Source organism: Abramis brama (assembly GCF_963993115.1).
Source record: "Abramis brama genome assembly, chromosome: 11".
Classification (NCBI taxonomy): Eukaryota; Metazoa; Chordata; class Actinopteri; order Cypriniformes; family Leuciscidae; genus Abramis; species Abramis brama.
In genome coordinates this window covers 2422697-2494785 of record NC_139973.1, presented here as the reverse complement: position 1 = coordinate 2494785, position 72089 = coordinate 2422697, and the positions used below count along the sequence as shown (strand labels likewise).

General features: G+C 37.8%; 3 protein-coding genes across 3 annotated transcripts; all 3 read right to left on the bottom strand.

Annotated features, from left to right (window-relative positions):
- Positions 1 to 18757: 18757 nt before the first annotated feature.
- Positions 18758 to 38450, bottom strand: znfx1 (zinc finger, NFX1-type containing 1). The gene is made up of 15 exons (XM_084128527.1): positions 38235 to 38450; positions 35966 to 36048; positions 33714 to 35149; positions 33046 to 33332; positions 31479 to 31717; positions 31192 to 31314; positions 30771 to 30919; positions 29637 to 29780; positions 28550 to 28661; positions 27324 to 27577; positions 26310 to 26449; positions 23957 to 24257; positions 23040 to 23150; positions 22825 to 22920; positions 18758 to 22699 (listed from the first exon to the last, which is right to left on the bottom strand). Exons 2-15 carry the CDS (start codon positions 36027 to 36029, stop codon positions 20240 to 20242), a joined length of 5916 nt encoding a protein of 1971 aa, XP_083984653.1. The 5' UTR covers positions 36030 to 36048; positions 38235 to 38450; the 3' UTR covers positions 18758 to 20239.
- A 2716-nt stretch (positions 38451 to 41166) lies between these two features.
- On the bottom strand, positions 41167 to 58095 carry ddx27 (DEAD (Asp-Glu-Ala-Asp) box polypeptide 27). Its single transcript, XM_084129126.1, has 21 exons — positions 57778 to 58095; positions 55933 to 56079; positions 55794 to 55853; positions 55112 to 55334; positions 54983 to 55023; positions 54812 to 54895; positions 52896 to 53001; positions 49827 to 50000; positions 48450 to 48600; positions 47417 to 47516; positions 46288 to 46429; positions 45411 to 45564; positions 45246 to 45327; positions 44994 to 45171; positions 43934 to 44040; positions 43754 to 43850; positions 43029 to 43120; positions 42527 to 42647; positions 42347 to 42437; positions 42193 to 42264; positions 41167 to 41284 (listed from the first exon to the last, which is right to left on the bottom strand). The coding sequence occupies exons 1-21, from the start codon at positions 57862 to 57864 to the stop codon at positions 41269 to 41271; spliced, it is 2325 nt and encodes a 774-aa protein (XP_083985252.1). The 5' UTR covers positions 57865 to 58095; the 3' UTR covers positions 41167 to 41268.
- Positions 58096 to 59030: 935 nt separating this feature from the next.
- Positions 59031 to 64915, bottom strand: snrpb (small nuclear ribonucleoprotein polypeptides B and B1). The gene is made up of 7 exons (XM_084128679.1): positions 64773 to 64915; positions 63674 to 63825; positions 63030 to 63141; positions 62014 to 62166; positions 61024 to 61156; positions 60692 to 60817; positions 59031 to 59216 (listed from the first exon to the last, which is right to left on the bottom strand). The coding sequence occupies exons 1-7, from the start codon at positions 64773 to 64775 to the stop codon at positions 59179 to 59181; spliced, it is 717 nt and encodes a 238-aa protein (XP_083984805.1). The 5' UTR covers positions 64776 to 64915; the 3' UTR covers positions 59031 to 59178.
- Positions 64916 to 72089: the final 7174 nt, after the last annotated feature.

The following is a 72089-nucleotide window of genomic DNA, read 5'->3' as shown; positions in this document are numbered from 1 at the left end:
GAGACAAATGACTGAAACAAACTTAATTGAGATTTGAGTGTTTGTTGTGCCGCTGGCTGTGTGTTGTTGATGGAAGCGTGATGTATGTCCATTTCACTGGTTCAGGTTATATTTTTTACTCTTGAATCAACATGACATACTGCTTCATATGGAAGCTTGTTTTCGCCACAGAATAAAACATTTTAAAAGATAATTGCGACTTTTTATCTCACAATTGCGAGTTTACATCTCGCAATTCTGACTTTATTTCTCAGAATTGCAAGATATAAAGTCATAATTGCGTGAAATAAAGTCGCAATTGCGTCTGACTTTTTTTCTTGCAATTTCAAGAATTTATATCACGCAATTCTGACTTTATAACACATAATTGCGAGTTTATATCATGCAATTCTGACTTTATAACACATAATTGCGAGTTTATATCATGCAATTCTGACTTTATAACACATAATTGCGAGTTTATATCTCGCAATTCTGACAAATTTTCTCACAATTGTGAGATATAAAGTCCAATTCTAAGGGGAAAAAAAGACTTTTTTTTTTTACCTCAGAATAGTTTATATCTCACAATTCTGACTTTATAACACGCAATTGCAACTTTATATCATGCAATTCTGACTTTATATCTCCCAATTGCGACTTTATTTCTCAGAATTGTGACTTTATATCTCGCAATTGCGACTTTATTTCTCAGAATTGCGACTTTATTTCTCACAATTCTGACTTGATATATCGCAATTGTGAGAAAAAAAGTCAGAATTGTGAGATAAAGTCACAATTATTATTATTTATTTATTATTCAGTGGCGGAAACAAGCTTCCATAGCTTCATGCTAATATTTGAGAACTAATACTTTATCAAAACAAGAAAATATTATTTTTGATAGTGTTTAAAAGTACTGTGTAAAAATAATTATGGCAACAGTGCCCTTCCACTTTTTCAGCGGCATTGTATATTCCCATTCATTTTTTTCCCATACAAGGATTTTTAAAAGTCTTCGTTAAAGAGTTTTAAGCCTGAACTAAACCAACCAAGTGAATCACATTTGCAGCAAAAACAAGCATTTGAAAATCTGACAAAAAGTCAAAGGCTCAAGATTGTGTTTAACAGCCTTAAAGAGGGACAGGACTACAAGCCCATGACTATTTTGCAAAAAAAATTATTTTCAACCTAATCAGGTTGTCTAATAAACCTGGCATTGTATATTACAAATATTTTTGGCTCTTTGACACAATGCTTTTGCTCCTCTTTTGTAAGTCACTTTGGATAAAAGCATCTGTAAATGAATATGCCAAATATGCATATGATGCATAGAAATATTTAAGTATTTTGAGAGCGTATAGACTCGATTACGTCATTCGCAGGGAGTGGGCAAGTGCTAAAGAGTTATGGTGCGTCCAAGTCATGTCAGAAAGATTGTATTTACGAGTTGAACGGCACCACAAAGTCGTAAATACCAGTGGGAAGCTCAGGCCGGGTTTACGAGTCAGTGAGAAACATGGTGGAATACAAGCATTTCGCAGTGACACTCCGGCTTTTTTATTTACAACAAAACAAGCTAATTGTTCGGATTTAAATAGGCAAACGCTTAAGAGTCAATGATTGGATCATTATTGCAGAGATTATTATGTTTCTAGCATGTTATATGTTTGGCAACAGTTCTTCTAACCCTAATTGATGGAGTGTGTAGCTTTTCATTTCTTAAACAAACATGTAGGAAGACACATCATGACCATATTCCAGGATGATAATGTCAAGATTCATCAGGCTCAGGTTGTGAAAGAATGGTTGGGAGGAGCATGAAGAATCATTTTCACACATGAATGAGTCCAGACCTTAAATTCATTGAAAGTGTTTGGGATGTGCTGGAGGAGACTTTACAGAGTGCTGGACTCTTGCATTGACGATTCAAGATCTTGACCAAAAATGTATGCACCTCTTGATGGAAATAACATCACAACATTTGTTTCCATCAAAAGGTGCATACAATTTTAGTCAAGATCTTGTATTGACAATGCAAATTTGTTTTAAGAAATGAAAAGCTACTCCATCAATTAGGGTTAGAAGAACTGTTGCCAAACATAACATGCTAGAAACAAAATAATCACTGCAATAATGATCCAATAATAGACTCTTAAGCATTTGCCTGTGTAAATCCAGTGATAGCATTGTAATATACCTATAAAATGCAACAATAAAGTTTACAGTGGCTTCATAAATGAATTAAAAACATAAAAAAGCAAAACACATGCACATTCTTTGTTCTTCATGTATAGAGTTTAAAACCTTGCTGTTTTTTGTGTGTTGTTAATAAGAGAAGTTACACCACCATCTTGCTCCGACGAAAGTGAGTTGAAATCACCCGACGTCGTAAATACGACTTCCCAACTCGTGAATACGAACTTCCAAGGAGAACTTGAACGCGCCATTATGTTTGGTGCAATTTGCTTGTTTCAGTTCTCTGATTGGTGAATATTTCTTTGCAGAATCATGGATAATGTATTTTTTCACTAGGAATTCTGCTGTTAAACATGATTATTTAAAAAAATAAGATGAAATAGAGTGGGCTGATGATGATGACTGTCAGGCACAAACCATCGATTAACAACCTCATAGCTCACAGTAGGTCTGTTTATAACAGCCTAGAATTTATAGTTCGTCTAAAATCAATTCGTCTATAGAGAAAATGAATGGGACTTTCACTTCCAGATCACCTGATCAGTCACATGACCTTTACAGCTCAGGTAATTGGCGTAAATAATTACAGTTACATTTATGCTTTCAGATATGTTATACATAAATACTGTGTTATAGGAGCCCAAATTTCTCCCAATTTGTAAAAAAAAAGTCCAAAATCATCCAAAAAGATACAGTAGATCCCACACTTTCCCTTTTCAAGTAGTTTAGAGCTTTACTTACATCTGCCTAAGGTTTTACCAAGATGCTCGCCACGTCGGCTGAAGAACATCAGAGCATTATTACATTTTGATGAAAGAGATTAATGTGAACAGATGAATAATGCGAAAACCAGGAGCTTGTATTAAGAAAGTAAATATCACGGCAGATGTCACGTTGACTAACTTCAGCATATGAGAAACTTCACTATTTTCTGTATTTTAGTAGGAATCTGTGTCTTTAACTCGGCTCTCTGCCAAAGCGTTTCCTCTCGCGATGGCAGAATGAACAGGTGTCGCTTGACGAAACGTCCCGGCGTCTGGCTAATTGTGTGCAGATTGTTAGCAGATGTTGTTGAGGTGATGCCACAGCAGGATGACAGGGCTTTGACAGGTCTCAGGTCAGCAACGAGAGACTCTTCTTCCCCGTGTTCCTCCTCCCTCTCTTTGGCCCCAGTGCTGTCATGACACAATGTGACTATCTGAGGCCGTGCAGCTGTCGAAACTCATTCAGACACCCGCGGGCGCAGGACACCTCGCTCCGCTGATCTCAGGGAGAGGAACACTCTCCTGTACAGCAAGGCATATGCAACGTGCCATGACAAATCCAGAGGTCTGCGTGTGCCGGCCTTTTGTTTCATGCTGTGAGATTCCCTTCTGAGGATTGAGGAGCTTCGTAATTTGCTCAGCTTTGTAACGCATTGAGACTCAAAGGATTATTTGAAGAAACGAGAAACTCGATGCATTGGAAAATGCATTATTTTTTAAAGCTTAACATATTATATTGACAGGATGTCGTTCACACAGATCTCATATATGCCTTTCACTGTGTTGCTTTTCCATTGTTTTTTCTAAACGTGTGCTAGACGGATGTGTTTGACCATTGTATCAGCGTCTCATGTCTTTTGTCTCATGCATGGAAACATATCTCTCACATATTTACATTTAAGGAAGGACCTGATCATATCTAGAGACCAGAATATCACAGACAGTGGATCTTTTCACTTGAACTTGTAAGAAACCAACCAGAACAAATCAAGTTATTAAAGTTATTAACATTCATGCAATTATTCCTTGTAAGATTGTTACAGTTTGTCATTGCAAAAAAAAAAAAAAAAAAAAATATATATATATATATATATAAAACATATGTTAATATATGTGTGTATATATATATATATATATATATATATATATATATATATATATATATATATCTGTATATGCCTATTTAATTATATTTTCTATGATCTAATCATTCTTTCCAAGCAAAAAACACAGTCATATCTTAGACTTGCTGACAGACGTATGTTCTGCGTCGAGTTGAACTTTAAACTTACAGCAAACGTTGAGCTCAAACAGATAAGAAAGGCTTTTCAATTCCCATCTGAGATCTGCCACCTGGATCCTGATGGAGTTGGATCTAACAGAAATTGCAAGGCTTCTCTTCCAACTTTTCCCGCCAGCTGATCCCGAACGACTGAAATTATCCCACTTACAATCAGCAGGGAACAACTAAGCAAATAATAAAAAGCAACTAACCATATAATCATGATTATGGTAAAATAAGTAGATATTTAAAGGCGAGGAGAAACACTTTGCATACTATTTACTCAATAGTTACTCAACTCAAAAACCACAAATAAAACTATACGAGGTAAAAGAAAACCCATAGATTAAGTATGTGTTTAACCTGCAATGCAATAAGGATTAATTAAACATGGATTGCACTGAACAATATTGCAGTTTGTGAGGTGAACTATTGCCTGCCAAAAGCATGAAACCATTGAACAGACATATATATATACATATACACACATAGTTCAGTCAGTTTCCCAAAATTCAAGGAAGTTCTCAAGGTGCCAGGTGAGGCAAAACATTATTTTTAACAATAATCTTTCAGTTTCATCCTTTCTTATTCTTTTGCTTCTGCCAGCCCAAGATGAAATAATCACATAATGACATCCTGTCAGGTCGGCATCACATTAATCCTGACATAAACAGTGCTATCGACAGAGCCATTTCTAATGAAAGGCAGGCAAAAAGGGAGGCAAGGCGATAGTAATTGTTCTAATTTGGAGTGGATCGATGGTTTTGGCAGAGGACAAATCACGCAGCTACGCAGGCATATAAAAGCAGCCTGTCAGACACCCCCCCCAAACCCCCACCGCTCCTGCCAAACATCCATTCAGCACACTTGGCACGTTGCAACGTCGGCAAAGGTGGCATGCCAAGATTTTCGGTTCCCTTTTCAAACAGAATGGCTTTCCTAGTGTTATATAGTGCATGGATGTCTTTTAACACACAAGTTAAATGGCGGCATGTTAAATTAAGGAGACGCTGCTTCTGTATCAAACCTAGGACGACAATAATATCCAGTACAAAGACAAGCAGAAGCATTTCTATTGCTCAATTAGGGGATGATACCTCTATATGATTCCTCAAATCATGCAGCTTGTTGAAGAGAGCTGTGGTGCTACTACTTATAAACCATCAAAACAAATGAAAAAATCCCTTAGATTTGCATTGAGGGATGAATCTTCATACCCAAATACTTCATTATTATAATAAAATAATGAATTATTACAATTACAAGTTGCATGCTCGTTATGTAGCTATGACAGCTACGCTGTCTGAAATTGTAAGTGAGATAATTGGTTCTCATTAGCTCCAGTTTCTTGGCTATGTTTCATTAAATGTGAAGTACACACACATAATTGCCAATTTCAAAAAAGCACATATGGTGTCATATTGAAAATGCTGAATTGAATCCAGAATTATGAAGCATTTCTCAGCCCAGCGCGGCAAAACGACTTAATGTCACTCACTAACTCAACGGCAGGTGCTCGTATAGCGAGCAGCCATTAGGTGGAATTGAGTTTCATACGTTTATTCAAATCAGTTTAGAATCACACCTGAGAAAATATGCTTACCTGGGCAAAAAGGTGCAAGATTTTATTCACATGTCAAGAGAGAGGCATGCATCACATGATGAACTAAAAGATTAACTCCAAGCTATAGTGACTGAAAAAGGCACCAAAACAGTTATAATGTCCATAATTATTATGTGAAAAGAATCATGTGTAAGTCTCAGTTCAAGATTATTATGTGTAATTCACAATTATTTCACATACCTGGGGTTTTACATACATGTTGTGAATGAAGCTCAACTGGTCATGTCAAAGCTGTCAGGCTTCTATAGAAAGAGAGTTTTTATGGTTAAAGAAAATTAAAGTAATGCATAATGCAGAGCAATCGTTAAATTAATGCTGAACAGAGAACATGGATGTCCACTGGGGAGCCTGTGCATTTGCTAAGTCAAGCATCAGTATTATTATTTAAAGTCAATGGACTAATGATAAATAAATAAAAATCCCAAAGACACACATTGAAGGAGGGACCCGAGCCTCGCCAAGGGCGATAACGATAAACGATAAAGATATAGTTCTAAATATAAAAGAATAGCAAAGTCCACACCACAACTATAACGATAACGACACAGAGAAACGATTTCGTTGGAATCACTATTTTTCCAGCTGATGAATGATTAAAACATCTGCAGCCAATCAGAATCCATACTGCGTTTGAGCATTTAAAGCAGCAGACGATTAAACTGCAGCCCGTCATTATAATGAACAGAACAATATTGTCTGCTGATGGAGTGGACGCCATAGTTATCGTTCTTGGTGTGAATGGGCCTTTATTAGCCTGGAAATCCAGAGCTAAATCTGAAAGATTAATGGTCTGGCATCGACTAATGAAACTCGGCCAGCTCGAGGGGCGGCACCAAGCATGCATTTGAAAATCTCACTGCACGCAATTGGATAACACTACGACCAATCACAACAAGTTATCGCTTAGCTACCAGCGGAGCTAACTGGTAGATTCGACTCTTGCCGTATCCGGTCGGCAAAACACCAAAAACGCCCTTCTTGCAAAGGAACGATTCGAGCGCCGTCTTCTGTTCCTCTTTTAGATTAAAAGCCAAGTCTAACTCGTTCATTGTAGCGGCCAAAGCCGTTTCAAACAACTGGTGTTCATCCATAGCCATCTTGCAATGTTTACTAATGACGCAGCGCTGTCATTTAGCTCGCCTCTGGCCCGCCTATATCAGATAACCCGATGTGATTGGTGCAGCTCGGATACAAGGGCATATTTAAAGCAACACTATGTAACTTTTCGACCTTCATAATATATTTCCAAAACCCTTGTGATGGTACATGTAGCTACCCCACTTGAATGATGGTCAAATTACTCCTTAAACTGATGTTTCCATTAGCGTTTTATTCGTGACACTCATGTAGACACCGTAAGAGCTACAGCAAAACAAAAACAATAAAACAAACAAACACTGTCACTCCAACACATTAACCAACATCACAATAAAACGATACAGTTACAAAAATGATAAACATTACACTTCGTTTACCTTATAACCCTCAAATGGGATGCACAAAACTTCATGGGGGGGAAGAAAACCGTCATGCATTAAGCTGCATCCTTCACGAAAGTGTGCGCACTGCACAAGGCGGAAACACAGCGTGCTTTATACACGTGTTGGTGCACGTTAAGGCCGTATCATAATAAAAGTCCTTCAAAATAACTAAACATATAAATCGGTACAGACCTTATATTCAAGCAAATTAGCAATCAGTTACACTCCCACCAAATCATGAGTTATAATAAACAAATGATTTCAAAATTACAATGACACTTCAAACAATAAAAAAAATAATAATAATAGTAATAATAACAAAAAAAAAAAACTTTAACAAGTCTCCAACAGTAAAACCAATTTCTGAACAGGACGTTCAATTACAGAAAGCTTCCCTAGACGTTTTCCCTTCTTTCCAAGATCTTTGTCACCAAGATGAACCCTAACTCTCCTCACAAGTCCATCCGAATCTATGGTTGTTTCTACAATCCTACCTAACAACCATTTGTGTCTAGGTAGATCGTTGTCCTTGACAATCACTATGTCCCCTATTAACAAATTTCTCTTAGGGGTGTGCCAACGCTGTCTGACTGCAATATTTGAGAGATACTCTTTACGCCAGCGACTCCAGAATTGTTCAGCAAGATATTGGACATGGCGCCACCTTTTTCTGGCATAAAGATCTTCTTTAGTGAACTTGCCTGGAGGAGGTAAAGCAATAGTGGATTTCATGGTAAGAAAATGATTTGGCGTTATGGGTTCAAGGCTATTTGGATCGCTTAAATTGTTGACAGTGAGTGGGCGACTGTTTACGATTGACATAGCTTCGTAGAGGAACGCTCTTAAAGATGAATCATCAACCCTTTCAGAAGCAATTGAAAGTGTAGACTGGAGGACACTTCTGACAGTCCTAATCTGTCGCTCCCATACACCTCCTGTATGACTTGCACATGGTGCATTCATCACAAAGTCGCACTGATTCAAAGCCAAGAAGTTATTCAGCTTCTCAGTGTCAAGTTCTTGGAGTGCTTCAGCCAACTCATTCTTAGCCCCCACAAAGTTGCTCCCTTGATCAGATCTAATCTGCCGCACGGCTCCACGTATGGAAATAAAACAGCGCAAGCCATTAATGAAGGAATCTGTTGACATTGAATCAAGCATCTCAATATGAATGGCACGAGAAGACAGACAAGTAAAGATCAATCCATATCTTTTGTGCACCTTTCGTCCTAGTTTCACAGAAAATGGACCAAAACAATCCATACCACAGTAAGTGAATGGTGGAGAAGGATTCACTCTCTCTGAAGGCAAGTCAGCCATCTTTTGCTCTTCTGTTGGACGCCTGTGTTTTCTACAGGTAACACAATTACGCACATGAGATGCTACAACACGATTGATGCCTGGAATCCAAAACCCCCTTGAACGAATCTCATTGATGGTAAATCCTTTGCCTTGATGTTTAACTCTTTCATGGCAGTCAGCTATGATCAATTTTGTAATGTGATGGTCTTTGGGGATAATTGTAGGATGTTTGAGTAGACTACAAATAGAAGAATTGCGAAGTCTTCCTCCCACCTTAAGCACACCATCACTATCAAGAAATGGATCAAGGTTGCACAATTCATTGTGAGATGACAATTGGATACCTTTACTTAATGTTTTCAATTCAATTTCAAACACATGTTTTTGCAGAAGTTTGATTATGAGGCACTCAGCCTTTTCTCTTTCCTCAACTGTAGAAAGTCTGTTTGACTTATCCTTGCGAATCCATCGTTGAATACGTGCAATTGCTCGTATTACCTGAGACCAAGACGAGAACTTTGACAGGCGAATTACAATAGTTTCCTGTTCCACTGCTTTTGTGTTAAGCGTTTGAGAACATCTGACTTCAGAGTCACCTAGTTGTAATTCTGAAATCTCGTTGGCGGGAAGAACCATATCCTTATTCCATAAAAACCTCGGCCCTGTGAACCAGTCAGATGAAATCATTTCATCAACAGTGAGACCTCTTGAGACATGATCTGCAGGATTGTCCCTTGTTGGAACATACCGCCATTGCTGCGGAACTGTACTTAAATGAATCCTTTGTACTCTGTTAGCAACAAATGTATGAAATCGTCTGGCCTCATTATTGATATATCCCAGAACAACCTTGGAGTCAGTCCAGAAAAACTCTGTGATGTCAGGATACCGAAGTTCTTGCTTAAGGATTTTACTAACATTTACTGAAACGACTGCAGCAGTCAACTCCAACCTTGGAATAGTTGTAATCTTTAAAGGAGATACACGAGACTTCCCCATGGCTAGAGCAACATGGACATCTTTACTTTCATTCTTCAACCTCAGATATGAGCACTGTCCATAGCCACTAGTACTAGCATCTGAAAAATGATGCAGCTCTACTTCTGTTACCTTTCCAAACCCAGGAGGAGCATATGTGCGGGGAATATTCACTTTCTTCAAGTTGCCCAAATCTCTTCTCCAGCACTCCCAACTTGGCTGCAACTCATTTTTCAGTGTGTCATCCCAACCTGTACCATGTCTGCATACTTCCTGAAGTATTTTCTTTCCATGAAAAATGAATGGAGCTAAGAACCCTAATGGGTCATACAATGATGCAATCGTAGATAAGATTCCACGTCGAGTTGCTGGCTGTTCCTTGAGAGAAATATCAAACTTGAAACAATCACGTTCAATGTTCCACTGAATCCCCAATGTTCGCTCTGTCAAGGAATCAAATGAGAGATCAGGTTCCTTTACATTGATTGCTCGTTCTGAGGGAGGAATACTTTCCAGCACAGCATTATAATTGGACACAAATTTGTGAAGTCTAAGGCCACCAATGGCACAAAGGTCTCGGGCTTCTTGAGCAAGTTGAATTGCATCCTCTGTTGTTTGTACACTTGTAACACCATCATCTACATAGAAATCATTCATTACAAACTGAAATCCCAAAGGGTACTGATCTTTGTTACCTTCAGCCAAATGCTTCAATCCATAGTTCACACATCCTGGAGATGAAGACGCTCCAAAGAGATGAACTGTCATTCTGTACTCTCGAGGTTGTTCTTTTAAATCTCCATTTCTCCACCACAAGAAACGCAGAAAGTCTCTGTCTGCTTCAGGCACATGGAACTGATGAAACATTTTCTCAATATCACATATTAAAGCAACAGGGTGCTGGCGAAATCTGAGAAGAACACCGGTCAAATTGTTCATCAAGTCAGGTCCTTGTAAAAGATGATCATTTAAACTTATTCCATCATACCTCGCAGAACAATCAAAAACAACTCTCAGCTTGTCTGGTTTCTTCGGGTGATAAACACCGTGATGAGGAACATACCATTTTTCACCTTGACTCCCTCCATCTTTAACTTCCTCTGCCTCTCCTCTGTCAATGACCTCCTCCATAAATTTCACATAATGCTCTTTGTACCTTTGGTCCTTTAACAATTTTCTCTTTAGATGGTTAAGTCTCACAAGAGCAAGTTGTCTGTTGTCTGGCAAATTAGGTCTCTCTTTAAAGGGTAGAGGCATTTCATAGTGTCCAGAGCTATTTTTCTTTATACCATCACTTAATTTGTTCAAAAAGATGATGTCATCTTGAGAAAGAGTTTTTTCATCATCATTAGCATCTTTAAAATCAGATTCTAAAATGCGTATAGCATCTGCTGGAGTCAATGAAGGAATTTCCTTAACAGAAAGTCTATGACAAAGACTAGTGATACCTGAAGAGTCAAGCCTGGGTAATGAAGGTCCAACAATGCTCCAACCCAAATCAGTTTTGACAGCATAAGGTTCATCATTCTCTCCTAAAATCGCTTGTCTTGGTGCCAGCGCTCTAGCACAATTATAGCCAATCAAAAGACCAGCTTCACAGTCCTTTAAAGAGGGTATCTCCTCAGCAATTGCAGAAAGATGATTCCAAAGTTTGGCTGTTTCACACGTAGGTATATGTGCATGGTTGACTGGAATACAATCTTTAGTATAAACAGGGGGGAGTTCAATATAAGTAGCAGAACTATAACCCCTTACACGAAGTCCTGAAATCCTTTCACTCTTCACTATGGTGTCCTTTCCAGTCATAGTGGTCAGTTTTAACTTGACAGGAAATTTATCTGCCTGCAAGACATTGCTCACTTCTTGGTCGATAAAGGTTGTATCACTCTGTGAATCGAGCAAGGCATAAACAAGTTTTTCTGTACTCACATTGTTGCTTGATGATAACCATACTGGCACAACCATCGATGTATAAGATGATCCCTTTCCGGCCACACTCAGAGACAGAACGGCTGTCGACTCATCTTCTAACCTTGGAGCAGATGCAGTTAATGGAACTAGCCTTTCTCTTTTGGTGAAGTTATCATCATGAAGGCAAGTAGGATGTTTCCCTTTACATGAGTTACAGGAATGGCGATGACGACAGTCTCTTACACTATGGCCAGTTTTCAAACATCCATAACAAAGATTGTTTTCCTTCACATATGTCCGTCGTTCTGCTAGTGTCTTGGTCATCAATTTGGAACAATCATAGAGCTGATGTTGAGGATCTTGACAAAACACGCAGGGAGGTTTGACATTTTTCTTGATGATCTTTGGTCTATTAAGTCCCAAATCAGTCTGAGTATTTAAGACATTAGCCTTATTTCCTTTGGACTCTCTGAAAGTTTGTTTGTTAACAGATGTTAAGCTGAGAGCGTAAGATGATGTGACTGGATTACAACCAATCTCTGCTTCTAACGAAACAAATGCTGCAAAGGTCTTAAAGTCAGGAAAATCCTTATTGTCTCTCAAGGTTTGTGTAACTTGTCGATTCCAACGCGAAGCAGCCCATTCAGGTAGTTTTTGAACTAACTTTTGGTTTTCGTCACAGTCATTTAAGATTTGTAAACTTGCAACATGAGGTATGGCATCTTGACAGGCGTTAAGAAAATCCGAAAATTCTCTAAGTCCAATAGCATCCTTTGATTGAATTTTTGGCCAATTTGCAAGCTTCTGGCGAAAAGCACGTTGAATAACAAATGATTGACCATACCTTTGATCTAATTTGCTCCAGGCATCCTTATAAGCTTCGTCGTCACTCCTGTAGAAGGTACCATCCAAGATTTTGCGTGCCGATCCACCCACATACCTTTTTAGATAATAAAGTTTGTCAGCAGCAGATATACTCTTTCGATCAATCAATGACATAAAGGAAGCCTTCCACTCAACATACTGAATGGGATCACCATTAAACACAAAGGGCTCTGGAGCTGGCAATCTGTTCAAATTTATGCTGTCTTGTAGGGCTTGAACAAGAAAAGGCAGTTCATTTTGAGATGGAGATATGTCATTAGCAGGTTGGCTAGAAAAGCTTGGAGGCAGGCAATGTTGTTCTCTGATAACCCGGTTTATTGAAGGATTATCAACTTCCTGCACTGCTATCCGATTATAGACCTCGAACCTTGCCTGTGCTACTTTTAAATCCTTTTCCGCCTGTAACTGCTCTAGTTCACGTTTTTGAGCATCTAGGTCTCTTTCTTGTCTCTCTTGCAACTCGTGAATTTTCTCCTTCCGTTTATTTTCCTCCATCAGCATTTTGTACTCCACTTCCTTCGCCGCCAATTCTGCAGCTGCTTCGGCATGTTTTGATGCTACACATGAAGATGCAGAACGATGACTTGACCGAGCACTAGACTTATGGCTAATTCGAGAAACAGTAGAGCCATAGATAGAACGAGCATGGCTAGATTCAAGCAAATCCTTCAAGCGATGTTTTACTTGTTCTACATCAAATTCATCAATGCCTGATATTCTTTCATAAGCAACTTTTATTATTTCTGTTGTCACAGCCTCACAAGCATCAATACGACGTCTCAGTTCAGTAGATGGCGTGACATAATTTCTAACTTCAACATAGATATGCATAACTTTCTCCTTTTCCTCTTCCAAGGTGTCAATTAGAGTTGCTAGCTGGCTCTCAGTAATATCAGACTTGAGTTGATTTCTAGCCTTACGTGCAGACATTTTCCATTGTTCGTACATGGAAATAAGCTTTCTTTCTCTCTTCTGAATTTCATCTTTTTGAAATGCAAGCATTTTTTCTGTAGGATTTCGTGGACGAACAGAACGTCGAGGACCTTGAGATTCTGCTAAATCTTCTTGAAGTTTACTTTTAAGTTCACTCAAAGTTTGTTCTTTAGTCTCAATTGTCTCTATTATCTGTTGTCTCTTTAAACTCTCTGTTGATGTTTGATATTCATGATTAAGGGTTTCAATATCATGTTGGAGACTATTAATCAGCCCTTCACATTCAACAATATCAACACAATTATTTGACTCAGTCATTTTAAAATTACCAGATTAACACACACAATAATATAAGATGTCCAGCACAGTTAAAAAGTCATTTAAATTACAAAACAGTAATCATGTAGCCTCAAACATTAATATCAAGTGTTTTAAATAACCCTTTTTAAAGACAGATATTTCCTTTAAAACTCGTATAAATATCCCTTCTTCAAACACAACAAAGGATTTGGTCTTTCAAAAGGCTTTAAACATTTCAACCCTTGTATTAAACTTGAAGAAAATGTCTATAGTTGGTTAAATGTTTCACCTTAATATCCTTTTACTGCTGTAGAAGTGCGTGGAGGGATAAATGTCACCTGAAGAAGAACACAGTCTTTCGCAATCCGTAGTATATCGTTTAATCCTTGATTTCAGCCGTAGTTATCCATAAACGAACCACATTTGACCATCGGAAATCGACCTGCTGCCCGTGAACATCCACTTCTTAAAGACCCGTCGGCATGGACACCAGTCATTAACGCAGCAGAGTCGAACGACGAATGGCCAAGCTCTTACTGTAGCTACCCCACTTGAATGATGATCAAATTACTCCTTAAACTGATGTTTCCATTAGCGTTTTATTCGTGACACTCATGTAGACACCGTAAGAGCTACAGCAAAACAAAAACAATAAAACAAACAAACACTGTCACTCCAACACATTAACCAACATCACAATAAAACGATACAGTTACAAAAATGATAAACATTACACTTCGTTTACCTTATAACCCTCAAATGGGATGCACAAAACTTCATGGGGGGGAAGAAAACCGTCATGCATTAAGCTGCATCCTTCACGAAAGTGTGCGCACTGCACAAGGCGGAAACACAGCGTGCTTTATACACGTGTTGGTGCACGTTAAGGCCGTATCATAATAAAAGTCCTTCAAAATAACTAAACATATAAATCGGTACAGACCTTATATTCAAGCAAATTAGCAATCAGTTACAGTACATGGACTTACAATAGGTTGAATGACACGTCTGCCATAGCCTGACGGGGTCTGTATCGCTTTTACTGGCACTATGTAACTTCGGGGTTCGGGTAGTTACCCGAGCACAAAAAGAACTACAAAATTCGACTGCTTTACGGCATACGTCACTTCCCCCACCACTTCGTCAAATTTGGACGCGAGAGGCCAACCAGCGTTTGTTTTTCCGGCTTTCATGCGTATGTTTTTGGGGGTGTTTACACCTGGCCACTTCATGCGTTTTCTCAATTCGGATAGCTATCCGATCGTGAAAAGACCAGGTGTAAATGTCCTCCGAAACGCATTCAAGACGGATTTGAAACCGATCGCTCAAAACCACTTCAGGAGGAGGTCTGAGACGCATTCCAGATGAAACTGGACAAGTGTAAAAATGCATCTGGTTGTTGAAACCACATATGTAAATTGTACTCCTCCCAAAAATGCTAAAAAAATAAATAAATACACGCGTTATAGGCTATATGTAATGTGATAGCCAGATATGACGACGCTACTGGAATCACCGCAGATGAGCAGCTGAGTAAGTTATGTATTCATCAAGCCAACGTGCAAACTATCGCAAATCAAAGTGAAAGTAAGTCGCAGACGCTTAACACACAATCATCATCATTAAAAGTAAATAAATGAAATGATCTTACCAGGGCTGTTGCTGCTCTCTCTTATTGCGGTCTCTGATTTTGAAAATTTAGCTGATGATCAATAAAATGCCGCTCGTATCTGTTGCTTTCAGTGACGTGCACTCCAATAAACATGCATATATATCACGGGAATTGAAGATCGGATTTAAATCCGTTTCGCAAAAACACATTTATGTGACCAGGTGTAAATGGAATCGTTTTGATATATCAGATAGCTATCCGATCTGAGAAAACGCATGAAGTGGCCAGGTGTAAACAGCCCCATGGCCAAAGCAGCAACGGACAAAAAAAAAAGTCAGAAGTAGGCTAACTAGCCTAATGACTGCAGGCTGACGTGAGCTACGCGATCTTTTGGCGCTTGAAAAAAATAATAAAACCCATGAAATTATATTCATATGACATGCTGAAATATGCCACTGTACCTGGGTTGAAGACATTTCACACGCAACGCAGGCTGTCTGCCCAAGACGTGAGAACTCCTTCTGCAGAGTTTGGGTAACGGCTTGTCAACAAATGCACGTGTTAACCATGTAACCATGACAGATTTTACGACAGTAGTAGAAGACAATACTGTTTCCCAACTGTAGGGGGAGCCCGAGAGCAAAAGTTACTTAGTGTTGCTTTAATGAGCATCATTACTCAACGTCAGAGTAACTCGCTGAGCAAATTCAACTTGTGCTCTCACGAGAACTTTATAGTAACCAACAGAAAGTAACCACCTTGTAACAACTTATACCTAGTATTTGAATAGCAATGCACTAAAACCACACAGAACATATTAGAAAATCGAACAGCAACCCACAAGACTCGAGTTTACCACTAATATTTCATCTCCCAAAAATGTAAATGAAAAACATCTACATTTAAGGTTGTAAATTACAACTTGTTCCTCACAGTGTGCCTTAATGCATCTTATTAAACTTGATTCTCACACTTTCTCATCTTGGAATTTTTCAAATTTGCTCCTCTCACAAAAAAGCATGTCGGTGCATGTTTTTCTTTTATATGCTTATTAAAAGCATGCTTTGCTGAGTCTGTAATTGGCAGTTGTTGTGCAAAACACATTGGCAGGACCGGTGCCAAAAAGAAGCGGAGGCACCAGAGAACTGGTCCACTCCAAATAAAAGACTTGCATTACAAGAACGTGAGCCAAAAGGGAAATCAGTTCAACAGGGAGTGAGGAATTAAGAAGCATATTATCAGTGGATGCAAGTCTATTTGAAGAAATATGGGCCTAGTTGTTTAACGGGAGATTGCACCATGATCAGTGGAAAAACAAACCCAATAAAAATGTGTGCTGCACATTTTACATTACAGAAGTGATCTGTTCTGGTTAATTATGTGAAACAACAATATAAGAATTCTGCCATCGAAAATCAAACCACATATTTCATCAGTGCATTATATCCAGTCGTGGATGAGATCTGTTTCGTAACGGATGAGTACAGATGCTTGAGTAGATTAGGTAAGTTATTGGTGTTTTTCTCATCAGGTTTGGAATGACAGAACCTCTTAAGCAGGTTCATCTTTTAGCCACTGTTTTCCTCCTTTACTGTTCCCATTTGTAATTACATGATTAAAAGTTTACGCAAATTTTCCATGTTTCATAAGGCACTCCGAAACTCGACTTATGATTACACCTCGTTACACGACAAACCTCCTTTTGAACATGAATCATTGACTGTTCAAAGGACTTATAATCCAACATTAATTAAAGTAGCCGTACTGCAGGACACAAAAGTGCCTGTCGCTGAAACACAGAGCAGAGAGTGAATAAGGCTTTCATACGCTTTTATGGCGAAGCTATAACCTTACCAGATCTATATTTACACATCCACATGCACATTATTTCATGAAAGCATATAGCTGGTCACCACAGGGCCCAATGAAATTTTAATCAGTTCTTTTCAACCAGGCAGGTTTGACAAATGCAACGTGGAAAACAGCCACAGATTTGATTCTTATAGCGTGCACACCAAACTAAATCCAACTGAGAACAATTTGTTTCAGATATTAATTATTTTTATTCAGTTTAAGTTTGCATTGACATTACAACAATAATCTTACAAACCTGTGATTGAGAAACCCTGACATAGGCTACATACCATGGTACTTTTTATTTATTTATTTATTTTAATGGTATTATTATGTCAAAACATCCAAATACCATGGTATTTTGTTATTCTCAGCACCTGGAATCATATTCAACAGGATTCAACAAGCCAGAATACTACTTTTCCCATCTACGGTACTGTAAAATATTTTTCCTCATTTGCATACTGAAGCACTTGAACCCTAATTACATTAGCACTCAGGGTTAGCATGTGCTCGGCTGTGTCTCTGTGAACCCCGCAGTCCAATCTGTGTGACACGATCCTCTCCATTAAACACGAACAATCATGCATAGATGCTCAAGCCCTCCTCCTCCCCCAATCATGCGTCAGACTCTGTCCTGTCCTAATCTGCCCTTGAATTCAAACTGAAAATAAAAGTCACATCCATAATGAGCAGATGAGTGTGAAGCCACTGAAAAATCGACTCGCTTTAACCCGTAACCTCACGCCAATTATGCATAAATCTGCCAGAATGCCTTGTTGATCAGTAGCAAATGTTCTACAGCTAAACTAATAAATTATATTAATACATTGATTCATTGAACATGTGTCTTTTATCATATTGCTGTTGCCACCATTGCACAAAAGCAATGAAGCACTGAGAGATGGATTTTTACCAGAGTTAAGGGATGTTCTTGAAGCATTAAACTAACGCAAAAGAAAATGACTGAAGAAATTGTCATTTTGCTTCACTTACTTTTTTTTTGGCCCTATAAAATCACAGCCCGTAAATACTGTCCCTCAAAAATATGCTTAAACTTGTGCTTGCTTTTCCTTTGCATCCTGACACAACAGATTTCGTTGTTGTTGTCGCTTCTCCACCCCACCCTACCCTTATTTTCTGTGCAGAAAATGCCGACTTTGCATTCGGGTTTACGTCGTTATGACAAGGTAACATTCATCACATAATAAACTGATGTAAGCTGCCGGGAAGTCGACCCAGCATCTCACGACTAGCCTCTCGTCTCACGTGACTTCTGGTAATTTAGGCTGAGAGCTCGGGTAATGCTTTATTATTAGCCAGATATCATTGGTGGATAAACCTGCTGAAGTTGGCAGAGACCAGTGTGTTTCTTGATGCAGGTCAAAGTCTGACCGTACATGAGAGAAACCACAGCTTGCATTATGGAGAGCACAAATGCATACTGACTTTGTCCCAACACAAGCTGGGAGAGTTGTTGACCAGTACACTGCTGCCACCTAGTGAAATTAAGCTTAGGACAAATGTTAGTACATACTTGAAACTAAAGCATGCAATAAAGCATGAGAATTTTGGTGTATTCACAATAAATCATGGCCTCAAGTGCCTTATTGCTTTTATGAAATGGTTAGTATTTAATAAAAAATACACACATTTTCATTAAAACATGATTTTATTAAGCATATTTATGATTAAGTGCTATTCTTCTGTGAGCATGCATGCAAGCTACAGGTAATTTCATTGGTTAGCATTGTGTATGTTAGCACATCTGGATCCAGGACATTTATAGTCATAGCCTAGAACACCATAATAACCAATCAGCATCTAGAACCACAAATATCTGCTTTATAAGACTATGCACTGACCTCCTTTATTAGGAGCATGAATATATTGCGCTTAAAACAAACTAACTTAATTACTGCAAAAAAAAAAAAAAAAAAGCTGATGCATTGAAATGTACAGAGCGTAATATTTCTAACCAGTGGCCGGTTGCATAAACTGCGTAGTCTAGTCTTACAAGTTACTCTTAATTTTTTTTCTTTAAGACAGGTCAGCTTTAATTTTCAGTTACATAAAAAGGTAGTTTGGTCTAATTCAGGCTAGTTCTTCAGACAGTCTTAATATAGTGGCTATGTTTATGCAGCTGGACCCTGGTTTAACTCACTATGCATGAAATGAGAGTTAAAATAGGCTTTGATGAGTAAGTTACTCATCAATTAGCAGACAGTAAAAATGATTTTGACTCTCATGTCACTTCTTTTAAATCTGACATGTCTTCTAAAGAAATTATTTGCATCTTCTAAGAAACGTTGTTCATGGAAAATATGCCATCATAATTTTAGCTGGGAGTGTTTTTCTCCACCAAATGAATATATGAGGATCATAACCAAGTGGAAGGAGCATTTCATCAAGGGATTGACTAGTTGCACGTACAGTAGTAGAACAACAACAAATATACCTACTACAAGAAAGGGTACAAAATCAATGTGAGGAAATAATGCACCCGTCACTCATTCTCCCTTCAGTGGCAAGCATGAGAAAAAGTTCACTTTAAACTCTCTTGCTAACTGTTAAATTACAATTTGCTCAGAAAAAAGGTGCAACCTGCTTACCTGGTTAAAAAACGCATTTCATCATTTGTGTTACTGGATTAAAACCCAACACCTATCTGCACACAGAAGACAACGATAGCCCCTTTCTCACAGAGTGTTGATCCCAGAAAATTACCATAGAATTGCTTAAGTGCCTTCTGTGTGAACGCAAACACATCCCAGGATTGATTCCGGAATGGGGACCAAGTAACATTTCTAGGATCAGTCCAGGAATGACCCTGTGTTGATAAAAGGCAGGACCAATGGCGTAAGGGGTGTGTCGTCACAATGACGTAGTTATCGTGCAACTCTTTGACCAGGGATTTTAAATGCACATCAATGTTCACGCTTCACATTAACAAAGAAGAAACTTTGTGTTCGTCAAGGAACAAAGGAAAGACGAAAAAATGTCTGCAAACCCGCCACATCCAGATTCCAGAAAATCACCAGCAGTATGAATGAACCAAAATCAAATCAAACGATCCTGGGACACATAATCAGTATATTTCTATGTGAATCTCTATGTGAAAGGGAGTTGAGAATTTCAATCGTCAAAGTTTATCAGGTTATAGTTTGCCATGTTGGCAGCATCTGACCAGGCAGCATGTTCTGCACCATCCATCTCAGACGCCACAGCGTTTCCCTGAAGGAGATTGTGATTAGTACCTCCAATAGCAGCGTCGCATTCTGGACATTTGCTTTCTACCATAGCACCCCCACAATCACCAATTGCATATACGTGTCCATTGGGACATTTGTACCAATGCCCTTTTTTCAAACCGATGGCTTTGAGTATCATCACCCTCTCTTCGTCAGTGATCCCTAGGCCGCTGCGTGGTAGTTTATCATCCAGCTCCGTGAACATTCTCTTGACTGAACGCTCTAGACTCTCAGAGAAAGGCAAGGTGTCCTCCAGGATCTCTCTCAACTGTTGGACCTTGGAGGCAAGAACGACGTCTGAAAGTTTCAATTGAGACATCTTGCAGCGCACGTTGAGCTCAGCCAGGTAGGAGAGTCTCTTCAATTCACGTTCGAGATCTGCAACCTGCTGGTCTGAAAACCTCTGACTTCGATCCATGAGAAATTTCAAAGCTTCTTCGACTTTGCGGGAGAACTTAAAATTGTCTAGTAGTGTCATATGTTCTGTCTGCATTTCTTTCAGTTTCCCAATGCTCTCGAGGAAGCTCATCAAGTTCTCGAGATGCCAAAGTTGTTGGAATGAAAGGTTGATTTCCTTTGTGTTGAGCTTCTCATCAAGGAAGGCGAACTCTTTGGGAAGATGATTCTTCAAGTTGTTCTGCTCAAACAGTTGCAGTCTTAGGTCTTCCTGCTGTTGCTTGATAATATGAGGCACACCATTGATCTTCTCCTTGACCATCTCGATGGCTGCCAGGCTGCGGTTGATGTGAGTGCCATACCGAAGGTTTCTACGGATGGGAGTGCGACACCTTGGACATTCCTTGAGTTTAATTGCCCTTTGATCCAATCCAGAACCTTGGTCTTCGTCGAGACTCATGTATTTATCCATTCCTTTGGTCTCAAACAAGTGCTTGCAATCTTCTAGCTGAATAAAATAAGCATCCGGTTCGTCTTCATCGCCGAAGAAGATCTCTGTGACCTCTTCCATGTGGCAAATGCGACACTTATTGGGACAAGGGTCTCCGCACAGGCCTATGCAACGATGTCCGCAGGGTAATTCTTTGTTACAGGGAACTACACACGGTGGCCGGTCGCACGGTTCGTGACACAGCTTGGTACAGCTGTAGTGAGGGCACTGCCATTCGCAGGGTTCGATGCAGCGGGCGCAAGGCTGTCCACAAGGCTTCTTACAGATGCTGTGGACGCAACGGTTCTGGCAAAATGAGGAACATGGTGGACAATCTCTGACACAGGGTTCCTGACACGGATGAGAACACACAAGGGTTTCTCTGCATTTGTGGGTGCATCCTTTATGCATGCGACCTTGATAGCAACCATGGCAAGTTCCTGGGCAAGTGTGGCCACATTTCAAGGTGGTGCCACATTTCGTTCTGCAGATTGGCTCCTTTTTGGGGTCCCTGGAAATATAGCATGGTTCTTCTTGGATGTGTCCACATTTTAGTTGCATCTGAACTCTTGTTATGCACTGAGAGGTGCAGGAGTCTCCACAAGTCGACTTGCATGGATGGCCGCATGGGAGGGTCTTTTGGCAATGCTCTTGACACGCAAATGTTTCAGGGTCTTGGTGGCAGGGCACCATTTGATTGTGCAGGCATGATGGTATTATCTTGTCTACGGGTACCCGGCATTTACCGCACTCTTGGTAACAGCGTTTCATGCATTTGTGGCCCAGTTCACACATCACCTTTGGACAGTCTTTCATGCACTTGTATTTCTTGTGCTCAGCATCGTATGGGTGGCACATACGGGTGCACACGTGGCCACAATCCAGGCGGTACTCGCAGGGCTGATCGCAACCACCCTCAGGGGCACCTTTGAAGTCATTCCCGCATGAAGCCTGGATCCGTTTCTCCGGATGGTTCTGACAGCTCAACGTCAAAGCAGTGCCCACTTGATCCTGCTCTTTCAGAGTGTGAATGATGTTGCTCCACAGTTTAACCGAGCTAAGCATGTCCATATCCCCAATACAATAAAGACCCATCTTAGCACGAGAGAGAGCAACACAGACTCGGTTTGATATGTTCAGGAAGCCGACCCTCCCCTGACGGTTGCTGCGCACCAGAGACAATATGATGATATCATTCTCCTCCCCTTGGTATTTGTCAACGACATGGACTTTGACGCCAGTAAATTCTGGAGAGGGCATGAGCTTACGCAGACAGTGAAGTTGTCCGGTGTAGGTTGTGAGAATAGTAATCTGGGAAGGTTTGTATTCCTGGTTAAGCAAGTACCGGCAAAGCTCAACAACAAAACGAGCTTCGTGAGGATTCTGGTGACTCCGTCCATCCTTAATCTCTTCCTCATTTTGAGAATGAGCCACAAAAAAGAGATTTGTCAGAAGCCCCTGTAGACCCAAAGATACAGGTGTCAAGTAGATTCATTTGAGTAATAGCCAAATAATTGTGATAAGTATAAATAATGACAGTGAGCATCTAAGGTTGTGCAATTATGTTCACTTATATTCCTTACCTTGACATTGTCATACTCCAGCACAGAGGGGTGGTTTTCCAGAGTATCATAGATATGAGGAGTCAATAGTCGAGCGATGCTTGGCCTCATGCGATGCTAGAAACAAACAAAATATAAAGAACAGGATTGTTGTTTTAGCACATGATTCACTAGAGGAATTATTGACATCTGTGAATATGTAACCCAGTGGCTGATGTGATGGTACAGTAACTAACCTGGTAGTTGAGGCGCACAAACGGGAAGTTCACTCTGACAAGCCTCTCAAACATCGACACTTCCAGATTGAAATTCTTGGCAAGATCGTACACTGTTGCGCTAGGCCTCAGCTGTGCAGGTTCAAATACAGAAAGAATAAGCATTTTGGTTTCTCACTACAGAAGCATTCACTGTTTACATTAACCCCGGGTTTCACAGACAATGCTTAAGTCTAAAATGCATGAGCTGTTTTAATTGAAAGCAACTTCCACTGATATATCTTAAAATGTGTCTCAAAATGCACACCAGTAATTTTCTTTTTCTACGGCATGTTTATAAAAGCTACTTAAATATCATAATTGAACAGGCTTAATCTAAGCCCAACCTGTGAAACCAAGCCTAACTGTTAAAATTAATACAATTTGTCATTAACATTTCGGTAACACTTTACAAAAAGGTTTTATTAGTTAGCATTAGTTAAGTACTTTAGTTAACATGAACTAAGAATGCATTTATTAATCTTAGTTAATATTCATTTCAACATTTACTAATACATTATTAAAATCAAATGTTGTATTTGCTAACATTAGTTAATGCACAGTGAACTAACATGAACAAACAATGAACAGCTGGATTTTTATTAACTAACATTAACAAAGATGAATAAATACTGTTACAAATGTATTGCTCATTGTTAGCTCCTGTTAGTTAATATATTAACTAATGTTAACAAATGTGACCTTATTGTAAAGTGTTAACAACATTTCTTTATGAGGTTCTCTGGGGAGTGCGTCAAAATAGTTTTCTAAAGAGTAAAGAGATTATTGATTATCATTCAATTATTGCATTTATATTTTGCTAGAAATTACACACTTATTTGGCGTAGAATATTTCCTGAATCATTGATAGTCCCAGTAATTTATCAAGTGGTGTGTACCTGCTGGTGATCTCCGATCAGTATGAGGTGCTGGCAGGCTTTGCTGAGGGTGGTGATGGTGTGCGCCTCCAACACCTCCGCCGCTTCCTCCACGATCACCAGTCTGGGCCGCAGCTCCTGAAGAGCCTGTCTGTATTTAGCCGCTCCTGTGGTGGTCATACCCACAACCAGAGCCTGCTGCAACACACACAGATCCTCACGACGGCGGATTTCATTCAGACGCTCCGCTGCGTCCTGATAGACCTGCTCAGCGTTCAGGGTTTTGGTGCGAAGATCAGTCCGATAGCGCAAAACCCAAAGACTGAAGGAGGAAACGAAGTTGTTATACCATGAATTTATTTTCCATTGGTTTCACATACAAGGCTTAAGCTAGTCCCTGACTAAAATGCATGTTTGAGCTGTTTTAACTGAAAACAACTTGATCGACAAAGGCCCGGTTTCACAGACAGGGCTTAGATTAAGCCAGGATTAGGCATTAGTTCAATTAGGGCATTTAAGTAGCTTTTGTAAATGTAGAAAGAAACAATACTGGTGTGCATCGTGAGACAAAACAATGTCACTGACATAAGCTACTTAAATGCCCAATTGACACTAAGGGCCCTATTTTAACGATCTGAAACGCAAGTATCAAACGCAAAACGCAAGTAACTTTGTGGGCGGATCTCGGGCGCTGTTGCTATTATACCGGCGGGATAAATGACTCTTGCGCCCGACGCAAATCTAAAATGTGTTGGTCTGAAGGAGCTTCATTACTCATAGGTGTGGTTTGGGCGTAACGTGAAATAAACCAATCAGAGCGTCATCTCACATTCCCTTTAAGAGCAGGCGCGCTTGTTCCATGGCGGATTGCTATTATAACGGCAGATTTGCCAGGAGCGGTTCACAGCCGAGGAGACCGACGTTCTCATCAGGGCCGTAAAACACAGAGAAGTGACATTGGGGATGGAGAAACACACCCAAATTAGCTTCGGTTAAACAGGCGTATAATAATTTGGGTAAATGTGTAAGCTAGATTTATGCCTATTTTTTCACATCTTCATGGACACAACAATAATTTCCCTTGTGTGTTAATATTATTCCTTGTAATTATGTATGATTTGCAAAAATGAAAACTGCTGCGTCTGTGTAGATGAGAGAATCAAAGTGTATGTGTGTTGTGCACACGCTACATTGATTATGGCCAAGCATGCGCCCTTAAAATAGCATCTGAATAACATGCGCAACGCGCCGCTGACTTTAGACGAGGTTTCTCCTGGTCTGTGGCGGAATTGTTTTCTAAACCTGCAAAATAGCACCAGGGAACGTTTGCGCCGGAACACGCCTCCTCTTTTCGCTGAACCGCCCCCGGGAGCGCAAGTTCATTCCCTAATTTACCGACGTGCGTCTGTGGAGGGAAAAGTCCGCTGTGCGTCGGGTGCAAAATAGGAATGATACATGCGTCGGTGTACAAAGTCAATTGCGCTGGGTGCAAGATAGGGCCCTAATGCCTAATCCTGGCTTAATCTAAGCCCTGTCTGTGAAACCGGGCATTTGAATCTTAGATTAAGATGTTAGTTCACTGGTGCACCTTAAACAAATTTGTGGTAGTGATGGGTTTCTAATTTTACGTCATACCTGAGTGTTCCTGGGTGAATATTTGAATAATAACATGAGCCGAGTGGAATAAAGAAAGTGATCAGCATGACTGATATTCAAACCGGTGAGCACGTGCTGCTTTGTTTACGGTGTGTATCTGCCGCCCACAGTGTCGGTTTCCCTTTTTCAGTGACGAATATAAACAAATATATCTGCAGAAATAGACCCTGCCTTAAGACAATGCAGAAATGATTGATTCAACTCGGTCATTTCTGTCATGATGGCTCTTTTCCATAACTCGTGATGAACGAACGACTCGGACCCGAAGACTCAGGAGGTGAACTAATCATTTCTCTTCAGCCTATGTGAATTGACAAAAGAACAACTCGGATCGGGATGTGAGGAGAGATAAACTAACAGAGTGTGTAGCCTGAAGACCCAGCTAAGCAATTAATGAATCATTTATTTTTCTCATAATTTGGTCTTGGCCTGCATTATAGTTTTTTTCTTATTCTAAATGTGATCAACGTTTGCATAAGTTGATGTGTTGGGGAATTTGGTTATTAACATGTAACATTTTAATTATATTCTGCTGAAATGAACGAAATTACTTGGAAAAAGATTTGTTCATTTTACTGAAGGAGACTCAAAGATCTGAGTCAGTAAAAATGATCCGAACTTCCCTTCAGTGATTTGTGGGTAGATGCTGCCATCTCGTGGAGTGTGTGTGTGTGTGTGTGTGTGTGTGTGTGTGTGTGTGTGTGTGTGTGTGTCTTACCGATACAGTCTCCATTTGTCTTTCAGATTCAGGCTCCACACATCGCTGATTTGCCTTTCTTGTTCCTCACTCATGGCTGAAGTCTTCCTCAGCTCTTTTCGAGCCATTTGCTTCATTTTTTTCTTCTGGTGGCCTTGCACCTGAACACGCATGAACAGAACAGTAGCACTGAGGTCATCAAAACACACATACACACACATGCTGAACAGTACAATACAGGTGACACTCGAAAAATTTGAATATCGTGCAAAAGTTCATTTATTTCAGTAATTCAACTTAAAAGGTGAAACTAATATATTATATAGACTCATTACATGCAAAGTGAAATATTTCAAGCCTTTATTTGTTATAATTTTGATGATTATGGCTTATAGCATATGAAAACCCCAAATTCAAAATCAGAATATTGTGAAAAGGTTTTCATAGCTGTAAACCATAATCATCAAAATTATAATAAAGGCTTGAAATATCTCACTTTGCATGTAATGAGTCTATATAATATATTAGTTTAAACTTTTAAGTTGAATTACTGAAATAAATGAACTTTTGCACGATATTCAAATTTTTCGAGTGTTACCTGTACATTTACAATAAGTATTTGTAGAAAATGTTGAATACACACACGCATGGCTTAAATGATTATATAAAAAATAATATTTAATATAATATGATATAAATGATTAAATAATGCAGTAACACTTTACAATAAGGTTCATTAGTTAACATTAGTTAATGTATTAACTAACATGAACTAACAATGAGCAATACATTTGTTACAGTATTTATTAATCTTTGTTAATGTTAGTTAATAAAAATACAGCTGATCGTGTTAGTTCACAGTGCATTAACTAACATTAACAAATACAACCTTTGATTTTAATAACGTATTAGTAAATGTTGAAATTGATATTTAGTAAGATTAATAAATGTTAAAGAAGTATTGTTCATTCTTAGTTCATGTTAACTAATGAACCTTATTGTCAAGTGTTATCAATAATGCATGAATATTCATACCTGCCATTGCGCAGCCTGAGCCTGGCTCTGGTTGTGACTCGGGTCTGGTTGAGGTTCAGTATCATTCAGGTTCAAAGACAACATCAAGTCAGCCATGTCAGCGATGCTTTTCTCATCCCGTTTCTGTTTCTGGTGGTCTTTATCCCGATGATCTGAATCCAGCAATATCCTCTCTGCCTGGAGCAGTTCGGCCTCTTCTTCTATATCGATCAGCTCCTCGTCCTCCAGTTGTGCCTCGTTTTCATCTGCCGCCTCTGAGGAAGAAAGAGAGAGAGAGTTTGTAATGCTGAATTTGGAGTTGTATTACAGAAACTTAATATCTTCAGATTTGAAAAGTTTTATTTCCTATGTGAAATTTACCATGGTTACTATACAGATAGAATATGATGTTTCTGTAATAAATGACTGTTTATGGAGGATGTTGCTTAAAATGGTAACACTTTACAATAAGGTTCATTAGTTAACATTAACTAACATGCACTAACCATGAGCAACACATTTGTTACAGTATTTATTAATCTTTGTTAATGTTAGATAATAAAAATACAGCTGTTCATTGTTTGTGCATGTTAGTTCACAGTGCACGATTTTAATACAGTATTGGTAAATGTTGAAATTAACATTAACAAAGATTACTAAATGCTGTATAAGTGCAGTTCATTATTAGTTCATGCTAACTAATGACTAATGTTAACTAATGAGCCTTATTGTAAAGTGTTACACCCTTAAAACATTACAAGTAGTTAAACGAGCTCAAACACACTCTGGATGCGTTCATTGACCACAACAAATCTGTTATGTGTCCTGATCCCAAATATTTTGTGCTTTATCAGCATGCAGAAGTAAAAAGATGTAGATGTGCTTAGTCATGAAATCCGAAACCCTCTCATCTGTGAAATCTGATCGCAAGTGTTCAGAGGCACATTTGCAGGTTTAACCAGCAGAGGGCCATGATGAGCTGTATAATTAATGTCTATTCATTTCTATTTCAACTTGAACACTTTGTCTTATGAGTAGTTTGGCAGTTTTTGCATTTAATACCTAATAATAATAAATACTGCATCTCAGTGGTGAGGGGAAATCATTGTGCATTAAAGAATGAAGAAAATGCCATTGAAAAGCCATTCCTTTATTAAAAAAAAGCATGTGGTGATTTATTTGACCTCATATATAATATAAAAAGATAAATTGTTGTCGACGTTGTGTTTGGTTTGTTAGACTCTCACCTCCTCCAAATGTTAGTTGTGGCCCCTGCAAGAAAATATTGGACCCGATGCCGAGCCACTCTGCTATCATTGAAGGCTTCTTCTTCCCCACGCTCTCAAAGCCATCATACACCTAACACAGACATTATGAATATTACTGTGAGTAAAAACCTATGTGCATATTACAAGTCACATGATTATATGGCTTGATGTTTAAGCCTGTAAAGCCTAACATATGACATAACAGTCTAATATTTTGAAATGGAACAGTTTATTGAACCTTTAGACAAAACATAGGAGGGAAAATACCTAAATTTGAGGTAATTTTGCATAAAATTTTAGGCCCAAACTGAGCAAAAATATGCAATTTAGTGCAGATGCTGAAATTTATATGCCACAAAATTGAGATGAAATTCTAATAGATCTTTCTACCAGTATAGCAGACTACTTACATAAAAGGATATAAATATCAGTCGTCACTCTATATCTGCCAATAATATGTCTTAGTAAGATGATATTTAAATGCTTAGTTTATTATCAAAGCCTGTAGTTTTAAAATACATATTGAAATGCAATACAATGATGATTGAGAGATGAACAAATAAACCTTGCTCAAAAGCCTGATGATCATATTTGATACTCATGTTTTTTATAATAAATAATATATGGATAATCATGTAACTCATGTTGCTTCAGTCCAGTAAGTGTTCATCTTGAAATATTACTAACAATTTAAAAGTGAATCTTACGTTTACTTCTAAAAAAAAATACGTTAACAGACTAAAAATCTGTCAAGATTTCACAGCATGAGCTGAAGGACGTTTGTACAATTATACTAAAAGGATTTTTACTGGCTAAAAAAAGCATGAACGATCAATCAGATGACAGAAGGACTGTAGTAGATTGTGTGCAACAGGTTTTACAGCAAAGTTTTGATCATTTAGAAGCCTTAGAAACTGGCTATAAATATGACACAGTAGACATTACAGGGTTAAGCAGGGTCCAAAACTGCTTCTGTATAAAGTATATATGGATGGCATGTTTGGCAGCTGAGCTAGTTTCAGCCCGGTGTGTGTGTGTGTGTGTGCGTGTGTGTAGACAGACTCACTGGCTGTAGACACAGACTGTCCCAGTGCTCAGCAGAGATGTATCTTTCCAGAAAGTCTTCTCTGAGAACGCCACGCAAACTGCACTCGAGCTGAGCGGTCTGTCTCTTTAAGTCCTCCTCTGCCGCCTCCATCTGTGTGTAGATCTGAGCACACACAGCACAACTCATTAGAAATATCATTCATATATTATGAGACACAATGGCACATAATTGTTTTCAGATAACTTTTGGACTATGCAAGACATAAAAACACCCTAACAAATCTGCATATTATAATACAAGTTATGCACATGCATGACAGCACGACCACACATTTAATTGACATAAATGACATTAATTAGATTATTAATGAGAAATAATTGTTACATATTTTGCTTTCTTTAGGAACAGTTTATGCAAATATCTAAAAACAATTCTCATTTGAAAAAAAAAGTGTTTACAGCAACATTAAAAAAACTAAATTATTTTTATTCTACTGACAGTCCTAAGAAATAATAGAATAGTATAATAAAATAAAATAAACTAACTATTTTTATTCTACTGACAGTCCTAAGAAATAATAGACTTGTATAATATAATAAAATTAAATAAAATAATCCAATTATTTATATTCTACTGGCAGTCCTAAGAAATAATAGTATAATAAAATAAAATAAATATTTTATTCTACTGACAGTCCTTTTAAATAATAGACTAGTAGTTTAATCAAATAAAGCAATTATTTTTATTTTATTTGCAGTCCTAAGAAAAAATAGACTAGTATAATAAAATAAATTAATAAAATAGAATAAAATAAAAATTATTTTTATTCTACTGACAGTCCTAAGAAATAATAGACTAATATAATCAAATAAATTAATAAAATAGAATAAAATAATTATTTTTATTCTACTGACAGTCCTAAGAAATAATAGACTACTATAATAAAATAAAGCAATTATTTTTATTCTAATGACAGTCCTAAGAAATAATAGACTAATATAATAAAATAAATTAATTAAATAAAATAAAGCAATTATGTTTATTATACTGACAGTCCTAAGAAATAAGGGACCAATATAATACAATAAAATAATAAGAAAACACAGAAATGTCACAATGAAATAGGAGTTATGTCCATGATAAGCGGCTCACCTCATGATGGGCTTTCCTCAGGTGCGGTGGCAAACTTTTCCGGAAGTTTGGACCCCGGGTCAGCTCCCTCAGACCGAAACTCTTCAGAGTTTCACTATTACTCCGTCCTCCAACTCTTACAATGCCCTTCTTTAAGAAGCCATGGATGCCTGGGACACAAGTTGTGAAATATCTCATAATGTCATACATGAAGCTGTAGAGTTTTACTGTTCACACTTTTACTGTGTTAGTGTGAAATGAGTAGCCATTACAGTTTAAATGCTTAAAACAAAAAATCACTTCTGAGACACATGACATGTGAGAAAGAGCTTTCCATTTAATCTAATAGTAGGCTCAAAGATCTCAAATCAAGTTTTTGTCCATGCTATCACCCAAAAATCAGCCTCACGCTCTTATAAATACCATATCAATAAAATGTTACCTTCTAGAAACTGGTCAAGAGCATGATTGGTATAGCAGACCACCAGCATAGGGCAATCCCGTGACCAGGCCTCATGATTCTCCAGCAAAGCCTGAGCGATCTTTAGTCCAACATGAGTCTTCCCTGCGAAGAAGAAAACAAACAGGATCTTCAAAACCATTGTCAGATATCTGTGTAGCTCAGAAGTAGGTTGCATCTATAATGTTAAAATTTACTTTTTTTTGTGAATATGCAACTTGACCCCAAGAGTAATCAGACTGTATACCAGCATTGGTTAAAACAGTCACCTGTGCCTGGTGGTCCCTGTATGATGGCCAGTTCACTGGTTAAGGCCAGTTTCAGTGCTTGAAGTTGGCTTTCATCGAGACCCATTGTTTCCTCATCGGGCCAGGCGTGTTGGGTCAGGGGGTTGAAGGGTGGGATCTTCTTCTGTCCTTCTGCCGTAATGCACGACAGATCGTATGACCTTCCCTCCACCCGAAGATAAGCTGGAGGATCTACATTTGTGTTGCACTCCACTATGTACCTAAAACAACACACGTTTACATTACCAACGTTAACAATTTAAAAATGTGTGGTGTTTACCAAGTCAAGCAACACTATTACTTTTGTTCAGACCTGGAACGTATAATAATATGACTTGGCTGTAGGGGTGTGCGATATTGACAAAAAAGGATATCTCAATATTTTAATAAAGCCTTTTTTTTCAACCTAATTAAAGGTATGCATCATCTTTTGTGTCAAATTCTTACATTTAATCAAATTCAATTGTAATAATAAGACACAATAGGGCTTTTATCAACCAAATTAAATCAGTATCAACTATATGAATCTTTGCAATGCAGAGGAAACACAGAAGCTGCATCTGAAGTGGCATTTAGATGCATTTATACAGGCTGTTTAATGCAGTTCAGAGGGACATGAATGCATTTAGCCTGCAGTTACAAATGCATAAATAATGTTTTGATGTTTTAAACATAAAATGTTGAATATTGATATTTTTAATTGAAAAGATGTTTGAATTGTGAAATTAAAACCAACGAGTAGGTGGCAGAAAGTCACTGTTAATGAGTCAATGAGATTGAACCGATTCATTTAAACGGCTGATTCATTCAGGAACAAAGCATTTGACTGTCTTAATGAGTGAGTCATTGAATCATTCATTCAAACGATTCATTCCGAGATGCAATCCTCAGAGATGCAAAACAGTCCTGTGGCTTTTTTGGAATTATTTTTGTTGGCAAAATAAAGCAAAAGCAGGCAATATTGTGTCTAAAATGTAAGTTACTTAATATAAACTTTTTGTTTATTGAACTGTTGTATAAAATCAATATCACATTTGTAATATTAATGCTGATTTTGGAGAGAAAAAATGACACACTGTGTGTGATTACTGACTGACTATATTAAATTATATAAATATAAAAGACATACAGAGGTATTTTTGCCCCTTATCTTGAATATTGGGGGTGTTCAAAATGCATTTTAATAGACTAAATCACTTTAATAGACTAAAGTGTGCACTTTAAATGCTCAAGCGCACTAGTCTAACCTACTAGACTACATCACATAGTATGTATGCATGCACTCTCTAAATATGTTTTTGTAAAATGAGGGACATACTCGATAATGTCAGATCGCACATCATTAAAATAACAATCACGATATTATCGTAGACGATATACAGTATATTGCACACCCCTACTTGTCAGTGAGCTCTTTTGACTTGAAACCACCTAGAAACCTCCAGAACACAACACTCTAAAAACCATTCAGAACACCTTACAAACAAAATAGCAACCACCCACAGAGTTTTGCACAAGTGAACAAGACGTACACTTCAAACCTGCATACCTTTGAAAGGGAACATCATTTTCGTCTTCCTCCTGGAGACCTTCTAGGACGTATCGGTAGGCCTCAAAGTAAGCCGTGGTCTCGACCATCAGGAAGGAGTCAGAGGGCTGAACCGTGGCCATTCTGGCCCTGCTTTCAGAAGTAAAAGAGAGATTCACCAGTCCATGCCTTAGAAACTTTGGGTCCCGATCGGCCACAGTGGCAAATAGGAAGGTTTCGAAGTTGTCCATGGAGAGACACACAAGGGATCCGTAAATAAGACGTTTCGAATTTTCCCACCGGACAAACTGTAAGAGAAGTTGCAATGTAATAACAAACTGTTAGAAGGAACAATGGTGAGAGAACGTGATTAGGATTACAGAGGACATTAAGTTCTCTCGGACAATATTCAATGCAATTCACATTTATTTGTATAGCGCTTTTCACAATAGACATCGTTTCAAAGCAGCTTTACAGAAAATTTAAGTCCACATTACAATTTAGAGTGTTCTGTTATCAAAGGTAACTGTCTAAGTTATGCATTTCAGAAATGCATATATACAAAATCACAGTTAGCGAAAAATGTATTAATTTAAACAATGTAATAATTTAAGGCAGAAATAATGAGCTCATTGAAGTAATGAATACTTGTTTGAAAAGAATACACTAGAAAAGAAGCTCGTCATTACCTTAAGAGGCTGTGGGTCAAACTGCACTTTGTAGGAGATTCCCGTTGATGTGCAGAGCGGCAGCATCACTCGGGTGTCAGTGTAGACTCTGATGTCATCAAAACGCCTCTTTTTGATTGGTACCCCATCAATGTTATCATCGCGCTGGATCCTCAGGAGCTCCTTGACGCCCTCTCGCAGTGGCCTCACGAAATCTTCACGCAGAAGTCGGAAGTGTGTGTCCAGATAGATGCGAGCATTAGGGAAGCTTTGAGACATTATGTTGGGTCTCAGGAAAGGCCTCTCGTCTAAGTGGAACTCATCATAGGTTGGATAGATGCTCATCGTCCTGAAGTCTTCCTCCCCAGGTGGAGCATCTTCATCAGCTGCTAGGAAGGAGTAGTTATCTGTCCGCAAGGTGCCTTCCCTTGATTTCTCTTGGAGATGGTCCACCACACCCTGCACCCTCTCCAAGTCCTCATCAGTGCTGTCGAGAATATCCACACCTGAGGCACGCAACTGGTTGACGGCTGGTTTCAGAAGAGCCACCAACATTGACACAGATTGGACAGAGCTGTGTGGAAACATGTTGAGAACATCGGAGAGAAGGCTGATGATGTTGCTCAAGTGTTGGGGATACTGATCCCTTCGAGCTTGCATGTGATCTGACATCATTCCAGTCACATGATAGGGCAAGATGTTACGGAAAAACGGCGAGTCCTTGAAGATGCGAGCCAAATGCATGACGTTCTTGCGGTCGATTCGAGACTGGAAGGCCTTGCAGAGAACCTGACAGATCAGCTGCACCAAGTCGCTTCTCATTGGATCTTCCTCAAGCAGATTCTTAAGCCCACTGCTAGATGAAAGGGTGATGGCCACCTCGGACGCTTCTTTCTCCAGTAGACCTTCGAGCGTTTTATACCCCAGTTTGCGTACATCAGGTGTGCCGTCTCTCCCTCTTCCTCTTCCTCTCCCTCTCCCAAAACCTCCTCTACCTCTCATAGCTTCTTCTCTTCCTCTTTGAGGTTCTTCACCTTGTGGACTGGCTCTTAAGTCAGTCATGCTTCTACTGGCTCGTCGGTGGCGTGTGTCTTCAGGATGGTTCACAGGAGCCGGAAAAGGATAGGGATTGAGAAGAGTTTGTTGAGGGAACCCATTAACAGGTCTCCCAAATGCTCGTAAAGGTGAAGATGCATTTGTTGGGCGTCCTCTTATCACAGGGGGGCGGTGGAGATGTGGTTGGTTTTCTCCTCTCCACGGTCCTCGACCTCTTCCATCTCCTCCTCTTCCTCCTCCTCTTCCTCCTCCCTCGCCTCGGCCACCTCCTCTTCCATCTCCTCGACCTCTTCCATCTCCTCTTCCTCCTCCTCTTCCTCCTCCCTCGCCTCGGCCACCTCCTCTTCCTCTTGTTCGATTGGGTGACCTACTTGCTTGTCTTTGACCAGGCACAGAACCATCTGTTAAAATAAAATTATGGTGTATAATTAATGAGGATGTACAATGACCCCAAAAAAGTCACAGTTTGGATTTAAATAGGCAAACGCTTAAGAGTCAATGATTGAATCATTATTGCAGTGATTAGGCTATTATGTTTCTAGCATGTTATATGTTTGGCAACAGTTCTTCTAACCCTAATTGATGGAGTGTGTAGATTTTCATTTCTTAAACAAACATGTAGGAAGACACATCATGACCATATTCCAGGATGATAATGCCAAGATTCATCAGACTCAGATTGTGAAAGAATGGTTGGGAAGAGCATGAAGAATCATTTTCACACATGAATGAGTCCAGACCTTAAATTCATTGAAAGTGTTTGGGATGTGCTGGAGGAGACTTTACAGAGTGCTGGACTCTTGCATTGTCAATACAAGACCTTGACCAAAAATTGATGCACCTCTTGCTGGAAATAAATGTTGTGATGTTATTTCCATCAAGAGGTGCATCAATTTTTGATCAAAACCTTCATGCTCCCTCAAACCATTCTTTCAGTTTGAGTCTGATGAATCTTGACATTATCATCCTGGAATATGGCCATGATGTGTCTTCCTACATGTTTGTTTAAGAAATGAAAAGCTACACACTCCATCAATTAGGGTTAGAAGAACTGTTGCCAAACATATAACATGCTAGAAACAAAATAACCACTGCAATAATGAGCCAATCATTGACCCTTAAGCATTTGCCTGTGTAAATCCGAACAGCAGTTTTTTTTTTTTTTGCTTGGCATTGTATGTTGACAAGTTAAAACGAGGGAATGTAAAGATCTATACCTCTTCTTTGTGGGCCACTGAAGCCTCCTCTTCCTCTTTGTTGTCCTCCTCTTGGATTGACCATTATACAGCTGTTAATATCTCTGCAAGGCGATTATACCAACAGATTATACCAGAGGTGGACAGTAACAAAGTACATTTACTTGAGTACTGTACTTAAGTACACTTTTTGAGTATCTGTACTTTACTTGAGTATTATTTTTTCTGGAAACTTTTTACAATAACTTCCCTACATTTGAAAGACAAATATTGTACTTTTTACTCCACAACAATTCTGTCAAAGTCCTTGAGTAGAAAGACGTCAGTCAGGGGATGATTGTGGTTTTAGGGGCTGCATTTTGTTTGGAAATGAAAGTCGGGTTGATGTCAGAACCCGACGTTGGGTTGAAAAGGAAAATGACGTCAGAAACCAACATCTGTCGGGTTCTGACATCAACCCAACTTTCATTTCCAACCGCAATACAACTTCTGTAACGCTGGAGATTAACATCAATCTGACGTTGGATTCTGACATCAACCCGACTTTCATTTCCAAACAAAATAAACAAACCTGATTTTCATTTTCAACGTTGGGTTTGGTCTTCTAAATGCGAATTTTGTCATTGTTTTGGAGTACACTAGCTTATAGATAACAGTAACACTAGCTTATAGATAACAGTAACACTAGCTTATAGATAACAGTAAGGCTAACATATTCATACTAAAAGCCAAAGGTCTTCTGTGAAGACCCCTCCAATTCTTTCACTGCTATGCTTTACCTCTGGCTGAAAGCCTGGATCTAATGCAATGACTTCCATATATTTTACAGCTTTTCCTCAGTCTCTTGGTACATTTCTTGAATCATCCTTAACATTTTCAAACCAATAAGTGCAGTAGTAGTAATATAGCTTTTTAATGCCATGTCAGAATCTGAGGCTATCTACATGACAAAAACTGAGTTACAAAAATACAAAAGTTGCATGAATACAATAAAAATAATAAAAACAAAACAAAAGGAAAGGAAAAACAAAACAGCAAGAATGTTATACTATAACATATGATAAAAAATTCTGAAACCTTTTCTTTTAAAATCTCACTAAACAAGTCCTTAAGTGAGCTAACTTCATAAAAATGTTGTCTATTTGCATTAAAAGTGGAACAGTCCAATAAAATGTTTAATGGAAAGTGGGGTCTTGCATAGAGTTGGTTATTTGCCTTTAAGCAAAAATGCATGAGTCTCCCAATAAGTGCATTTCTTTAAACAATTTGTACAAACAGCACCATACAATGGATTACCCATGAAAACTAACTTGTTCAAAATCCTTAGTTAATCTCTCAAAAGTAAATATTTATCCCAATGAATGTGTGTCAGTGCATGCATCAGAATGAAAAGTCCTTGTGTCATTGTTCACAAATAAGATATCAAGATCAAAATGCTTTTTCATGTTGTCAATAAGCACACTGTTTGTCAGTATTTCCTGATTTAAACTATATGGCATATAAATATAATGTATTTTTTTATCTATATTACACATCGCAATTGATCATGTAGGAAACAGCAGATGAATTTGCAACTTGTTAAAAAAAATAGAATTTGCTTTTATGATGTGCCAAAAGTGACAAGAGGATGTGGTTAAACAAGCAGTTTTGAGAATTTCAATTGTGATCTGAGAAACAATAATTATCATCATAATTTCTCTCTCATTCAAGACACACACACACGTGACTACATGACTAATCTCTGAAATCTTGCTTTTAGTGAGCTTAGTAAAATACAGCTGATGTCTGAACCTGATCAATTATTCATATCAGTTTCATTTCTCGCTAAGGTAACTAGCCTGTATTTAGACTACAGAACCTAATATAACACATGTATGTGTATATCTATCTATCTATCTATCTATCTATCTATCTATCTATATATATAGAGAGAGAGAGAGAGAGAGAGAGAGAGAGAGAGAGAGAGAGAGAGAGAGAGAGAGAGAGAGAGAGAGAGATATGCTATTAATAACATAATAATATGCTTTTAGAAATATAATTTTCTCAAATGCTTTATTAAAATTTTACTTTTTATATTGTAGAATGACTATTATTCGCGGAAAAAAAAATCAAATAATACATTTACAATAAAATGACTGCGTACTAGTCAACTACCGGAAATGAACAGGCTAAAAACACAACAGGCTAAAACTATTCTCTTTAGCGGCCGGCAGCAAATGACAATAGATATAACATATACATAATAGTATAAACAAAGCGATTCTTATCTAATATGATCTGAAGCACTCACCTGGTTCTGATGTTTTCAGCATTAGAGCGTCTTCCATCTGTCAGTGTCTTTTATGCTGGTCTAGTTTCGTTTCTCCCAGTTATGGGCGGATCAGATCAGCCGGTTTCACTGAGTCAGAACTGAAAGTGATGAACGAAAAACAGACATCCGTTGCCGTGGTGAGATATACAGACTGGGGCTAAAGCGGAGACCGGGGTTAGTTGTCACATGGGATATACCTCAGTGGCTAGAGGTTTCGAAAAAAAGATCAACAAAATAAACGAGAACACGCTGACATACACTGTTATGCAATGCGCGCGCGCGCACAAACACACACACACGTCTGGTTTACTATCTTTGCGGGGACTTTAACTAGACGTAATAATTTTTATCCTGTACAAACTGTATATTCTCTCCTCCCGACCCATCACAGAAAACTCAAAAAAAAAAAAAAAAAAAAAAACTCATTCTGTATGATTTATAAGCTTTCATGGGGACCTCAATTTAAGACCTTCATTTCACAAAACCGAAACCTATTTGGAGACAATGTTGTGGCTTGAATGCAAATCAGTGGGTTAGATGCAAAGCACAAACAGAGGAAGCCAAATACAGGTAAACCCTTAGAGAACAAGCAAGGCCTGCTAATAATCTATGAATAATAATTCAACAACACTAATACACAACTAACGTGGCCAATAAGCAGAGGAATACCCACTAGAAATGTGCAAAACTCATGCAAACACGACCTGCTGTAATACATGATATACTGTGGACAGACTAGCTCTAACCAATATTTGAACAAATGGAGGTACAGCAAGACTTGTCCTGTTTATTATTGAGAAAACTCCTCTCAACTTTCACCGTCTTGTTTGTTCATCAAACAGTGAATAATTTCTGACTGACTCCACCTGAAAACTTTGACCCGACTGAAGCTTCATGTTCATTTATAAATACAGCTTGCAAACATCTAGAACTAGATGCAATTTCCAATTTAGCAACATAGACTAATAACATTAGACAATAATATTGTCATATTAAACCCAGTGTGATTTCATCATAATTCTACAGATACTGCTAAGTGCCCTTAAAGGGGTCATATAATGTCATTTTTGTACAAGCTAATATGATTCTTTAGGGTCTAAATTAAAAGTTTGTAATATACTTCAATTAAAAATTCTCTTATTAGTATTAGTATTGTAAGAAATCACTCATTTTACCTGGTCAAAAGCAGCTCTGTTTTCAGCACGCCGTTTCAGTGCATGTGTCTTTAAATGATAATGAGCTTTGCTGACCCCGCCCCTCTGTTCTGTGCGTACACCGTTTAAAATAATAATACAAAAACCATAACGCGTTGTTCATTATAAACGTGAGATTATGAATTATATTGAGAACGTCGTAGAAAACATGCCATAGTACCCTGAGTGTAAAAATAGCCACATTCATCGTGAAGCGTGCAAGCTATTTGCAAAGATTAATATAAAGATTAATATAAAGGTCAATAAAACGTTACACTCACTTGTTCTTCTGGAGGTTCAGCAGGAACACGAATAGTTGGTAATGATCCTTTTTTCAGGAGCAGCTTCTTAGCAAAAACAGCTTTATACTGACCCTCGTTTGTAAAGCAGTCTCGAGTCTGGTGAAATGATTCGCGCAAACATGACAGCATTGACGTTGATCGTGGGGAATATTCCCTTCGAAAACAAACTCAGCCACTGCGTCTTCAGCTGTACGGATTTAGAAACATCATCAATATGACTGCTGTGTTCGTTATTACACCCAAGAACAGAACACCACAATCGTTAGACGCCATTCTGCTCAGCACTCCAGCTATCAACAATGAACGCGCCGGTCGGCGCGTGCTATGATTGACAGCTCGCTCATGAGGGCGCGAGGGCGGGTCTGTGTTTGAAACGCTGCTGTCAATCACCCATCGTAGGAGGGGCGTCGATATTGTGACGTCACAATATCGAACAGCTTGATTTGAGACAGGTGGAAACATATAAGAAGATTAAAAAAAAACACTGGATGGATTTTTATCATTTTATGATGGTTGTGTACAGGCATTGCCAACACACATTTCAGTACAATCAACTTGTAAAAGTGCATGTACCATTATATGACCCCTTTAAAAAAGAGGGGGGAAATGAATAGGTCAGACTGGGTCAGACGTGTGCCATATAACTGAGTAAATGATTTTTGTAGTCATATATGAACATTCAAGGTTGGTCTCATAGAGAATCTCACTAAAAACAGAAGCCTTATCTTGTTTTGCTTCTTCCGAGCTGAACGTGATTTATAATCACGGCGCAAAACAAAATAAAAGCTATATATGATATTTACACAAGTATTTAGTTCACTCAGCAGGTTGATTTTATATATTAATACAGCCAACATTCCCCACAGCAAATGTCTAAAATAAAACGAGTTACACTTAATTTCAATGGTCCACTTTAGACATTCTAGTAGCTTTAAGTAACTTTCCAACTATACATGTCAGCTAACTCTCAGAAGAGTTTAAGTAGACAGTTAGGTTCGGATTAGTAGAATAAGTGGAGTTGTAGTTGCAAAGTTACTTAGAACATCTGAAGTGGATCATGGAAATAAAGTGTTAGGGTTAAAACTATGATCCAGGTTTATGATATCTTTCCTGTGAAGACTGTGCGAGCTTCATTCATCTCTCGTGGGACGAGGGAGAGCTTCTCTCTGCTTTATCTTCAAGGTCGGCTGATAAAGAAGACACAGATCCATTGTTTCATGTGGGCTGTAAAGAGGCTGTCTGTGATATTCTGGGCTCTCTGTTTGACTTCACCTCTGTGAGACTCAATCTTCTCGTCCTGCAGGGATAGTTTGGCTTAAATCAAGGGGAAATAAATCTTATTTCTGGAGCTCATTAGCCGTTGGTTATACACGCATCCTCTGCTCTACACATGCATGACAAACAGAAATACAGGTGTTCGGTTGTAGAGTTTTATTGGAGGGGTTTGGGAGGGAGGATGATGATGATAAAATGATAAAGAGGCAGATGTTCCTTTGAAGTTTTGCATCAGTCACGGCTTCACCTTCTTCTGAACCTGGAGAGACGCATAAAGGATTTAAGAGAAGACCGGCAGAAATTATGCTTTTTTCACCATTCATTAATTTTCTTGTATAAAACCTATCAAGACATTTGCTTTAGATTTACCTAAAATATACACATTTAATTAAGTCACAATTTCTTACTACATTAATTTCAGTTTAAGCAGTTCTGTAAATACACAAATATCTATTCTCATTTAATACAAGGTCATTAAAATCAGTTTGCATAATAACTGTAAAATAAAAATAAATAAAAAACACATATACAGTATATGCGAGTATATTTATTATATCATGTGTATGTAAACATTATTATTCCCTATGCAGGGAGCCTAAATTAAATATATAAGGACTTTATTGAATACATAATGGAACGTAGCAATAAAGAATTAAAAGTACAATGAAATGCAAGCACAATTTATAAATGTATAAATACATTTCTCACCCTTTATATTTCTTTATACTACTAAATACTTAAACTTATATTTAATTATTTAGTGATGCATTCAATTTTTCCAAGATACACTTGATGTTGTGCACTATTTTATTTCAAGGGTGTGAGTTTTTTTTATTCACATTTTATTTTAGAGGCCATTTTGTATGGCATTTCACATCCTTTTTTATTTTACATGAGAAATTAATTTACTCATGCTTGCATATTGTACTCATATACATTTATTGCAATATTTCATGATACATTTAATCATGTCTAATCCCTCCATAATTCCCAACCAATGCATTGTATTTCTTTTATTTATTAATGAAAAATAAAAGTTAAATATCAACACTTTGTTTTAATTTCATTTAACAGCACATTGGTAATTAAGTGTTTCCAGATGCATGAAAAATGAGGACATATGCAATATCTAATCTGAATGTGTTTTAGGGAAATACTAAATCTCACTTGGACTTTGACTTGAAGCGTCCTCCCTTCTTGTTAGGAAGGCCGAGTCTCTTCCTGTCCTCGAAGGACGGCCTGGACAGAGAAATCACTGTTAGACTGAGACAAGAATGAGAAACCTTGAAATGTTTCCCCTCGCGTGTCAAACGCCACTCACCCCGCTCTGTACTGCTTCAGCGTCTTCTTGCTGGTGTTCGTCAGCTCCTTGTCAAACACAGACTTCTTCCTAGATTTGTTCATTTTTTTAGCTGGAAGAAGAAGGTTCAAGTTAACAGTCAGAGTTTGAACTCAAGGTTTGAGAATGTCACTGGAGGATTACAGGCGTTTATTTGCGAACCTTTCTGAACGGGTTCGTCTTCTGGAACGACTCTGGCTCGCTTCGGCTTGCGATCGCGTTTAGCTGCTCGTTCAGCGTACATCTGAGACTTCAGCACCTCGAACTGAGCTCTCTCCTCAGCCTGGTGTACACACACACACACACACGTTCAGCATTTCAAAACTCAAGTGAGTGGCACATCTGATGCATCATACAGTGCTCAAACTCCCAAGAAAAAAATATGACCCATGGATTCATTACCAAGAGCAAATTGCATTTCTGATGGAATAGATTCAGATTGTTTTATTTAGTGCCATGTCAGCATTCAAAGCTATTTTCATGGCAAAAATTCAATTACAAAAATACAAATATCATATAAATACAATAAAAACCAAACAAACAAAAACAGCAAGTCATATTATACAAGATTTTTTTTAAATTAACATGATAAAATCCAAAACCTTTTCATGCATATTCTTACAAAATAAGTCCAGTTTACTTCAACTCAGGACTAAAGTCTCACCGTTAACTCTTTTCTCTTGCCCTGTTTCAGGAACTCTGCACGCTTTTTCTTTCCTCTCAGAGCAAAATCAAAGTCCTGTAGCACCTTCGCCACTTTGACAGAACAAGAAAATTAAAGACACACACAAACAATTATTGAAAATATGAGGTGTGAATGTGGTCATATTGAGTGGATTTGCTTAATTTGGGCTCAGTAAAGTTTTTATGACGAAATTAACACTTTTATTCATCAAGAATGCATTCAATTGATCAAAAGTGACAAACACATTTATAATGTGACAAAAGATTCTATATCAAATAAATGATGTTCTTATGAACTTTTTATTCAAAGAATCCTGAAAAATAAAATGCGTCACAGTTTCCACAAAAACAGGAAACTGTTTCCAACATTGATAATAATCAGAAATGTTTCTTGAGCATCAAATCGTCATATTAGAATGATTTCTGAAGGATCATGTGACACTGAAGACTGGATTAAAAATTCAGCTTTGATCACAGGAATAAATTACATATTTAACTATATATATATATATTCACATAGAAAACAGCTATTTTACATAGTAATAATATTTCACAATTTTACTGTATAATTGATCAAATAAATCAACCCTTGATGAGCAGAAGAGACTTCTTTTAAAAACATTAGAAAATCTTACCGACCCCAAACTTTTGAACTGAAGTGTGTTTGTGTATTTCAGGAAAGAGCATGAACTGATGGAGACTCACTGCGCTCTTTCTTCCTCTCCTCGTGTGACTGGAACCAGGTTCTGGGCGGCTGTTTCTCGTCTGCGCTCTGTGTTATCCTCTTCTGAGCTAAACTGATCTGGACACACACACACCGTTTAAAACCACAGGAGTCGGTGTGTTTAATCAGACAGCTGAATGTTTGAAAGAAGAGTGTCAGACCTGCGCTTCTGAATGAGCCATTGCCTTTTCCTCCTTCTCCAAGCGTAACACTGCGTACACGTCCTTCTCCAGCTTCTCGATCAGATCACGAAACTTCAGAATCACCTCTGGTGACGTCAAACAATCAATTTACACCAGCTTTCCATTAGATTGTGATATATTGAAAAACAATTAAAAAAATAAATAAAATTGTTCCTGCCTGTATTTCCTACAGTATACGCACTGCTTCATTCCAGAGTTATTATCATTAACTAAAACTATTCAAAACCTTTCTGTAAAGTGAAATACAGCTTTAAAAAAAAAGAAAAAAAGGAATATTGCCTTGGCTGAAATCATTTTAAGTTCAGGCACGGAAATTATAACCTGTAAATAAATATATTTAAAAAAAAACTGGAAAAAAAAACTGGAAAAAAAGAAAGAAACATAAATAACAATATAAAAAAAGACAATGAAATAAAAAATAATGATAAAATGACAAAGGCACATAACAAAATGTCAAATATTTTAACTTAAATTAACATATTACATAAAAATATTGCTATATATATATATATATATATATATATATATATATATATATATATATATATATATATATATATATATATATATATATATATATATATAAAGCTGAAATAACAAAATATAATTATTGAAAAACTTATATAAGAAATGTTGCCTCGACAAACAAATTTAGGTTAAAATACTTTTTCAGTTTTAGTAATTTAAGGCAAATAGAAATAATAATAATAATAAATAAATAAATAAATAAATATTTTTTTATAATAAAAATGACAAAAGCACATTACAAAGTGACAAACTATAAAAACAATTATTTAAAAAGAAATAAAGCTGAAATATAATAATGAATTTAAATTAGATTTCAAGTAGTTTGTGATACTGGAAAAGGATTTATAATCATTTTTATATCATTTTGATTCCAACTGATGTGCAATGTATCATTTAGAAATAATTATTAATCAGTTTGACAGATTCATTTCAAAAAGAAATAAAAAAAGATTTGGTCATAAGTTGGGAGCATATTTTCCTCAGTCTTTACCTTGAGGAATGACACGAGCTTTGACGGGCATTTTGGCTTTTTTCACGATCTCTTTCATCATGTTCCTCTCAGTCTCGCCCACGAGAGACACGGAGCGGCCCACTTTACCCGCGCGGGCCGTCCTGCCGACCCTGTGCACGTAATGCTTCGCCGTGTTGGGCATGGTGAAGTTTATCACCTACACACACAGATGCATTCAGATATCGTGGCTTCACTAATATTAATATTCAGTGCAAACGAATGAGAACTCACAGTTTTCACCCCGTCTATATCCAGTCCTCTGGCAGCGACATCTGTGGCCACCAGAATATCAATCTGTTCATCCTTGAAACGCCTGAAACACAGAGACGTCTTTCGTTCAGCTCCTTTTTAAGGCAAATATTTGTGTTTTTAATCAGACGAAACTGTTCACGGCACCTCAGACTCTCCAATCTCTGCGTCTGAGACAGGTTTCCATGAAGCTCGCCGACCTTTAACCCCATCAAACCCAGCAGAATGTGCATGCGATGAGCCTGTTTCTTAGTCTGAGTGAAGAGCATCACGTGATCCTGAAACGTTCTGGTGAGGAGAGCTGTGGACAGAGTCATGTGATGCTTTTAATGCTTTCCTTTTCCTTTAGTTTGTACATGTTCCTCAAACGTCCGTGTCATAATGTCAAACATTAGCAGGAAAATTGTCTAAAATACCTCGTTTTTGTGTTGCAACGTTGCATGCATATGCAGTGTTGTTATTGTTAACTAAAATTGTAATTATTTTTGGTAATTTTAAATGAAGCTGATATGCAATTAAATATAAATATTAAATGTAAAAAAATAAAAAAAAATAAAAAAATGTTGCCTTGGCAAGCTGAAGAAACAAATGTCTAAAACCAAAACTGAATTAAAAATAGATAAATAGTAATATTTTTTAACAAAAATTATCAAAATAAAACCCAACTATAATAATATATGAATAATAATAAAAAATAAAAAAACACTGACTGTGATCAGCAAAAAAAATTCCTCAAAGATGACGGATGGTTTCAAGGGAAAGATGCGTTATAAATGCATAAATACATATAAATAAATATTCACTACTGATTATAAATTGCTGAATGTAATGTAATGTAAAAAAGTGGATATTTGCATGTGAATATGCATATTTTTTGCTTATTAGAGCAACACACTAATGCCAAACTCTGCTGGAATAAATGTGAATGTCAGTGAGTCTCTTGTGTGGTTCACGTCAGAAGAGTCACTTAAAAGGACGCGGTTCAGACAGCAGTCTACCAAGACCCCTCACTAGGGCACTTTACCTGCAACAATAGCCTCTCTGTCTCCCTCTTTGTTGGGTCTGATCCTCACAAACTCTTGTCTGAGATACGGCGCCACGTCTGTGTTACTGTTCACAAAGATCCTCACCGGCTGCTTCAACGACACCGACGCCAAATCCTTCACCTGGAAACACATTCACAAACACATTCACAACGCAACAATATAGAACCCTGATTTCGTCTCTCTCTAATATCAGCCAAATCACTAGATCTTTCTGATACCAATATGATCACTGTTTGGAAATGGATGATTTTTATGGCAAAATGAGAAGATCTTAATTGATTTTGTCAGTAAAGAAATTAAATTAGAAACAGCGGTATTGTTATTTATTTAGTTTTATTAAATGTATTTATTTAATGGAATTTGTCTCTCTTTACTTAATTTATTTTGATGTATTTAGTCATTTCTATCCATCTATCCTCCATCTATCTATCCTCCATCTATCTATCTATTCTATCTATCTATCTATCTATCTATCTATCTATCTATCTATCTATCATCTATCTATCTATCTATCATCTATCTATCTATCTATCTATCTATCTATCCCTCTATCTATCCTCTATCCATCTATATATCCTCCATCTATCCATCCTCTATCCATCCATCTATCCTCTTTATATCCTCTATCCATCCATCTATTTATCCTCTATCTATCTATAATCTATCTATCCTTACATCCGTCTATCTATCCACTATCTATCTATCCTCTGTCTATCTCTATCTATCCTCTATCTATCTCTATCTATCCTCCATCCATCCTCCATCCATCCTCCATCCATCCTCCATCCATCCTCCATCCATCCTCCATCCATCCTCCATCCATCCTCCATCCATCCTCCATCCATCCTCCATCCATCCTCCATCCATCCTCCATCCTCTATCCATCCATCCTCCATCCATCCTCCATCCATCCATCCTCTATCCATCCATCCTCTATCCATCCATCCTCTATCCATCCATCCTCTATCCATCCATCCATCTGTCTGTCTAGCACAATATAATGTATTTGATTTCAAACCCTTCAACACTGGCTCCATCAAGCATCTTTCAGAACACATGATTGACAGTGGATAATGTATCAGTAAAGCTGAAGACGAGCAGCATCACCTCCTCGCTCATGGTGGCTGAGAACAACATGGTCTGTCTCTGATAGGAACACATCCTGATGATCTCCTTCATCTGCTCCTCGAAGTACTCGTCCAGCATCCTGAGGAAAACACACGAGTTAGGGATGTGGCGGTGAGGATATTTTCCCACCGGTTAATCGACGTGTGACAACACCGGTATCACCGGCAGGAGCTTTTAAATCGCTAATTTAAAGGCGAAAGTAAAATGCGCGCGTCTGTACGTGCATTCATAATGGATGGTGGATTTAATTGGAAGGTTGATGATTAAAACCAGTAGAGCTCCTTCCCTTTTGGAGCAGAGCAAGTGTTTTTCCATAGGAATGAACTGAAAGCGCTCCGTTCGGCTCGCTCCCGTGGACACATTTTAGTCTCGCTTTCAAATTAGCGCCAACTTGGGGGCAGATTGCTTGAATGGTGAGCTCATTAGCTTATTATTCTTAATGAAAAACACAGCAACAAAACAGTACAATGACAAATTCGCTTATATAGGCGCTTATACATTTCGCCTTGACACCAAATACGCCATCATCGTCAGCTCCTCACTCTCGTGACTAATGAAATCTGACTCTCGTTCAGCTCACGATTTATTAAGCAGACACCGTCTAGTTTTTAATTGTAGTTTCTGTTCTCTTACTCAGTGGTTCTCAATCCTGGTCCTGGGGACCCACAGCTCTGCACAGTTTGTACTTCTCCCTCATTTAACACACGTTAGGAAAGAGCTCTATTAACTGAACTGGGTGTGTCAGATAAAGGAGACATATCAAATGTGCAGAGCTGTGGGTCCCCAGGACCAGGATTGAGAACCACTGACTAACTGAACTAAATGATTTTATTTAAATAAAAAAATAATAATAATCGACGGTGGGGGGCGGTGCCGCGCTGGACAAGTGATGTCACCGGTGTTGCTTCTGAAAACCGGTAACACCGACTATCGTAGCAAGCCTAACATGCGTCTAAACAACCATCCAAACCCTTCAGAGTCACGGCTGTGGCTGCAGAAGTTTCCCTCTCACCTGTCGGCCTCGTCTAAGATGAGGATCTCGATCTGACTGAGCTCGAACGACGGCGTGTTGTGCAAGTGGTCGATCAGTCGTCCTGGTGTGGCGATCAGGACATCAGGACCCGCTCTCAGCGCCGCCTCCTGAGACTTCAGGTCCAGCCCACCTGACAGAGTCACAAAACACCTCATTTACAACACTGCTCCACTCGAGAGGGCTTATTTTAGTGCAATCAACAAGAGCATGAGAAAGACAATTAAAGCAAAAGAGTCATTCATAACCGGTGATGTTATTGTTTACTAAACCTAAAACAACTAAGAAAAATCCTTTAAAAAGCTAAAAAAATTTTTTTTAAAATTGGATAAAAAACGAATTAGAAATTAAAGACAAACAGAAATACATAAGCTAATGAAAAATTTAAATTTAAATTTAAAAAGCACATAAAATTACTAAAACTATATAAAACTAGAACAAGTTATAAAAAATCGTTTAAAAAGAAATAACGCTGAAATAATAAAATATAATTATTAAATGAAAACCTTAAATATAATTATTAAATGAAAACCTTACACTTAAAATTCAGAGATGTTTCCTGGCAACTTCTTGAAATAAAATATGTACTAAAAAAACACTGAAATAAATTAAAGAAAAACTGAAATTAACTTTAAAGCTATTGAAAATGGTTTAAAAAGAAATAGTTGAAATAAAATAAAATTATTAGATAAACTTCTTAAATTAGAAATGTTGCCTTGGCAACTTTCTGAAATAAAATAAGTTTAGGTTGTTAATTTCTAAAATTACTCAAATAAAAAATAAAAGTAGTATTAAAGTATTAAAGTATTTAAAAAAAAAGAGCAAAAAAAATGACAAAAGCACATAAAACTACCGAAGATTTAAAACTAAAACTAATGAAAATAGTTTACAAAAATAAACCTGAAATAAAATAAAATAAAATAAAGTAATTAGGCAAGGCAAGGCAAGGCAAGTTTATTTATGTAGCACATTTCATACACAGTGGCAATTCAAAGTGCTTTACATAGAAGAAATTAAAATAATAAAAAGAAATAAGAATAATTAAAACAGTTTAGAAAAATAAAAATAATCCATTCTAATTCATCCAGAATTAGATGAATAACTTAATTAGAAATGCCTTGGCAAGTTACTGAAATAAAATAATGTTTAGGGTGAAGTACTAAAATTACTAAAACAAAACCTGAAATAAAAATAAGACAAATAGGAATATTTGTAAAATAATTAAAGCTAAATGGATAAATAATTAAAAAAATACACATAAAATTCATGACACTTAAACTGAAAAATGAAAAGTTAAAATCTAAAAGCTACTTGAAAGTATGAGTAAATCCTCTACTAGTGAAGTGCGGCGTCTCTTACCCACTGCCAGGCACGTGCTGATGCTGGTGAACTGTGCCAGCTGACGGGCCACGGTGTGCACCTGGATGCCCAGCTCTCGGGTCGGCACCAGAACCAGCACTCGCGTCACCTGAGTCTCTCTCGGCTTGTAGATCAGACGCTCCAGAACCGGCAGCATGAAGGCTGCAGTCTTCCCTGAGACACAAGACACACACACAGTCCACTAAACGTCACGGAGATTACAGTTACTGAGTACCTTACGCATTGTTAGTTGGTTGTTTATGCTTTGTATGTAGGATAATTTATATTTAGGGCCCAAGCCCTGAAAGGGGAAGGTCCTGTTGTTTTCGTAAGGATTTCTTTCTTTTTTTCTTCATTATTTTTTTTTTTTTGCCTTTTTGCCACTTTTGGGGCCCTTAACATGCTCAAAAACTCTTGAAATTTTGCACACGTCAGAACCTGCGGCCATCAGGGCCGGACTGAAGCTGGTACCCGGGTGTGGCAGGGGGGCTCGACAGCGCCCCCTGGAATGGTGTCCGAAAACTTGGTCCATAAATCAAACACGCTTGCATGTAATAATATGAAACTCAGTACACATATAGATCTCCTCCTAGGGAATTCATCCGATCGCCACCAAACTCGGTGTGAATGAAGTCAAGACATTGAAGATGAATTCTTGCGAACGGATTTTTGATATCTCGAACGGTTTGGCCGTGGCGAGGAAACAAATGTGTGGCGAATAATGGGACACAGGAAGTGTGTTATAACTTCTGCATACATTATCTGATCTTGCTGAAACTTCCGCAGTGTGTTCATTGTAAGAGGCCGATCACATGGATGTGACTATTGTGAGTCAAAGTTATAGCGCCACCAACTGGCAGCAGGAAGTTTGCCACTTTCAAAATGCTTTGAAATCACTCTCTTATTTTTACCCGATTTGCTTCAAACTTTATGTGTATAATGTAGACACACGGCAGATGTAGACCTGTGGAAGGATTATTGATATCTTAGATACTGTTGCCGTGGCAACGCATCAAACTTTAATATTCTTTTCGGATGCTTTTTTAGGGGCAGTCATGGCCTAGTGGTTAGGGAGTTGGACTGGTAACCCAAAGGTTGCTGGTTCGATTCCAGAACCGGTGGGAAATGACTGAGGTGAGCAAGGCACCTAACCCCTAATCGCTCCCCGGGCGCCACACAAAGGCTGCCCGCTGCTCTGGGTGTGTGTATCCACGTTTGCAGTGTGTGTGTGTTAACTACTCACTACTCTGCTCCTAATGTGTGTGCATTAACTTGGATGGGTTAAATGCAGAGGTCAAATTCCAAGTATGGGTTGCCGTCACGTGTCACTTTCACTTTCACTTTTGAGACTTAGCATGCTTCAAATTGGATGAAACTCGACAGACACATCACACTTATTAGCCAGTAGACATGTGCAAAGTTTCAGAAACGGGCGTGGCAGGGGGGCTCAACAGCACCCCCTTGAACGGGGTCTGAAAACTTGGTCCATATATCAAACACGCTTGCATGAATTAATATGAAACTCGTATTTCATCCAATCACCCCCAAACTCGGTCCGCATGAAGTCAAGACATTGAGGATGCTAAATTGCGGACGGATTTTTGATATCTCCAACGGTTTGGTCGTGGCGGGGACACGAATTTATGGCGAGAAAAGAAAAACATGAAGTGTTATAACTTCTGCACACATTAACTGATCTTGATGAAACTTCAGCAGTGTGTTCGTGGTAAGAGGCCGATCAGATGGATGTAAAAATTGTGAGTCAAAGTTATAGCGCCACCAACTGGTAGCAGGAAGTGTGTCACTTTCAAAATGCTTTTGACAAAAGTGAGGGGGTTAATTTTATGTACAGTCACAAAAATCAGTACACATATTGGTCTCATCGAGCCGGACAATTTTCTAATTTTCAGTAATTAGCTCCGAGCAACAGGAAGTCAGATATTTTGGTTTGAATGTGGATTTCTTTGCAAAATCAGCCTCTGAATTTTTACCCACTCCTCTTAAGTGGTTTATTTTATTCCCACCAAACTTTTTCAACATGATGAAAATACATTAAAGATGCTAAATTGTAAACAGATAATAAATATCTCAAACGGTTTTGCTATGGCGAGGGATTAAAGTAAAGTGAAAAAAGGAAACACTAAAAACCTCCTATCTTCTAAAAATGTAATTATACACCATTTATTTCTATATAAAATTATACAAATATCAGAACTAAACCCATTTTATTCTTTTTTTTTTTCAATTTAATAATTGTTTAAGTTCAAAAACATCCAGAATGTTTTTTTAGTCCAAAAAATAAATAAATGATGTCATTCATAGTGCTATACTGCCCTCTTGTGTTCATACAACAGGTAGGCCTATTGTATCTATATATATCTATATTTTTATTTATTTATTTATTTTTTGTTACATATATAAACCGCGCTGCACGCGTTAGCAGAGATATATTTGATTTTTGATTTTTATTTGATATATATATATATCAAATAAAATATAAATATAAATATATATATATATATATATATATATATATATATATATATATATATATATATATATATATATATATCAAATATATATATTTAGCCGGTGACACCGCCACCCCGGTGACTTTAGTGTAACTAAAGGCACCAGGGTGGCGGTGCCACCGGCTTGGGCCCGCAATCGCTGCTCGCAGCTATATTTTATGTTTGTGACTGTATAAAGTTACATATGTGCTTAGGTATGTCAATATGCCATTGTTTGTTTGTTTAGGTACAACACATAGTCATCTGTATATACATATGTGTATGTGTATGTGTATGTGCATTTGTTTTGATCCTTGTGATAATTGTGTTTATTTTTTTATTTTGGATGTTTTGATTTTATGTAAAAGCCTAACCAGGGACGAGGGCCGCAAATTATCTTTATGCTATCTATATCTTTATGTACACGGCATCGGTTGTCTGTGTGTGACAATGCCAAGTGTATTGTCCCTGTTAAATAAACAAACAAAAATAAATAAAATAAAACCGTAATATTCATATTCTTTCTGGTCAAATCAAGCACAGACAGTGGAAGTCTTACCAGTTCCAGTGGCAGCACATGCACAGATGTCTTTTCCCAGAAGCCCCACAGGAACGCAGGCTTTCTGAATAGGAGTGGGCTGCTTAAAGCCCATAGTAGTGATGGCCTGAGGAAACACGAGGAAAACAACGTGAGATGAAACTGTGCATCTTCTACTGAAGGTCCATCAGAAGTTTCATTTTGACGGCTTAGTTGTTTCTCTTTAATGGACCATTACCATTTATAAAAGTGGTCATTTATTCTGATGGCACCATGTATTTATCTCAAGAAATTCTACAGGTTATTGTCCCTAAAGCGTTTGTACGAGCTACTTTACATCATTTTGCAGCCTAAACCAACATTACTATGTCAAAAGCGTCTGTAACGACTCAAAAATGGTCACTTGCATTCCATGATTGCTATATGTAAGCAAGCAATAAGGTACTCGAGGCTAGTGGTGTATGGTGAATATTCATCCGTGACTCATTCACGATACAGCACTAGCCTCGAGTACCTTATTGCTTTTATTAAACAGTTACCACACAATACAAATATTAAAGCCGAAAAATATGCATCTATGCAACTTTCATGAAGTAAAATCACTAAAAGCCTTCCTTCCGCTGGAAAAAATAGTCCCTGATCGTAAACAGCAACAGACATTACATACATTATTTCACCAATAGATGGCAGCAAAAACTGTCTTTATGAGTAAGTCCAGAGCCCGTCTATGGAGAGCCTGGCCACTCCCTATTAAGTCCTATTGTACTGATTTTTGGTTGTAGTTCCACCAGAGTTCCACTGGGGGCGTTCGCCCATGAGTGCAAAATGAATGCGAGTCTATGGCGCTAGACGGCTAAATTTGTCTCTTTCACCCGATTGCCGTTGAGAAATCTCAGATTTGATTGTAGGTTTGATTGTAGGCAAGTTCAACATGGTTTATAGGTCGAAAGTTGAATGAACGAGTACTTATGTCCTTTCGATTTCTTACAGGTTGAGTTGTTGTTGCCCATAACACGCTAGCATTCTGCTAATGAACGCTGATTGGTCAGTGAAGGACTGATTACGACCAGAGATACCGCTTGATGGTCTTTTAAAACAACAAAACAAAAACTCTTCTAGCACGTGTGTTTGCCTGTGTCAGCTGTGTTGTCGATGCCTCGAGAGAAAAGAAAGTGCACCAAAGTGACTGAAGGATTGCCGTAAAGCAGTATCTCTGGTCGTACGATGTGTATGACGTCATTGACATTTTAAAAGACTTTTTAAAGCAAATTAGTGACTCTAAAAAATCTAACACCCAGCAATGTGTAATTTCTTTGCATCTCCTTTCGAATACAACATTCAAATTACTAGACAAAAAATGATATCCTGAGAAAAGTGGATTTTGAGGGGTATAGCCCCATAGACCTCCATTCATTCTGCACTCGTCCTGTGAGCGCCCTCATGTGGAGCCAGAGTGGAACTGCAACCAGTTCAGAAGCCGGAAGTGTACTGAGAGTGGAAGTTCTCCCCTTATTAGACATTCTCTGAAAATGTCTAGCATGTCACGGGAAAACCCCTCAACTGTTAAAAGGACAAGATATCACAGCGGACATTCAAAAAGATTTTTTTTTATTGTGAATATAGACCTAAATGACCTGAAGGAAAATGCTATATCCACTGTAAATGCAGGTAACGTTACACTCGATCTCTCACAATACTCCACTCTAGCTTTAATGAACATTATCAATGAGATCAAACGTGTTTAAGTTGCTAAGAGTGGTTGCTAGGGGTGTTGTGTAGTGATACATAGAACCGTTGGTGTGAAGCGGTCATAGCCGTGTTTTATCGTGAATCAATCAGAATCAAGGATTGGAACTAACCGTTTTATAAATATTGATATAAAAGTGCATATATGAAAAGTGTATTACATGAAATTAATAATTAATCGTCAGTCTGACCTTCAGTAAAGGTCTGGATAGATTCATATCCGGGAAGGTGAGATTATCGTCATACTGGGAAGCGTCTTCAAAAAATGCTTCAGGCTGGAAGAGAAGAGTGAAACACTGAGAACATCACAATCATATGAGATTTATACCATAAACAACTCAAGAAAACTGATTCCAACTCACAATTTTCCTCTTGCCCTTCTTCTGTTTTTCTCTCACAGTGTCTGAAAGAAAAGAAAGGATGAAATATCAAAGATGTTCATAGAGAATAATAAAAAAGTGTGTTTGGATTGGTGTCGTTCTTCCACATACCTGCTTTTTTCAGCACCTCTTCATCACCTGATGAGAACTCGTCTTCCTCCACCTCATCATCATCATCATCATCATCATCTCCAGCAGATTCTTTATTGTTATTGTCATTTTCATCCTGTTCGTTATCATTCTCTTCTTCATCATCATCTTCTTCATCTTCGTCATCATCGTTTTCCGGTTTAGAGGCTGGAGTTTCTGTTTTCTTGTTTTTTTGAGTTTTCTCCTGCAGATGCATAAATATGACAAACATGTTACATTTCTTGAAGTTCAAATGATTTCCAAACAAACAAATCTTTAACAAATACTGTAACTTCTAGAACAATACAACTATTGAAAATCTGGAATCTGAGGGTGCAAAAAAAAACTAAACATTGAGAAAATCTCCTTTAAAGTTGTTCATTTATGTTGGCGATTGTGCTGCATTCACTCACAGAAATAAATGTTTTATATATTTACAGTAGGAAATTTACAAAATATCCTTATGGAACATGATCTTTACTTAATATCCTAATGATTTTTGGCATAAAAAAAAAAATCGATAATTTTGACCCGTGCAATGTGTATTGTTGGCTATTGCCACAAATATACCCATGCGACTCATGACTGGTTTTGAGATCCAGGGTCACATATATTGTTTAAAACGCTATTTATATAAAGGTGACATGACTCAACATTGTCTTACCTCAATTTTGCGTTTTTTCCGCACTTTCTCTATCTTTTCGTCCAGAGTCGTGGCCGCTTTCTGAAAAAAAGCGAAAGAAGAGATGAAGATCCGACACGAGCCACACTTGCATCTCTCCGTCTGTGTGACTCTCACTCACCCTCTTCTTCAGCTGAGCCATCACGTCATCCATCGCCCAGTCTCCGCTGTACAGGCCATCTCGCTCTCCAAACTCAAAGTCAGCGCTGAAGTCTCCAGTGCGTCCCTTCAGCGCGCGCTTCTCTTTACTCAACACGATGGGCTGATCCTGAGCAAACACAAGTCATTCCATGCTAGAGTCATGCTATCAGATGAGAACACTAAAATATACCATGGTTACAAGCTGCATGACTAATCGTTAAAAGATGGCAATCTAAAGCAAAGCCCTAATTATAAATCTATAGCAAGTATATGTCAATCAAAATCAATCAATCAATATTACTCAGTACTTATTTGAGCAAGTACAATGTGCATTACACTTTATTTTAAGGTGTCATTGTTACATTGTAATTATACATTTAAGTACTGAGTAATATTAAGCAACTACATGTACTTACTATAGGGTTAGGGTAGGATTAGGATTTGGTTGAGGGTTAATTGCATGTAATTATGCATAATTTACTTTATTACTATGGTAAGTATATGTATCATGTGTAACAAGGACACTGTAAAATAAAGTGTTACCATAAAATGTTACCCATTTTTAGGTAACACTTTATTTTAGTGTCATTGTTACATGTAGTTACTATAGTAATAACTATTAATTATGCATAATTACATGCAACTAACCCTCAACCAAACAATCCTAACCCTTTAGTAAGTACATTGCGTACAAGTACATACAAGTGCGTTACACTTTATTTTAAGGTGTCATTGTTACATTGTAATTATACATTTAAGTACTGAGTAATATTAAGCAACTGCATGTGCTTACTATAGGGCAGGGTTCACCAATCTCGGTCCTGGAGGGCCGCTGTCCTACAGAGTTTAGCTCCAACCCCAATTAAACACACCTGAACCAGCTAATCAAGGTCTCACTAGGCATACTAGAAACTTTCAAACAGGCGTGTTGGAGCTGGTAAGAGCTAAACTCTGCAGGACAGCGGCCCTCCAGGACCGAGATTGGTGAACCCTGCTATAGGGTTAGGGTAGGATTAGGATTTGGTTGAGGGTTAGTTGCCTGTAATTATGCATAATAATAATTATGCATAGTTACTATAGTAATAACTATTAATTATGCATAATTACATGCAACTAACCCTAAACCAAACTCTGATCCTAACCCTATAGTAAGTACATGTAGTTACAAGAATACCTTAAAATAAAGTTGTTGTTTTTTTAAATATGACTTTTGTTCAGGAAGGATGAATTCAATTCTTCAAAAGTGCCAGTAAAGACATTTATAATGTTACAAAACAAAACATTTTGGGTGTAACAAACCCATTTTTATTTCAGCTTTACTTTGAGTTAATTTAGCACGTCAAGTTAAAATAAGTGAAAATGTGAAATACTTCATTGACAAGCTCAAATTAAATTAGCTTGTTTTTTATATTTTATTTTATTTCAAGTAACGACAATGTTTGTTTTTATGGATTTAGTTTTAACTATTTGTCAAAAAACAGTTTTGCCATTGTATACTCAAAAAAAAAAACACGATGCACATCACAAAACATGGTATTACCACAGTATGAGGCTCAAACCACAGTATTACCATGGTACATCCCCAGATAACGTAGTATTATCATGATGTGCTTCAAAAACAGAGTAAATCTCCATATAAAGTAGTGTTATAATGACACAGATCATAAAACATGGTATTACCACAGTAAGTTCCCCAAAACACAGCTCTACACCTTCAAACAACATACTATTACCATGATGCACTTCCCAAAACATGGTATTATCATGGTAAAGGCCCAAAAATAAATAAAAAAACATGGTAAATATTCAGTGAATCTGAACTTACGTCTTCATCGTCCGACGCGGAGTCCGGCTCATCCGGCACTTCAACATCATCATCAATAGTTCTGATCAAATCCATATCAGAAAACATGTGTGCTGTAAAACTCACAGGCTGATTACTACAACAGAGTACTAATAACTATTATTAGTGACTATTTATAAGGTAAATCTGATCTTATATATTTTTTTCTACATAAAATAGACCCGGTCACATAGTCTCACAAATCATAAACGTATAACTGTGTCTGATACACACACTAACAGCCCTGCATGTCCATAAACACACACGTGTGTCGCTGAACTGAAGCAGCGGAAGTGCGTCATTCTCACGCGGTTCATGTTCAGTTGCTGCGCTGGAAACCGGAAGCTACACTGACACCTACAGTCCAGGCGCGGAGGACCAGACGATTGGTTAAAGGGACAGTTCTCCCAAAAAGTTAAAACGGTCATTTACTCACCGTCAAATTGTTCCAAACAAACCTGTATACATTTCTTTGATCTGCTGAACACAAAGATATTTGGAAGAATGTAACCAAGCAGATCTCATAGTATTTTTTCCTACTATGCTAGTCAATGGGGGGGGCTGAACACAATTATCTTTGTGTTCAGCAGAACAAAGACATTAATACAGGTTTGGAGCAACATGAGGGTGAGTAAATGACAGATTTTTCATTTTTGGGTGAACTGTCCCTTTAAGAGTCCACCTCTGCCAACAAGGAATTGTGAAACGGGAAATTTAAATGAACAATATACGGTTAGCCGAGACTGTAGAGGGTTGTAGAGCTAAAATAAACAATGTCTGAACACAATATATTTTAAAAATACAGTTTACTTCCAGGAAAATCTATTTGATGTGGTTGCAAGTGCCAGACCTTATATTACAACCTGACAGAAGACATGCATATTAAACAAACACTTTAAATCATATAGTGAATATCATATCAAAAATAACCCAGTATTTAAAGAAAGCTGAACTCTTCTTCAAATGTGTAACTATAGTTTTCTACTTTAACAGTTCTTGAATATTACACATCACTAAACTAAATATTAACTATGCATCATCCAAACATGCAATTGCATCGCTGTATATTCTCCAAGAAACCATATGCATAAATTAAACATTACGAGAACATGCCATTTAAGATGCATTATGAGTTTGTGATGCATTTCTATAATGCATGTTTAGTTGCATCAAGTAGTAAAAACCAGCTCATAGTTTATTGCACGTTTAATTGACATAAGAGAAAAACACAAGAGTCATATTAAAACATAACTGTCAAATTAGACACTTTATTATTTTAAAAAAAAGTAACAATACAAAAATCAAACTATACAAGAACTTGCAGCCAAACTTTCCTGTACAAGGAAAAGACGGATCTCAAACACGTTAGTCCAGCGCTGAGGTTTACGGTCTGGGAGGACGCATGCCTGGAGGAGGAGGACCTGGAGGAGAACCACAGTTACAATCACTGTAGAAACATGGTGACCTTTACAATAAGGTTCATTAGGTAATGCATTAACGAACATGAACTGACAATGAGCGGTTACACTATTTTAAGGTGTCATTGTTACAGTGTAATTATATATTTAAGGGATACTCCACTTTTTTTGGAAATAGGCTCATTTTACAACTCCCCCAGAGTTAAAGAGTTGAGTTTTACCGTTTTCGAATCCATTCAGCCGAACTCCGGGTCTGGCGGTACCACTTTTAGCATAGCTTAGCATAGATCATTGAATCGGACAGGACCATTAGCATCTCTCTCAAAAACATGACCAAAGAGTTTCGAGTTTTTTTTTTTTTTTTTTTCTAGGCTGATATGGCTAGGAACTATACTCTCATTCCTGCGTAATAATCAAGGAACTTTGCTGCCGTACCATGAGTCCAGCAGGTGTAATGATATGACGCAGCGCCTGAAAATAGTCGACCCTATAGTCTACCGAGCTGGGGACTATTTTCAGCCGCTGCGTCATATCATTACACCTGCTGGACTCATGGTACGGCAGCAAAGTTCCTTGATTATTACGCAGGAATGAGAGTATAGTTCCTAGCCATATCAGCCTAGAAAAAAAAAAAAAAAAAAAAACTCGAAACTCTTTGGTCATGTTTTTGAGAGAGATGCTAATGGTCCTGTCCGATTCAATGATCTATGCTAAGCTATGCTAAAAGTGGTACTGCCAGACCCGGAGTTCGGCTGAATGGATTCGAAAACGGTAAAACTCAACTCTTTAACTCTGGGGGAGTTGTAAAATGAGCCTATTTCCAAAAAAAGTGGAGTATCCCTTTAAGTGCTGAGTAATATTAAGCAACTACATGTACTTACTATAGGGTTAGGGTTTGTTTGAGTGTCAGTTGCATGCAATTATGCATCATTTACTGTTATTATGCAAGTACATATAACAAGGACACTAAAATAAAGTGTTACCCAATGAACAATACATTTGTTACAGTATTTATTCATTTTTGTAAGACAAATTGCTGTTCACGTTAGTTCTCAGTGCATTAATATGAACAAATACAACCTTTGATTTTAATAATGTATTAGTAAATGTTGAAACTAATATTAACTAAGATTAATAAGTGCTGTAGAAGTATTTTTCATGCTGGTTCATGTTAACTAGATTCAGATTGTTTTATTTAGTGCCATGTCAGCATTCAAAGCTATTTTCATGGCAAAAATTCAGCTATTCATGTTAATTAAAAAAAAAATCTTGTATAATATGACTTGCTGTTTTTGTTTGGTTTTTATTGTATTTGTATGATATTTGTATTTTTGTAATTTAATTTTTGCCATGAAAATAGTTTCGAACACATGAACACATGTGGTAGTTAACTAATGAACCTTATTGTAAAGTGTTACCAGAAATATTAACCATGCATTTCATTCAGATGCATGCGAGCTAATCTAAACCGGCTTTACCTCTCATTCCAGGTGGCGGCGGCCTCATGCCAGGAGGCGGCATTCCCATCGGAGCGCCGCGGCCGGGTGGCATTCCCATCGGGGGTCCCATGGGTGGCCTCATGCCTGGAGGAGGTCCCATCATCCCTGCGGAAGAGGCACGAGCACAAGGGTGAGCATTAACCATCACACAACCGGATGAGTGTTTGATGTACCGCCATGTGATTCTGAGCTCAGTGTAATCCTGCTTCCACATCATCGGTCTCAGAAGACATTTCTGTCGTCACAGCTGGCGAATCAGCACGGCCATCAGAAAGACACACCGTAACTGAGGAACACGGAGACGTTCTCACCTGGAGGAGGAGCTCCTCGGCCCATCGGCGGGGGGGGTCCGGCCCGGCCTGGAGGGTACTGGGTGGGAGCGCCGGCTATACTGGCACCAGCAGCGGCCGCCGCAACCGTGCCTCGACCCTGAGGGGTCATGACCTGAGACACACACACAGAGAGAGAGATGCAGTGTGTTATAAAGAGAAGGACAGCTGGGTTTCCGTGCAAATCTGGCACAAAATAGCAAAACCTATCAAATTATTATAAAAGGAAAATACATTTAAAGATCAATATTGTAATAAAATAACCCAGTGCTTCACACAGAGAAATGTAGCAAAAAAAAAAAAAAGTCTGTGGACTAAATTCTTAAATAAGAGATATTGTTTGTTAGTCATGTGTGTATAATGCATATTTAATGAAACCCATAAAAGAAATATATCTAAGGAAAAGAAAAAGTCATGCGTATATAATGCATATAAATGGGGAAAAAAATTGTTTATTTAGTGAAACACCCATATCGGATAAAAACCATTAAAAAAAAAAAGTAACCTAATTTATGTTATCAGTTAATAAAAACAAAGACATAAGACAGAAAAAAATATTACAAAAAACACACAATTTGTGATAAAATAATTTGTTTTAAGAGTTCTGACATGGTTTTATTGTATTGCCCAATTTCACTCAAATTTTTTGTATATTAGTGAATTTAATTCGTGAAATTAGAAATAGTCAAAAATCTGTGAAAAATGTGCACAACTGCCAACAGAACAAATAAAAAAGTTAACAGGGAAAAAATAAAAATGTACAACGAAATGATTAAATGCATCTTGAAATGCTGTAATTGATGTATACAAGTATAATACGCAAGTATAAGTAAAGCGTGCAATAGATCACTTAAGTAAAAAAAAAAAAATACCCCTTAAAATGAACTCACAAAAATGTAAATGCACACTGTGAAATAAACGGTAAACAAAGCAAATCAGGATAACTGAATGCATCTCAGATTATAGTGGTACCTGTTGTGACGGGCCGCCGACTCCTCTGACGGGTCCTGCGAGTCCAGCGGGAGCCTGTGCCATCGGTGCTCCGGCGGGAACACCTCGACCGGCCGCTCTGCCAACACCTGGACCTCCAGCCACTCCGGCCAGCGGCACGCGGGCGATGCCAGTCTGTCACACCACACAAACAACACGTCAATCTCTTCACTCACAACAAGCCAATCAAACGAGTCCGCATGCAGACTCCTGACGGAGCTCCGGTTCCTCGCCACTGTCGCCTTTTCACGTTTGTTGCCATCGGCTTGCGTAGTTGGGGACATTAAATTTAACATTTCATTTAATATTCAACCATATTATTGATCTGCCTGAATTGACACCATTAGATTTACGAACTGGACGATGACATCACGGTTTTCTCCAGAGTGGTTATCTGTATAAATTCAGGGTTCCCACTCCTCGGTTAACTTCAAATTCAAGGACTTTCCAGGTCCAATACCCTCAAACTCAAGGACATAATGTGGGGACACACTTCAAGTGAGAGCAAGGTTACATCGCGTTACCTTGTAAGATACATTGTTACAGTTTTGCACGCATGAACGTTATGGCAACGTACAACACAGTACCTCACGCAACATAACACAAATGCGGTAACTAGCGTAAATCAAGCATGCTAGTGCGCATAGGCCTCGAAGTGTTGACGAAATGACATTAGCGGACCGGAGGGAATAATATGGAATTTAAAGTTTTAAAATTAATATAAATTCAAGCACTTGTTTCTATGCATGTTTATTTTCAAAAACTTTCCAGGGTCTTAATCTTTTTCAGATGCACAGACTTTCAAGCACCCGTGGGAACCCTGTAAATTAATAACTTTTTACAACAAAATGAAACATCACTGAACTTAAAGCTGGACTGTGACGCCATTTTCTTCTCGAAACAAACTTTGTTGCATTATTTTCCTGTTATCTCTGTAAAACTGCTTTGAAAATCTGTATTGTAAAAAGCGCTATATAAATAAATGTGACTCGACTCACGTCTTTAGGAGGAGGTCCTTCCACAGTCATGGACACGAGATTCTCTCCTCGGAGCAAAACCAGACCCAACACCCTCTTCTCCTCTCGCTCCGGCTGCTTGGAGTTCTTGGGTCTGTGAAGGACATGGATTGATAAACGTGACCCTGGATCACAGAACCAGTCTCGAGTCGCACGGGTATATTTGTGCAACAATACATTGTACGGGTCAAAATTATCGATTTGTCTTTTATGCCAAAAATCATCAGGATATTAAGGAAAGATCATGTTCCATGAAGATATTTTGTACATTTCCTACCGTAAATATATAAAACATGTATTTGTGTGAGTGAATGCAGCACAATCATGAACATAAATGCACAACTTTAAAGGAGATTCTCAATGTCTCGATTTTTTTGCACCCTCAAGATTCCAGATTTTCAAGTCGTATCTCAGCCAAATATTGTCCTATCATAAACCATACGTCAATGTAAAGCTTATTTATTCAGCTTTCATGTGATGAATAAATCTTAATTTCAAAAAAATTGGCCCATGTGACTGGATTTGTCATCCAAGAGTCACAAATACTGATATAATGAATTTTCATAAGTTACAGGACAATTTTCATTTTTGGGTGAAATAACCCTTAAAGTTTCACAAGGACTCACTTGATCTTCCTGAACTCGTCACAGTCGCACAGGATCAGGTTCATGTGTTTGTCGAACGCTTTGAACGTGCCGATGAAGATTCGCCCGTCCTGCAGGATACAGCGCATCCGAAAGTCGATGTGCTGCAACATCTTACTGCTCTTGCCGACCGTCTGAAACACAATAACGAGAAAAGAGTTCAAGTTAGAGATGCGTCATATGAACATCATCAGCTGATACTACTGATTGTCTGTATTAGCAGATATTGCCAGCAAAGAACATATTACAACCTTTTTTATTACAAATTAAAGAAAACTATCAATAATTTGTTCACTCCATTGTGTTTTAGTGTCTGATTTACAATTATAGAGCTAATATGAATGCCTAAAGCATTGATATCATAAAAATAGCATTATCAAATACCGAAATAATCGTTGCAAAATAGAAAAGCAAAATAAAAGTCTTCTTCCGTCTAGCGTCACTAACTGGAGGAGAGGACATGAAAACGTAAACATACACCAATAAAGCTTCAAAAAGAGTGCTGCAAAACACAAGTCACTAAACTGAATAAAAAATTATAATAATGTGAGTGCCTAAGCATTGAAAAGCGTTTATAACAAAAACTATTGGCGGTTTGGGCAAAATAAGAGTCTACTTCCGGTTAGAGCTGCACAACTGACTTGAGCAGAGGACATGAAAACGTAAACAATACACTTATACAGCTAAAAGAAGGTGCTGCAAAACTTAATTCGTAAAAATGCATCAAAACTTATATAATAATGTTCGATTAAATGATTTAAATCGAAGCCTTGCGCTAGAGTTCGGCTGCGAGAGCACACAAACGGCGCTCATTCATTCGCCTGCCTGAATTTTAGAGAACTATTTCTGTATTTTATTATACAAACATTTCAGGAATAAACTACCGTAAATAATGTGCTTTATATCACATATGTAGTGTTTCCGGCTGCTTTTTTCTTAGAACACTACAAGCAGTTTCGCACTACGTATCAACAACGTATTGGAAACTCAAGACATTTTTATTCAAAATCCTAACTAATCAATAGAAATATTAAGATAATTGATTAATCACACACTAATAAGCTAAACAATGAAGTCTTACCATGGTTGCTGTTAGGATGGCTCCGATTAATATCGGATTCTGCCAAACAAGGTTTAAAAATTGACCCGCGAAGCGCCGCTGAGTCCTTTAATGGAGGCGAAGCGGAAGAGAGTGCGACCGGAGAAGAGTCCGACCGGAAACACGATCTAACAGTCCCTTCTTCCTGTTTGTTATTTTTACGATAAAGCGTCTTCAAAAATGTCTAAAAATAAAGGAACAGTAGTATACAAAATATGACACAATAAGGAAATAAAAATAACAATATAATTGAATTTATCCTAATTTAAAAACTTTTATTTAGATTTCTTTTATTTAGTTCATGACTGTAGTAGGCTAAGGTTTATTATATTAATTAAATTGTTTCATCTTTCTTCAAAATTAACAAGGTGAATTGCCCACAACAGAACACAGAATATAGTTGTGATACAGCTGGAGCCAGTGTTACAAACCATTTTTATATACAGCATATATATATTATTTTAATTATACTACAGGGCCGTTGAATGCTTGAATCTGATTGGTTGACGAACGTTCTAAGGTGTGCAATTATTTTCAGGGTAACGCACGGCTAAAGTAGTTCCAGGCAGGTCTTGACCGCATTACAGTTCCATATCCCTTCGCGTAGTAGAACAAACATGCGCTTGATCATGTGACTGTAAAAATGAAATGTTTTTAGTCCTCATCTAGCAGCTTTGGTGGTTGCCAAAAATGTACATTGTTTGAGGTATTACAGGATGACATATTGATGCATGCAGGGTTTGAAATGAACTTTTTTACTACATTTTTAAGTTACCGGCCATTTAGAACTTCTACTAGCCAAAAAAAAAAAATTAATAAAAAAAAAAAAGCAAATGAACCAGATTATCTACGTCACAGCTTTATAGTTATTTATTTATTTAACAACATATATATATTATATAATATAATAATTTTGTGATCAAATGTCTTTTTACTGTTTTTCATTGTGAATTATATGGCAATGCATTGCTTTTACGCATAAACCGTTGTCGTGGAGATTTTAAACTGTATATTAAACTAACCATGTTTATAACATCTAACCTTATTTAACATCTAACAATGGAATAGGATGTACTACGAAACCAATGGAAAACTTGTGTCTTTGACTGTGTGCGTATGTATGTAAAAATAACTTAGTTTTGGGAAATGAAACTAGACAGTCTGTTAGAATCTTGTGATTACAGATGAAGTCACCGCAAGATCAGAGTTTGCTTTACCTAGTAACAGAGGGGTTTGCATATGAAGAACCAATCAAATAGTGGGGAAATTATGTAATGCAGCCTGACATTATGTCATACCTCTATACTATAAAAACTGTTGTATATGTGTTTTACGGTGGGATTCTCAATGGAATTTGCAAGAGATCCTCCGGCCTTGATTCTTCTTGGGAGAGTTCTCTGAGAACTGCTCGAAGACTCTCCCGGCCGTTATTAAAGCATTTAGAGGACATTTGCTGAAAGTCTGTCTGTTCATTTCTGCTGCGCAGCAGGTCAGTTTAGGGAATCAAGTAAGTTAGAGTAAGAAACTCGGCCAGATGTCGACTGAAGACGCAAGAGCTGGAGTATAAAGGTTATTAAGTGTCGATTGTAGACGCTCTGTGTCGATGAGTAGACGCAACAGTTTTATTATTTATTAAGTGTCGATTAGTAGACGCTCTGTGTCGACAGTAGACGCAACAGTTTTATTTCAGATAGTCAGGATAAAGAAAATTCCTTTACACCTGTGACCTAATTTCTGTAAGATCTAAATTTTCCGCGGTTTGAATTTTAGAAAACTGAATTTGAAGTTCTGAATTTCTTCTTCATCTTGAAACCTTGAATCTGTATTTTTTAAAACTGAATATTTGCAGTCTAAGAATTCAGATTAAAAAAAATAGCTGTTTGAAAATGCATGTCTAAAAAAATCAGCCATAAATACATTTCAATTCGTTAAATTTCAAATGTTCAATATTCGTTCAAAGAAATCAAATTCAGAACTATTTAAAATGACACATAAAATTCAAATTTGTTAGATTACACTTGTAAATAATTCAAATTTACACAATTCAAATTCAGATCATATTGTCATATTATAAGCTCCATTGTGTTACATTTAGCAATAACACTTCAAAAGAATTATATTTGAAACTAGACTTCTTAGTAATTCTAAAAATATTACTATAAATTACAGCAACACCTCCCCCTTTGCCTTTCAGACGAGGTTCATGTTTATAACAGTAATCTTGCGGGGTGGACTCATTTAAAGTTATGTAATCATTTGGTTTTAGCCAGGTTTCTGTCAAACACAGCACATCAAATTATAGTCTGTAATCATATCATTAACAATAAGTGCTTTTGAAGTAAGGGATCGAATATTCAGCAACCCAAGCTTAATCATTTGCTCATTGTATTATATCTGTTTTTTATTTGTTGAATAATTAAATTTTTACCCTTATATGGGTTTGGAAGTTTTTTGTATGTCCTAATTCGGGGAACAGACACAGTCTCTATATGATGATATTTAGGTTAAAGAGGCTCTATGTGATGGGATTTATCTGACCTTGGTGACGTGAGACAGCTAGCAGGCGGTCTGGCCCCCTTCCTGTTCGCTGGAGTGATGAGATACTATGTGTTCACTCATTGGCTGGTTGTGGTGTCCGCAAAATAATATAGAATTCATAGACAATTGAAAAAGTTTTTGGGGCAGACCTGACCTGTTGAAAAGAGATGGTATTTATCCCTCCTGGGATGGTGCTGCTCTTCTCTCTTGTAATATGGCACATAGTCTTAGAGCTCAAACATGACAATCTGGGGCTCAGGTCAGGAAGCAGACAGACTGGCTAAACCGACCATCTGCTAGCTGTCTCACGTCACCAAGGTCAGATAAATCCCATCACATAGAGCCTCTTTCACATTATTAATAATCTTCCTAATCAGTTTCTTAGAAGAACTCGATATTGCGACAGAAACTTTTAACTCTCTCTTTTCCAGCACTTTAGACACAGTTGCTCCGTTGTGCTTAACCCCCTGAGGTCGGCAAACACGCAGGCGCGTTTTGCTGGATTTTCTTCACATTGTAGCACAATAAACTTAAATTACTCCGTCATTTGTGGTCACACAGAAAAAAGAAATATGAAAAAAGAATCTGTGATATTTCTACTTTTGTATGTGTCCACTTACAATCAGATCAAAACATTGTGCTTTTGTAAAAATAAACAGGGTGTGTTTTCTGCCTCTCCGTCGCGGTGAACTTTTTTTTCTTGAGCACGTCTATAAACTGAAACAAAACTCAGCGAATACTTGTCACACATTTATGAGCCATACATTTAAGTGTGTACTTTTAAATGATCGGATTCAACCGAAGTGAATCAATCAAATTAACTTTAGCTGGAAAATAACTTTATTCAAGAACTGCTATAAAGCCAAAACAATCTCTGTTACTTTAAACTATCCTTGTATCTCTGTAAAGCCGCTTTGGAACAATCTACATTGTTAAAAGCGCTATATAAATACTGATTCAGGCAAATTATCAGTGCTGGTACTACTCGACCTCAGTGCTGCATTTGACACTGTCGATCATAACATACTTCTTGACAGGCTGGAAAACTGGGTGGGGCTTTCTGGGATAGTCCTAAAATGGTTCAGGTCATACTTAGATGGGAGAGGTTATTATGTGAGTATAGGAGACCATAAGTCTGAGTGGACATCCATGACATGCGGAGTCCCTCAAGGCTCAATTCTTGCGCCACTCCTGTTCAACCTGTATATGCTCCCAATGAGCCAAATAATGAGAAAGAACCAAATTGCTTACCACACCTATGCAGACGACACACAGATTTACTTAGCCCTATCGCCTAACGATTACAGCCCCATTGACTCCCTGTGCCAATGCATTGATGAAGTAAACAGTTGGATGTGTCAAAATTGTCTTCAGTTAAACAAAGACAAAACTGAAGTCATTGCATTTGGAAACAAAGATGAAGTTCTCAAGGTGAATGCATACCTTCACTCTAGGGGTCAATCAACTAAACATCAAGTCAGGAATCTTGGTGTGACACTAGAGTCAGACCTTAGTTTCAGTAGTCATGTCAAAGCAATAACTAAATCAGCATACTATCATCTGAAAAATATTGCAAGAATTAGATGCTTTGTTTCCAGACAAGACTTAGAGAAACTTGTGCATGCTTTCATCACCAGCAGTGTGGATTATTAACGGACTCCTCACTGGCCTTCCCAAAAAGACCATAAGACAGTGTCAGCTCATACAGAACGCTGCCGCCAGGATTCTGAGCAGAACCAGAAAATATGAACATATCACACCAGTCCTCAGGTCTTTACACTGGCTCCCAGTTAAATTTAGGATTGATTTTAAAGTATTATTACTGGTATATAAATCATTCAATGGCCTAGGACCTCAATATATTGCAGATATTCTCACTGAATATAAACCCAACAGATCACTCAGATCATTAGGATCATATCAGCTAGAAATACCAAGGGTTCACTCTAAGCATGGCGAGTCCGCTTTTAGCTATTGTGCCAGCCGCAGCTGGAACCAGCTTCCAGAGGAGATCAGACGTGCTCCTACAGTAGTCACATTCAAATCCAGACTCAAAACACTTCTGTTTAGCTATGCATTTACTGAATGAGCACTGTGCCACTGTTCGTCCGACTGTTTGTACTGTACTGTATTTTATTTTATTTTTCTAAACTGTTTTAATTATTCTTATTTATTTTTATTATTTGTATTTCTTCTATGTAAAGCACTTTGAATTGCCATTGTGTATGAAATGTGCTATATAAATAAACTTGCCCTGCCTTGCCTAAATGAAGATGACTTGACTTGACTGGACTGAAAAGGAACATAGTTGTGAGGATACCGCCTTGTCTAGTATCTTTGACAGAAAAGGAAGATTCGAGATCGGCCTGTAATTGACTAATTCTGTACGATCAAATTGCGTATTTTAACAAACAGTTTAATCATAGCCAGCTAAATAAGTTTTTGGTACGTATCCTAATGACAAAGATGAATTAATGATATTGAGAAGAGGATCTATGACCTCTGGAAGCATCTCTTTCAGTAGCTTAGTCGGTATAGGGTCTAACATACATGTTGTCGATTTAGATGATTTAACGAGTTTGACGAATTCTTCCCCTCCTGTAGCAATGAATGAATCGAATTTTTCCTTAGGGACTCTACAATGCTCTGCCTGATGCGATACTGTAGTAGACGGTCGCATAGTTATAATTTTGTCCCTGATATTATCAATCTTATAAGTGAAGAAGTTCATAAAGTCATTACTGCTGTGCTGCTTGGAAACTTCTGGGCTTGAAGCTTTATTTTTCGTTTTTAGTTTAGCCACTGTTTCAAATAAATACCTAGGCTTTTGTTTATTTTCTTCTAATAGGGTTGAAAAATAAGCAGATCTAGCAGCTTTTAAGGCCTCTCTGTATGCAGTCGAGCTCTCTTTCCATGAAATGCGAAATACCTCTAGTTTTGTTTTCTTCCAGTTTGCGCTCCATTTTTCTGGCTGCTCTCTTAAGGGCCTTTTTTTTTACAGATTTTACAGATACTAGACATGTGACTTTCAAATGAAAGACTGGTATCAAAAAGCACACCCAGGTTCATAACCGACGACGAAGACTTGACAGAGCAGCCATCAAGTGTTAGACAGTATTCTGGATTATTACTTGAGGACGTTTTTTGTCCAATAATCAGAATCTCAGTTTTTTCAGAATTAAGTAGTAGGAAATTACTAGTCATCCAATTTTTTATATCAGCTATACATTCCGTTAATTTTGTGAATTGGTAAGTTTCGTCAGGGCGTGAAGAAATATAGAGCCGAGTATCGTCAGCATAACAGTGAAAGCTAATTCCATGCTTCCTAATGATATCTCCCAAGGGTAGCATGTACAGAGTGAACAGCAGCGGTCCTAGTACTGAGCCTTGTGGTACGCCATACTGAACTTGCAATCGATAAGACATCTCTTCATTTACTGCTACAAACTGATAACGGTCAGATAAGTATGATTTAAACCATGCTAATGTGATTCCACTAATGCCAACATAATTTTCGAGTCTATTTAAAAGAATGTTGTGGTCAATAGTATGAAATGCAGCACTAAGATCGAGTAACACTAAAAGAGAGATACAACCACGATCGGATGATAAGAGCAAATCATTTGTAACTCTAATGAGAGCAGTCTCAGTACTATGGTACAGTCTAAATCCTGAGACTGGAAATCCTCGCAGATATCATTTCTTTCTAAAAGCTGGTATTGCCTAGCCCAATTTACCTTTCGGCCAGTTGATAATACCTAGAATACCAAAATCGACTGCTGGTGGTAGATCCTTTTCCTATTTAGCACCAAAACTCTGGAACAGCTCTGTCAGTTCAAAGCTAGACTTAAAAACACATCTCTTTGAGCTAGCATACACATAACACATTACAGACTTCTATAGTTCAATGTTAATTCAATTCAATTCAAATTTATTTGTATAGCGCTTTTCACAATACATATTGTTTCAAAGCAGCTTTACAGAAAGTGCATTTCAGAAATGTACATAGAAAAATACAGTTAGTTAATCATGTATTAATTTAGGGCATAAACATATCGCCAGCGTCGAGTCGTCTCTTCACAGGCGTCGAGTCGTCTCTTCACATGCGTTGAGTCGTCTCTGCACGGGTGTTGGGGCATCTGTAGTTTCCATGGGAGGCTGGATACAAACTAGAGCTGATGATCTGTATCAGAAAAGAAGATGGGAAATAATTAGCGTAGCTGCTGTTCATAACATTAATGCATTCAATCTGATTCAACTGTAGTATAAAAGGTAAGTATTATGTGAATGCTTGGCTAAAGAGATGCGTCTTTAATCTAGTTTTAAACTGGGACAGCGAGTCTGAGCCTCGAACAATATCAGGAAGGCCATTCCAGAGTTTAGGAGCTAAATGTGAAAACGCCCTCCCTCCTTTAGTGGACTTAGATATCCTAGGAATGACCAGAAGCCTTGAATTTAGTGATCTTAAAGAGCGTGATGGATTGTAGGGCTAGAAGTTCTGTTAAATACCCAGGAGCTAAACCATTTAGGGCTTTATAGGTCATTAGTAATACTTTGTAATTGATATGGAACTTTATAGGTAACCAGTGTAGAGATGATAGAATTGGTGTTATATGATCATATTTTCTTGACCTAGTAAGAACTCTAGCAGCTGCATTTTGGACTGTAGCTTGTTTATTGAGGATGCAGGACAACCAGCTAATAAAGCATTACAGTAATCTAGTCTCGAGGTCATGAATGCATGAACTAACTTTTCTGCAT

Coding starts and splice junctions, on each gene's coding strand:
- znfx1 (XM_084128527.1), bottom strand. CDS start 36,029: ATGGTCAATCCAAGAGGAGGACAACAAAGAGGAAGAGGAGGCTTCAGT. Junction 31,315..31,478: donor ACAGGGACCACCAGGCACAG/GTGACTGTTTTA, acceptor TCTTCTTCGCAG/GGAAGACTCATGTTGGACTA. Junction 24,258..26,309: donor GACAAATGGAGACTGTATCG/GTAAGACACACA, acceptor TTCCTCCTTCAG/TCTTTGGGTTTTGCGCTATC.
- ddx27 (XM_084129126.1), bottom strand. CDS start 57,864: ATGTTTTCTGATATGGATTTGATCAGAACTATTGATGATGATGTTGAA. Junction 55,854..55,932: donor TGGCTCAGCTGAAGAAGAGG/GTGAGTGAGAGT, acceptor GCTTTTTTTCAG/AAAGCGGCCACGACTCTGGA. Junction 54,896..54,982: donor AGAAGGGCAAGAGGAAAATT/GTGAGTTGGAAT, acceptor CTTCTCTTCCAG/CCTGAAGCATTTTTTGAAGA.
- snrpb (XM_084128679.1), bottom strand. Junction 61,157..62,013: donor TCGGCGGCCCGTCACAACAG/GTACCACTATAA, acceptor TGTGTGTCTCAG/GTCATGACCCCTCAGGGTCG. Junction 60,818..61,023: donor CCGAGGAGCTCCTCCTCCAG/GTGAGAACGTCT, acceptor CCTCTTCCGCAG/GGATGATGGGACCTCCTCCA.